At 44.0% G+C, this 66339-nt stretch overlaps 3 protein-coding genes and 1 non-coding gene across 9 annotated transcripts; 3 read left to right on the top strand and 1 right to left on the bottom strand.

Moving 5' to 3' along the window:
• Nucleotides 1-12626: 12626 nt before the first annotated feature.
• Nucleotides 12627-49473, top strand: shtn2 (shootin 2). Of its 3 annotated transcripts, none has more exons than XM_055938241.1 (17): nucleotides 12627-12917; nucleotides 32181-32230; nucleotides 32416-32476; nucleotides 32658-32752; nucleotides 33028-33208; nucleotides 33578-33675; nucleotides 33780-33861; nucleotides 33965-34059; nucleotides 35665-35811; nucleotides 37648-37801; nucleotides 38003-38141; nucleotides 38359-38417; nucleotides 46577-46674; nucleotides 46797-46826; nucleotides 46929-46982; nucleotides 47323-47497; nucleotides 47986-49473. In XM_055938241.1, the coding sequence occupies exons 3-17, from the start codon at nucleotides 32467-32469 to the stop codon at nucleotides 48135-48137; spliced, it is 1569 nt and encodes a 522-aa protein (XP_055794216.1). In that variant the 5' UTR covers nucleotides 12627-12917; nucleotides 32181-32230; nucleotides 32416-32466; the 3' UTR covers nucleotides 48138-49473. The 3 variants fall into 3 exon arrangements, with proteins under 3 accessions (XP_055794216.1, XP_055794217.1, XP_055794215.1); XM_055938242.1 differs by lacking the exon at nucleotides 12627-12917 and adding an exon at nucleotides 14435-14608; XM_055938240.1 differs by lacking the exon at nucleotides 12627-12917 and adding an exon at nucleotides 30940-31296.
• Nucleotides 27880-27962, top strand: trnal-cag (transfer RNA leucine (anticodon CAG)). The gene has a single exon. It is a non-coding gene; the product is annotated as a tRNA-Leu (tRNA).
• Nucleotides 49474-49652: 179 nt separating the features above from the next.
• tex261 (testis expressed 261) lies at nucleotides 49653-57484 on the top strand. Its single transcript, XM_055938239.1, has 6 exons — nucleotides 49653-49872; nucleotides 54222-54301; nucleotides 54670-54823; nucleotides 55029-55096; nucleotides 55830-55932; nucleotides 56306-57484. The coding sequence occupies exons 1-6, from the start codon at nucleotides 49803-49805 to the stop codon at nucleotides 56419-56421; spliced, it is 591 nt and encodes a 196-aa protein (XP_055794214.1). The 5' UTR covers nucleotides 49653-49802; the 3' UTR covers nucleotides 56422-57484.
• A 1915-nt stretch (nucleotides 57485-59399) lies between these two features.
• On the bottom strand, nucleotides 59400-62807 carry ankrd53 (ankyrin repeat domain 53). 4 transcript variants are annotated; one of them, XM_055938237.1, is made up of 7 exons: nucleotides 62457-62807; nucleotides 62228-62313; nucleotides 61745-61898; nucleotides 61300-61499; nucleotides 60988-61152; nucleotides 60580-60700; nucleotides 59400-60341 (listed from the first exon to the last, which is right to left on the bottom strand). In XM_055938237.1, the coding sequence occupies exons 2-7, from the start codon at nucleotides 62302-62304 to the stop codon at nucleotides 59757-59759; spliced, it is 1302 nt and encodes a 433-aa protein (XP_055794212.1). In that variant the 5' UTR covers nucleotides 62305-62313; nucleotides 62457-62807; the 3' UTR covers nucleotides 59400-59756. The 4 variants fall into 4 exon arrangements, with proteins under 4 accessions (XP_055794212.1, XP_055794210.1, XP_055794211.1 ...); XM_055938235.1 differs by lacking the exon at nucleotides 62228-62313 and having other exon boundaries at nucleotides 62457-62806; XM_055938236.1 differs by lacking the exon at nucleotides 62457-62807 and having other exon boundaries at nucleotides 62228-62444.
• Between the last annotated feature and the right edge of the window lie 3532 nt (nucleotides 62808-66339).

Genomic DNA, 66339 nt, shown 5'->3' with positions numbered 1-66339 from the left:
CTGTATGTAAGCTATAGCATTTGCTCAATGGGGAAACATATTTAATATTATTCTGGTTGATAAGTCAGCCACTAGCTATACCCTCTCTGAATTACAAACGTCATTCATATATCATTGATGTCCTCTCCTCTCCTCGCTTCCTCCTTTCCAGTGACACAGGGACAATTGACTCCAGGGTGCCAATTAAAATGATTGGCGCCTTTATTTGAGAGGGGAAAAGGCGAGGGCCAGGAGAAAGGAGAACAGATGGGTGGCCCGTTTCGCAAGGAGGGAAGGAAGGAAGGAGGGATGGAGGGAGGGTGGTGGGGAGCTGGGGAGCCCTCCCTGTAGCAGTGGACGGAAGCAGAGAAGATAAACACTAATGGGTTGTCGGACCAGTGCAACAGGCTTGCATGCGGCTAAAGTTATCATCGCAACTGCGCTTCACAGTGATGCTAAATCCGGAAAATGGATATTATTGTAAGGTGTCGTAATCGGAATGATTAGAAAAATATTAGAATCAGCAAATGTAATCTTTGCTTATATGTACTTTTCTTCGTTCTATGGTGTAGTGCTGTGTGTGTGTGTGTAGTCAGTTAAGTGCTATCCCACTGGGCACACACAGTTGAATCAACGTTGTTTCAATGTAATTTGTCAATCTATTGCGACGTGGAATCGATGTGGAAAATACATTGGATTTGAAAAAAGTAATCAACCAGTACTGTTTACATCTAATTTCAACCCGCGTTGTAAACATTGAATTAGGGTAAAACTTCAACTTAAATTCATTGACTTAACCTGAATAACAGGTTTTTACATCAATCTGATTTCAACATCATCATCAGAACTATGTATAACGTCGAAATTGTGTTGAAAATTACACAAAGAAATGTTAGAAATCATTTTATTCCTGTTTATATATTATATATATCAGGTGGTTGAAATTATATAGAATTTCATATTTGATTGGACATATTTGATTTGATCTTGTTTCAATGTGGATAGTAAAATGGCATGTTTGAAAACGTCATTGTTTCAACGGCATGCCATCAACCTAAATAAAGAGGTGTATTGAAATGAAATGTGAAGCCACAGTCCAACAATTCCCGACTGAACATTTGACTCCTACTGGTATATGAGGAATAATGCACCCAGTGAGAACAAGTCCACCATCCAGATGCTTACCTCTATGTACCCTACTCAGATCCGGTAAAAAGCTATGTTTGATTCAGCTCGGACATAGTGTCAACTCATTTAGACATGGATCAGCCTCGAAACTCATTTGCGTAGACTACATAAGTCACATTGAATAGTTCAAAGTAACTCCTATACCTTTTCTTTAACAAGCTGTATGTGAAAGTTAATTTGGAGTGAGGTTGGGTTTATGTACTGTAGGCAGGGCTGGATTAACGCAGGGGCACACCGGGGCTGAAGCTCCAGGGCCCAGGCCCGTTTTACAAAATAAATAAAGGAAATACTGTATATATTTTAGATATTTTATATACAGTATATGTTATATATGTAGTATAGATATTGTATTTTTTTATTGCAACTGCCAACCACAGGAGGACTCAGGAGCCCACTCTCAATGAGTGTAGACAGCCTATTGCTGCCGCTCTGCTAATCATCAGATGGGGGAGGAGAGGAGGTAGGAGGCCCATGTGATTAAATGGGGGGCCCTGCCATGATTGGGTAACTGATTAATAAAAACAAAATTATAAACTGCAGAACAAATAAATGTGACTGGTCAATTGTGTGAGTCAGGGGCTGGGCCCAAGAGGCCAACAAAAATAATAATATATCCATATTATAATTTTTTATCCAACCACAGGAGCCCGCTCTCAATGTTCAAAATACAGCAGAGAGCAAAATTTTGCTACAGAAGATCACTAGTTTAGAAAAGGAAAACCGATTAAGTTTTATCACAAGCACATACAGGTATCTGCCAAAATAAAGGAAGCGTCAACATAAAGTGTCTAAAAAAAGGTATTTGGCCAATACGAGCTCCCAGAACAGCTTCAATGCGCCTTGGCATAGATTCTACAAGTAGACCTAAACCATGCCAGGAAAATGCACCCCACACCATAACATATACTTTGTACAACTGTTTACTCAAGTGTTCCCTTTATTTGTGCATTTACCTGTATGCTCACAGTAGGGAAGGCCGCAGTTCGGGCAGCATGCGTGCCAAATATACAGCTTGTTGTGTGTTGACCATAGACATATAATCCATAGAAGGGTGCTGTAACCTTTGACTGTTAAACTCATGGGTACACTAGCAATGGCTGCCAGTCCTGACTTGAATGGGAACTGCCATCTATGGAATATATTTCTATGGTTGGTTGAGGCTGTCGGTTTTGCCTTTTGCATAATTCTAAATAGAATCGAGGGAAAAACATACAGTTTTGGAAAGCCAATGCCTACTGCTGAAAAGAAAAGGATAATCGGTCTGTAGAACAACTAGAAACAAAGCCCAGGGGACTATGGTTTCTTGATCCGGCCCTGTTCAGTATGAAGGCTATGGTTGATTAGATCTTTGGAAGTTTAGAAGTGGTTACCATTAGCCCTATAAATAGGATGACAAAATAATGATATTAATAATATACTTTCACCTTTTTGGATTTTGTCTTTTATATATTGTATTGGTAATATACAGTAGATATACTATCCAAGCAGAATATACATCTTCTTCAAATGTTGATATTTGGTTGCATTCACAGTTCAATATGCAGTTTGTCTACAAGTGAATGATTGACATGCTTGACTCACGTCTCAATCTCAACCAAAAATCAAAGTTAAAGAATAGCACTAAATCAAAACTAAAATCGACGTAGATTTTTGGTTGAGATGGATACTTGAATCCGACATGTAAATAACTAATTCATTGCATTTTAAACCAACCAACCATCCTTCATACACAAGGAAATATCCAAAGGTAACAATGTATTATTAATATCACGAAAGTGGTATCCTATTTGTAGGGCTAACCATCCAATCAAGCATGGATGAACGATAGTACACCTATCTACATATGGAAACGACGGTGTCCTTTGGGCAAATCAGATGTCAATGTAGCCTACATAAACCCAACCTCACGCCGAATTTACTTTCACACACAGCTTGTGTAAGAAAAGTTAGAGGAGTTACTATCAACTAGGCAATGTTATTTAGGTAGTCTACGCAACTTAGTATGGAATCTGATCAATGTCTAAATGTGTTACCATGATAGCTAAGCCGAGATGAACACAACTTGTTTCCAAACTAAGAAGCGTATGCAGAGGTGGACATCTGGATGGCAGACTCAATTGAACTGAAGTGCATCACCAGTCACTGTTCAGGTAGAAATTGTTGCTGTTCCTTCAAATTTGATTGAAAAAACCCCCCAGATTTATTTAAGTTGCAAGCATGACGTTGAAACAAATTATTCAAAAATACCATTTTACTGTCAACAAAAAAAAATATGTCTTATCAAATCTAAAATTCAACATAATTTCAACCACACGATATGCTCTATATTATACGATATATTGTGGAATTCCCAACGTATACATAGTTCTGATGATTATGTTGAAATTAGATTGAAGTAACAACCTGTTGTTTTCAGTGTTCAATGTTTACAACGTTGGTTGAAATGAGATGAAAACAGTATTGGTTTATTACTTTTTTCAAATCGAATGTATTTTCCATGTTGATTCCACGTCGCAATACATTGCCAAATTACATTAAAACAACATTGATTCAACCAGTATGCAGTCAGTTTTGGGCTGTGTGCATGGGTGCGTGCGTGTCAGTTAGCCTAGTGGTTAGAGAGACGAGCCGGAAAATAGAGGGTTTGCCAGTTCGAATCCCAGGTCTGGCGTGAAGTGAGCTCTTAACCATAGTTTTGCTGGTATCAAATCCTAGATGCCATTGCCTGCCGTTGTGCCCTTGAGCAAGGCACTTAACCCCCCCACCCACGACAACAATTGCTCCAATGGTGCTCAGTATGGCAATCCAATCTCTCCAACCCGTATGTGTGTATTTTGGAGGGGTTGGTGTAAAGCGTCAATAATTGTGTACAACTGACAAATAAAGTGATCATAATCTTAGTGCTATGCATGTGTGTGTAGAACCCAGACCTTTAGCCACGCATCACTGTCCTGTCCTGTCCACCCCCACCCCGTCCGTCCGTCCATCCACCCCCCCCTCCCTAAAAGCAGCTCTGAGACCCATCAGGGCCCTGCACTAATTACGGTCACTAATTGGGGGTCGTCCAAGGCCAGGGACCTCTCCACACCTGCACGGTCATGTGACATTCAAAGAGGTGCGTGGGGTCAGGGGTCAGAGGTGCGGGAAGGGAGGGGAGGGGGAGATCAGCTGTGAAGGTCCTCTGGATTATAGAGAGAGACTTGAGGAAGTACATGTGTGTGTGTAAGGAGAGAGAGACAGGGGGTGAGGGAGCACCTCTTGGGGTTAATTGCCGGGTGACCTTAGTGGGCAGGACAGCCCTCAACCCTCCTCACCCCTCCCGCACTCCTCCCTTAGCCTGCCTGCTTTTCTCAGCCCAGGGTGAAATGATGGCTGCTTGTTTTGACATGCTTCACACAAGAGGCTGACTGACTTAGCCCTACGAAAGAAAGAGCCGGGCTGCATTCCTGAGACCAGCCCGACCGACCAGGGCTCTCAACAGACAGGCAGGGCGGGAGGGGAGGGGGGGACCATTAGGGAATCTCTCACACACGCACACACACACACACACACACACACACACACACACACACACACACACACACACACACACACACACACACACACACACACACACACACACACACACACACACACACACACACACACACACACACCTCCCTGTATTCTATTATTCTCTTTCAAACAAGCTTGCACTGCTACAGAAGGATTGGGAGGAACAGTGTGAAAGGTTTTCTTTGGTTTCGAAGAGAAAGACGCAGAGCTGAAGAAGGCATCTTTTTAGTCCCCATTGGTGTGCAGTGCACGGTCTTCGCCCCTTGTCTTTCTTTGGCACCTTTTGATGATGCGTAAACAAGGAAGTGCACAGTGAAGTAACAGGGGGACGCATGTCAATGGGCGAGAAAAGACCACAACATCATGTTTGTTTGGGGATGTGGTCAATGGGTTTTATTATGTCAATTCTGAAAAGTTGCATTCACTTGTTGTTTTGGTTAGGCGAAAGCACTTATAAAGAGTAAAAAAAAATTTTTTTGATGAACAAAAACAACCATATTCCATGGTTCCTTAGCATTTATTTGTGTCAATGTGTTTCATACTGTACATCAGCTCATTGCAATTGTCCTCATTGACAGAGGTTGTGATAATTGTTGGAAGAGATTGTTGGTTGTCTACCTACTTTCATAATTTGACCAAACATTTAGGAAGAGGTCATCATTTTATGGAAACATGGAAAAAGTGGTAAGGAAGTTAGGTCCAAAAAACACATTTTTCACCAAATCAAATACATTTATTGTGTTAGAGGTGATGCTCGTCATTTTAAGATTGTTCTATACATCATTTGTTGTCTCTATAAGCCTCAATATGAGGTCCTAAACCTAGCATGAAAGTGCATCCTTGTAGCTTAGCTGTGTGGGCTAATATAGTCAAACTGTTTGCCTTGGGGTAAGTTGAGCCAATGATTGAGCCAATGGCAAGTTGAGCAAATTGAAGTGTTTTCTTCACAGGTGTAATGCAAAGTGTTAAAAAAAGTTCAAAGTGTTCGTTAGGTGTTAAGCCTGTGTTAAAAGATGCCTCAAATTATTAAAAGACCAAAAAACGATTGTGATTGTGTTGAAATGTAGTTCAATCTGTAAGGCTGGTCTGAATGGCTCACCACTTTTACATGTATGCAGTAAGCACAATATAATTCACATTGATTCCTATGTCACAGGCATAGCAGGTATTGTTGTGGTAGTGTCTAACATTACCTCATTAGAATAGCAGGTATTTCCATGGTAGTGTTATTAAAGTGACCTCGTCAGCGTCCGCGTCACGTCTCTCCTCCTCCTTCACTATTAGCAAGCGTGCTAAAGGTCATTCACCTATTAAATTCAGCCTAAGCGCATGGCACACCATGGCAATTCCACCACGCTTTCTGAATAACCTAAGGGCTCAATCATGCAATAATCACTTTCCGTTCCTTCAACCAATGGGCATAAATCTAGGGGAGTATGTATATGTCAACTCACCCCTTGTGTCTCTCACTTGCTGTTTTGCAACAGTCTTCAATGACCTTTCACCTCCCAACCACCACCACCAACAAAAGCCTCGGATCACCACTCTTCCAGCCTGTCGTCAGCATCTGGCTCAGAGGAGCATTCCTCTGAGACGAGGCCTACCCCAAAAATGTTTAAAACATTTTATACCTCCTTTTTCTCCCCAATTTCGTGATATCCAATTATGATCTTGTCTCATCGCTGCAACTCCCCAACGGGCTCAGGATAGAGGCGAAGGTTGAGTCATGTGTCTTCCGAAATATGACCCGCCTAACCGCTCTTCTTAACATCCGCCCTCTTCACCCGGAAGCCAGCTGCACCAATGTGTCGGAGGAAACACCGTCCAACTGAAGACTGAAGTCAGACTGCAGGCGCTCGGCTCGCCACAAGGAGTCGCTAAAGCACAATGAGCCAAGTAAAGCCCCCCCCCCATGGCCAAACCCTCCCCTAACCCGGACGATGCTGGGACAATTGTGTGCCGCCCTCTAGGTCTCCCGGTCACGGCTGGTGGTGACACAGCCTGGGATCGAATCAGGGTCTGTAGTGACGCCTCAAGCAATGTGATGCAGACTGCTGCACTACTCGGGAGGCCTGTACCCCAAACTATTTCATAAAATTCCATGTTGTCTCTGTTGTCATTCACTTAAGCATGTACTCAATCGAATTGTATTTGGAAAATAAAGATAGATGGTTTTAAAAAGGTAGTGGAAATATTTCATTCAGCACTGAAATTTAGAGAATTTGGCAGTACGTCCAACCGGCCTTAACTTACCCTGTCCTGCGGCTGAACTTATCCCATACCCGGAGTGTGATGTACCAAGAGATCACTTTTTCTGGGCAAGCTATGTTTTCAAAACTGTTATGGTTACATGAAGTCTGATTCTTTCCAGGGATGCACAACATCCTGAAATACACTACACAGTATATACAGTAGTATGTGGACGCCCCAAATTAGTGGATTCTTGTTTTTTTTATCCACACCCGTTGCTGACAGGTGTATAAAATCAAGCACACAGCCAGGCAATCTTCATAGACAAACACTGGCAGTAGAGTGGTTGGAGTGGTGTAAAGCTTGCCGCCATTGGACTCTGGAGCAGTGGAAACGCCTTCTCTGGAGTGGTGAATCATGCTTCACCATCTGGCAGTATGACGGACTGATCTGGGTTTGGCGGATGCCAGAAGAATACTACCTGCCCAAATTCACAGTGCCAATTGTAAAGTTTGGTGGAGGAGGAATAATGGTCTGGGGCTGTTTTTGTGTCACCCATTGAGAATGGAGGCCATGGAAGAACCGGGACATTTTCTTTTTCCAGGAATTGTGTACAGATCCTTGCGACATGGGGCTGTGCATTATCGTGCTGAGGTGATGGCGGCGGGTAAATGGAACAACAATGGTCCTCAGGATCTCGTCACGGTATCTCTGGGCATTCAAATTGCCATTGATAAATGCAATACACCCTTTGCCAGTACACGACACACTGATGTCACGCAACTCTTAGCGGCAGTAAGAAAGTCATCGCCATCTGCGCCCATTTTGGGTTTCTCATACGCTTACAATTATGTTTTGATTCTTGCTTGAAAAGTCGCTAAGATTTTATTTGGTTGTGATATTTGCTAAATAACTATTTTGGATGCAGCAGTTGTTAGCTAGAATGCTAATGCACATTGACATAGGCTGTGGCAAAAGCTAGCCAAAGAGCCATTTTACTGATTGATGTCGAAGTGTTTTTATAGTATAGGGCAGTTGATTTGCGATGATGACACAAACATTATATTTAGGAGGACATTCATACAAGCCTTAAAATCGAATATATATTCCAAAACTAGTGTGAAATGTACTCGTAAGTAACATGCAAATAGAGATTTTTTTGTTGTTGGTGTTCTACAAGAACTCCCCTTTGTTCTGCCACCAACTCGCACGCATCGCCCTCATGCGGCAATGTTCGCAAACAGAGAAAGGGCTCATTGTCCGTAGCTTATGCCTGCCTATACCATAACCCCACCACCACCATGGAGCACTCTGTTCACAATGCTGACATCAGCAAACACCTCGTCCACCTGACGCCATACACGCTGTCTGCCATCTGCCCGGTACCGTTGGAACTGGGGTTCATCCTTGAAGAACACACTTCTCCAGCATGCCAGTGGCCATCGGAAGTGAGCATTTGCCCACTGAAGTCAGTTACGAAGCCGAACTTCAGTCAGGTCAAGACCCTGGTGAGGACGGCGAGCAAGCAGATGAGCTACCCTGAGACGGTTTCTGACAGTTTGTGCAAACCCGCGGTTTCATCAGCTGTCCTCATGGCTGGACCCGCAGGTGAAGAAGCCGGATGTGGAGGTCTTGGGCTGGTGTGGTTACACGTGGTCTGTGCTTGTGAGGCCGGTTGGACGTACTGCCAATTTCTCTAAAACGACGTTGCTTATGGTAGAGAAATTAACATTACATTCTCTGGCAACTGCTCTGGTGGACTTTCCTGCAGTCAGCATGCCAATTGCCTGCTCCCTCAAAATGTAGACATCTGTGGCATTGTGCACATTTTAGATTGGCCTTTTATTGTCCCCAGAACAAGGTGCAACTGTATAATGATCATACTGTTTAATCAGCTTCTTGATATGCCACACCTGTCAGCCGGATCGTTTAGCTTGGCAAAGGAGATATGCTCACTAACACGGATGTCAACAAATGTGCACACAACATTTTGGAGAAATACGCTTTTTGTGCGTATGGAAAATTTCAGGGATCATTTTATTTCAACTCATGGAACACGATACCAACACTTTTCATGTTGTGTTTATATTTTTTGTTCTGTGTGCATTTTGTAGCTAATTGTGTCCTCTCTATTGTTGCATTTAGCCTCAGTTGTGGATTTGTACCCTTTTCTGGACAGTGTGCAGGTCTGCATCTCTCAAATAAACTTCACAAAATGTTCATGATATCGGGTCAAACTACACATTGTGATGTTTTTATGCTTGTGTAACTTGTGTAACTTGTGTGTCACTCCAGCACTTTTGTGACTCCTTCACAACAACAACAAAAAGTCGACAGAGAAATCATCAAAGCTCACACATCACATACATTTGTCCACAGTGACCCCCCTCCCCCTCTCCCCCCTATTTTCAATCTCATAATCCTTTCAGAAGGTAAATGAGTCTGGGTCCGTATAAAAGGGATTGTGAAGCCGGGAATACAAGTTTAAAATGACATATTGAGCTTCTTCCTGTGCTGGCATCAATGCAATACATTGAAAGCTCATCTTTTTAATGGGAAAAATGTCATGGCCATACAAACAAAATAAAAAGTCTCCTTGGACCCAGTGATCCCTGTTTTCACCAGACTAATTCCTCCAAACCAAGGACGATTCCTTGATAATTCTCTTTAGGTTTGTATGTTGTGTAAAGGCCTGTATACTGTATTTGTTAGACATTAAGTCAAATTATTTGCATAATCTTTTTTTCTTCATTGCTCTCCAATTAGTATGTTATTTTTCTTTGGGGCAGACTGCAATATCAGACACTACTGGATGATTGATTAGTAGGCAACATAACAAGAGAATCGAAAACACAGCGAAACAAATCTTAACTCTCTCTTCCACCTCTCTCTTTTAAAAAGGTGTTTTTGTAGAGAGTGGGTGTGGGTTCGAGTTGGCCTTGACTTTATGGTCTCCACCCTGGCAGTTACAGAGAGGAGCAGTGGGCTCCATGTCTCCACCTACCTCTGTGAGGTTCTCTCTCTCTCTCTCTCTCTCTCTCTCTCTCTCTCTCTCTCTCTCTCTCTCTCTCTCTCTCTCTCTCTCTCTCTCTCTCTCTCTCTCTCTCTCTCTCTCTCTCTCTCTCTCTCTCTCTCTCTCTCTCTCTCTCTCTCTCTCTCTCTCTCTCTCTCTCTCTCTCTCTATCCCACACACAATTCATCTTGTGGTTTCTAAACCTCTCGCTCACTCTCTTTTCTCACAGCATTTGTATGTTTCTATGTCCACCTCAGTGCGTAGTGGAAATTCATTTCCATAAAATCTCACAAGACTTCTCCACTACCCCATAAACGATGCTGAGCACATGAATTCAAATGATTTTAGGAGAGCTAAATTAAACCCAAGTTTACTTTACCAAGCTGAGTTAAACTGAAGTTTAAAACATCTGACAAATTATGGTCCAAACTCCCCCCCTCTTCCCGCTTTCCTCCCTCCTCCCGACCCTGTGGAGCCCACCGCTCCTCTCTGTAACTGCCAGGTCCCGCTTGCCTCCCTATTGTGGCGATGACAAAGGAGGCCGGTGCCCTCTCTCAGGCTATGTTACAGACGGCCGTATGAGGCGGACACTCTGGGCCGGCCCGGCGTTATCTGCTGTGACACTTCAGATTACCTCCACGGCTTCCCTATCTGATCTGCACATCCAATTCAATTAGTGCCAATTAGTTTGTCCCTGCTCTCCCCTCTCCCCTCTCTCCTCTCCCCTAGTCATCCACCCACCCAGCTTCTGATCCTGTACCATCGCCAGTAGCGAGTCGCTACCCCACCACTGACCATCACTGCCTGGACCAGAGAACAGTCCACACCAGTGCTCTCAGCAACGCTTGTGGAACCCCCTTTGTGGGCCCACCACACGCTCACCACCTCACCCCCCCACCCCCCCACCCCCACCAACCCCCTCGCTGGCTAACTCTGGGTCCAGGCACACCTGGCATTTGCAAATTGGGAGCCCTCAAAAAGCAGCGAGAGAAAGGCGGGATGGGGGGGAGGAGGAATAGGGGGAGGAAGAGGGGGAGGAAGGAGGGGTTTTGGTTGATGGGTCTTTCAGCATTCCGATGGAGCAAAAAGTTAATGATGGATCCTTTGTTAGAGTCCCCCAAAGAGAGAAAAGCTGGCCGGAGAAAATGCTACGGAAAATCATTGCTTATGCCAGTGAGCAGAGACAATAGGGAAGGGCACTATGTACACTCAGGCCCACCTTCCAGCATTAGGGAACATCCACAGGTTTAATTAAAGCTTATTTCCTGCAATTCTACACATTTTGTCATGGGGTGCAGAGACAATTTAGCAGCTTTAAAGCAATTTTTTTTTCAATTCCATACATTTGCCATGTCTAATGTGTATTCTTCTGATATTTGAGTGAGTCAAGTATTACAACACAATCTATGGGCTGAAAAACCTAGCTAAAAAAAACGTAAGCAGACATGGGCTAGTTGATATGGACATTTCTTACAAGTTACAAATAGCTCTCTAAGGTATGCAATGACTGACGTGACGAGAGGTAAATTATAAATGTTAAATGTCTACTACAGCAGCTGCAATGTAGACTATGCTTACCTGCCAGAATGATTTTTTTGCGTCAATCCAGTAGCCGACCCATTTCTTTCGCAAACTCCAACTCATGTGCTAAAAAAACAACAGTGCTAGGTACCTGCTCACTTGAATTAAAGGGTAACTACACTCACAAATAAAAGTGTGTCTTCGATTTTTTTCCCAGACCTCAAAAGTGGTTTCTTAATGTGGTTGAAGCACTGTTATGGAATTAGAACATAACATTTTGTTGTTTTTCTGATAAAAAGTTTGAAAACCTGAAAAAAAATTGAAAAATCGTAAACCTGTGACTTTTTGACATCTGTATCTGTTTCAATGGTAAACCTGCTATTCACATACTGCACAGTACAGCTTGGGTTGGTTGGCCTGAATGTGAAAGTGTAAACCATTGTTTCTCATAGAATTTTTTCACACAGGGCACCTTTCCTTCTTGTTCTCTCACCTCTCTCTCTCTCTCTCTCTCTCTCTCTCTCTCTCTCACACACACACACACACACACACACACACACACACACACACACACACACACACACACACACACACACACACACACACACACACACACACACACACACACACACACACACACACACACACACACACACACACACACACACACACACACACACACACAGCCTCTCTCTATCCCTCCCTCTCTCCCATCTCTCTCTATCCCCATCCCTCTCTTTCTCTCCCATCCCATCACATCGCTCTCCCCCATCACTTTCTATCCCTTCTCCTGGTATCTCTCTAATAATATACCCCCTCATACGCCCTTCTTCCTCATCAGGCTCTAATTTGGACGGACAGCTTCCCCCGTAATTGGTCATAACACCCAGATGGACCGGCCCTTAATTTGCTGTTCCCAATACAGCGATGGAGGAGGCCATGGAAGGGCACGGGGGTGAGGGGAAGCGGAGGAGGGAGCCAAAGTCTTGATTTGTTGGTTATAGATACAAGAGCAGTAAACACCCAAGGCTCTGCGCCCGACAGTTTGAACAGGCTTTTGTTCACACGTCTATTCAAAAGGGAATGAGGGCCCTCTCCTCCCTCCCTCCCTCCCTCCCACCTCCTTCTAACCCCCTTTCCCTCTCCCAATCTCTCTGTTTCTTTCACCAGGAAAAGAGAACTGGTGGGACAGAGAGGTGTGTGTGTTGATGTATTGAAGGTGGACCTGGAAATGAATATTGATGAATGATCTTTAATGATGTAGAACCAGAGTAGACTTATAAGGTGGGTGTTAATGTGAGTTTAGTTTAGTTTATTATTTTCCTCATTAGTACATGCAGCAGCTACTATTCTTGGGGTCCTTGGTGGTGCTGGATAAGGAGACACTGCTCCTGTGTGGTCATGGCTCTCTACAGAAGACTATAGGGCCAGGAGGTACAGGGGGTACATGGTGACAGCCAGCCAGGCAGAGGTGAGTACCCCCCGGCACTAATGAGGGCAACCCGCTGGCCACTGTGACCTCAGGGGTGTAGGGGTCAACAGGACCTGATGGAGTGGTCTGGTGGCAGCGCCGAATGCCAACAATTGTTGTGTTGCACCACTACACAATAGTATAGAGAGAGGGAGAGGGAGAGAAGACAGAGCCAGAGAGAGAGAGAGAAGACAGAGCCAGAGAGGGAGAGAAGACAGAGCCGGAGAGGTAGAGAAGACAGAGCCAGAGAGGGAGAGAAGACAGAGCCAGAGAGGGAGAGGGAGAGAAGACAGAGCCAGAGAGGGAGAGGGAGAGAAGACAGAGCCAGAGAGAGAGAGAAGACAGAGCCAGAGAGATAGAGAAGACAGAGCCAGAGAGGGAGAGAAGACAGAGCCAGAGAGATAGAGAAGACAGAGCCAGAGAGGGAGAGAAGACAGAGCCAGAGAGAGAGAGAAGACAGAGCCAGAGAGGGAGAGAAGACAGAGCCAGAAAGATAGAGAAGACAGAGCCAGAGAGGGAGAGAAGACAGAGATAAATAGGAAAAACAGAGAGAGAGAGAAAGAATGGGGAGCAGGTCTTTTCCCAAGCCTTGCAGCAGTAGTCCAATTAAAGGCGATTTCTCTCACTGCACATCTGAGGCCCTTGAAGCCGCGCGGTCAGTTGGTGCAGTTTGGGAAGAAGAGGAGGGAAAGAAGAGGAGGAGGAGAAGGGAGGGGATGTTGTCAGCATGTTGAATGCAGGGCCAGTGGAGGGGTTGGTGGGGTGTGTGTGTGTGTGTGTGTGTGTGTGTGTGTGTGTGTGTGTGTGTGTGTGTGTGTGTGTGTGTGTGTGTGTGTGTGCGTGTGTGCGTGCGTGCGTGCGTGCGTGCGTGCGTGCGTGCGTGCGTGCATGTGTGTTTTTTTGTGTGTGTGTGTGTGCATGTGTGTGCACGTGTGTGTATGCTTGTGTGTGTGTACGCTTGTATATGTAAATGTGTTTGCATGTGTAATCCTGTATGTGTGTGTGTGCATATGTGCGTGTACACCTGTGTATGTGTGTGAATTTCCGTGTGTATACTCGTATGTGTGTGTGTGTGAAGGGGATGTGTGCATACACAGTGGGACAGTCGCAGCTCTGTGGAACATGACTGGGGCACGCAGATGTGTGAGTCTCTCTGGACTAAGCCTTGCCAAGGCCTACTGTGAGGGGTCACGACCTTTACAGAATCAGTGCTCCTGCATGTCAGAACTAATAAAGGTCAAGGTTCCACCAACACCAGCTGCATGGAGGGAGAGAGGGAGAGGTAGAGAGGGAGGGAGAAAGAGAGGGGGGGAATAGAGATAGTGAGAGATGGAGGGAGAGAGAGGGAAGGGGAGAGGAAGGGAGCGAGGGAGGAAGAGAGAGAGATAGAGAGTGTGAGAGATTCGGCGAGGGTGAGAGAGAGAGTTTGATAGTAGGAGAAAGAGAGAGAGAGGGGGGAGAAAGGGAGAAAAAAAGAGGGGGGAGAGATGGAGAGAGGGAAGACAGAGAGGGAGAAGGTGGGTTCACACACTGAAGCCCCCACAGCTGTCTAGTCCAGGACAGGGGAAGTGAAGAGTAGAGAGGGGCTTGGAGATCTCCTCTCGGCAGCTCAGACTACAGAGAGTCTTAAGTGGGGGAGCTTCGAGCCACAGGGCTTAACACAGGTGCTAGTGCAGCAGAGCACACAGGGGGTGAGTAGAGTATAGTCTTTAGAGCTCTGTCATTATTACCGCCACCTCTCTGGTTGATTCTCATTGTCTTTGTCGACGTGTGATTGTGTGTGATTAACGAGCGTGGTGGATGGGAGTGGGAGGGAAGGGAAAGAACTGTTCGATGTGTGAGGAATCAGTGGAACTGATTGGTAGATTTAGGTGAAACGTCTGTGATATCAATGGATGGGAATTGATCTAGTGATGTGATAGACAGTGAAGCAAGTGGGAAATTGGGTATTACGTCATCGCTAGCTAACGTTTGGTTCACTTGTGGTTTGTTAATTAACAAATAACAGATAGAGGCAGAGGGACAGACAGGGCAGGAGAAGGTGAAATGAGAGAGAGGGCAGGAGAAGGTGAAATGAGAGAGAGGGCAGGAGAAGGTGAAAGGGGAGAGAAAGGGCAGGAGAAGGTGAAAGGAGAGAGAGGGGGCAGGAGAAGGTGAAAGGAGAGAGAGAGGGCAGGAGAAGTTGAAAGGAGAGAGGGTAGGAGAAGGTGAAAGGAGAGAGATAGGGCAGGAGAAGGTGAAAGGAGAGAGAGGGCAGGAGAAGGTGAAAGGAGAGAGAGAGAGTGCAGGGGAGGGTGAAGGTTAGAGAGAGAGTGTGTAATCCAGCTTTACTGAGACATGCCGTGAATTTGATTAAGATCTCAGGCTGTTTTAGGTTATTTCTTCACATTATAAGTGCATCAATGCACACACGGCAGAAGGCTATAAGTGTGAATGTTCCAAAACTCAATCAATTATCTGGAAAACACTGTTCTCAAAAGTGACCGCAAATGGAATTATACATATAATGCTTTAATATAAAGCAGATTTTTTTATTGGTGAAAATGATCTTCCCCAAACTTGAAACTCACACGCCACCTATGTCTGCCAGTTAGGCTCTAAACCGGTTGTAAAGCGGATTAATGTGCTTAGTTTTAAGAAGTTATTTCGACCCTTTAGTTGTGATACGAACCTTATCAACACATATAGGCCTATGGGCTAGGCTACATGAGGTGTGCGACTATGTTTTGAAAAATGTTTTTTTTTTTTTTAAAGGTATCGCGCTGTTTCTTGCCTTACTGAACACGCTGGGCATCATTCACAAGTGATAATACATCATTCACAAGTGATAGGCTAATATTGTCAGCCATCAGACTATTCTTAATTGAATGTTGTCTTTACACATGCTAAATAATATATGTGTGTAATTAGTTTTGATTTAGTATGGACCTGGACCGTTATCATGCACCTGTCTCGGAACAGGGGCATGGGGAATAAAATACATGCCATCTATGTACTTAAATAGCGAACCAAGGACGCTTTTCCTGTGGTTCATTTTCATGCCAGCCTGGTAGGCTATACTCCTGTTATAAAGCAAACCAATGTGTTTGATATTAGGAAAGTTAATAAATGAATATAGTAGGTCTAGCCTATAGAAAGCTGATCAGATCCTCCTCTTTTTAGTAGAGGCCATCACTCTGTTTTCTCCCGCCATTGCATAGCCTATAGAAATGTTGCGCAACGTGAGCTCACGGGCTCTCATAAAGTGTTTGATTTGATTTTCGAAAACATTTGCATTGATGTCAGAGTGATTAGAGGGACAATAGAGTGCTGAGTACCAGGCAGTTAGCAAGTTTGGTAGGCTGCTAACGACCATCAGCAGCATCAGAGCTTGGAGAACCCTAGTTACCGTGTCCACGTGACCGTGTAATTTGACTGCGGGTCATGATACGGTCACCGTAACAGCCCTAATCTCAGCTCCATGGCAATGTAAACTTTTGAGCAAGTCACCCATAAATCATCCTCCTATGTGCGTGCGTGCGTGCTTGCGTGCGTGCTTGTGTGTGTGTGTGTCCAGTCATGGTAGCACTTCATTTTACAGAAATGACCTAGTACTTACTTGGAAACTGCATAGTAACATGGTAATTACAAAGGAATAACCTATTCATTACTTAACTGTGTCTTTGGGACTTGTTGCAACAAGCACCATTTGGCACTATTTGGTTTCAGGTAGTTACAGTTAATTGTGTTCAATTAATTGGAGTAAGTAACAGAAAGTACTCATTGATACCTTATAATTTACCAGGTAAACACCAATTAATTAGTTCACCGTAAAATAAACTACTAGCCCAGATATATTAGCCAACCAGTCTCCTTCAACTCCGTCCCAGTCTGTTTCTCTGTCGACTGTTGTGCCAGGGATGTCTGGTTGGCGGTCGCTGACTGTGCCACTTTGTGCCTGCCCAGATGCCAGCTTCCTCTGCCACCATTCTGGCTCTACTCTGAGACAGTGATCAGCCATTACGGGTATGAGACGGTGATCTGCTGTCTGTGCCACTGTGTGCCAGTCGGCCCCAGCAGACAGACAGTTTCCTCTGTAAACTCATGATCCTGAGACGGTGGTGATGAAGATGGTGTACCACGGTGTGTGATGCCACCAAGTCTAGGTCAATAAGACGCTCACTGGCTGACTGACATTGTTTGTCCGTCTGCCGATTCGAATGGCGTTTTCTAGACTAGAGATGACCTCTTTGTGCTGTTATGACGTTTTTTCAACGTGCACGCACAGCAGCATAATTTCCCTTCTCATTCTCAATTCACAAAGCACACATGCGTGCACCCACCCACGCACACGCACACACACACACACACACACACACAAACACTTCAGATCATTGATGTTCGTCAGCTTTTCAGTTACCTGAAATATTCGCTCAAATAAATCGAAATGAATTGCATTTAATTGCTACATTTGTTAATAGTTTGGTCGAGATAAATAAAAGACTATCAAAGCAACATTAAAATATGAATTAAGTTCCAAATCATTCTGAGTAATTGAACTCAACATTGAATACATTTGTATTTGAATGAGTATAATATTAAATCAAATCAAATGTATTCATCACATACACAGTTTACAGCAGGTGTAAAAGGTTCAGCAAAATGTTCATGTGCTAGCGCCCTCAACAATGCATTAATAATAAAAAAAACAATGAAAAGAGTCAAGTCAAAAACAACAAGTAGTAGAAGCAATGTACACATATAAAGTGGGTAGTGGAATCAATAGTATATATTAGAACAGCAGTGTTGACTGTGAGTGTGTGTGCCATTTGTCACCTCTGAGTGCTCTTGTGTGTGTGTGTTTATGCATGTTTGTGTGTGTGTTTGTGTGTAAATTTGTGTGTAAGGGTTGGATGTGTGGGTAGTCAGTGTAGATACTTTCTAAGGTGCGTATAGTCCCTCCGATGAAAATAGTCTCTCAGGTGCAGTGATAATTCAATTGTAAAGTAATAGAATTGAACACAAGGCCAAATTTGAGGGGGACACTGATGGTCAAATGCATATATTAAAATATATTTCCATGAATTCAACATAATTAATATAGTTAATTAAATGTGTGCAACAAACAACAGCTTATATATTTATTTCTAGGTCTGTGGCCTCTCAGTTTCAATGTTGGCTTGCTGTTGGTTTGTTGGTCCGGGACTCTGCATGGAGAAATACAGAGAATGCAACTGGTGGCAGAACACAGAGTTACAGCGCCACCTACAGTCCTCCAAGCAGTAGAACCTCTCTCTCTCTCTACTCTAGTCTAGTAGTAGACAGTGAACAGTGAATACACAGTAACATGTCAGTCAGCAGACATGTTGCCAGTTCTGGCCTAGTTCTTGAATTCCATTCTCTTCAGATTGTTTATTTCTTATTTATTTTCTTGTATGTATGAATGTATGTACAGTGAGCTCCAAAAGTATTGGGACAGTGACACATTTGTTGTTGTTTTGTCTCTGTATTCCAGCAGTTTGGATTTGAAATTATACAGAGTAAGTTACAGACGCACAAATATACCCCCCCCCCCCCCCCCATAAAATGCTAACCTCCCCTGCTATTGTAATGATGAGAGGTTAGCATGTCTTGGGGGCATGATATTTGTGCATCTGTAACTTTCTCACTTATCACTATTCAGGATTCATTCAGGACTAGCCATAATCATGGTAGCATTCACATTAATGTTGAAGTGTTTAGAAACATATTCTATTCTCTATTCTCTATTCATATTCTATTCTGTATGGATGTCACGTTCGCTGGAATAAATATCGGACCAAGGCGCAGCGGATGTTGAGTTCCACATTATTTATTACAGTGAAAACTTAAAACAAAACAAATAAAGAAACAACGAACCGTGACTATAGCGGTGCTATGTGCACTAACTCAAAACAATATCCCATAAAACACAGGTGGAAAAAATGCATCTTAAATATGATCCCCAATTAGAGACAACGATAACCAGCTGCCTCTAATTGGGAACCATATCAAGCACACCAACCTAGAAATATGAAAACTAGAATACCCACATAGAAATATTAAACTAGAATACAACATAGACATCCATATATTAAATCACCCCCTAGTCACGCCCTGACCCACTATACCATAGAGAAACAATGGTTCTCTATGGTCAGAGCGTGACAATGGATGAAAATACAATCCAATTAAAGCTGGCAGTCTGCACTTTAAACTCACAGTCATTGAATCATTTCAAATACAAAGTTCTGGAGTACAGAGCCAAAACAACAACGAAATTGTCATTTTCCCAATACTTTTGGAGCTCGCTGTATGTGCATGAGACGTGCATGTATTAGAATGGCTCAATCTCATATCATGACTACATCAAATCATTTGGTCCTTACAGTATAGTAATCCAAATTGTATCAGAATGGTTTACAAAATGGTTGGAGGTCAAAATGTAAGTGATATGGCTCTCCATTCGGTTCCAATATATAAAGCATGTTTTTGTATGATTGGACAAAAAAAAATGCACAAACAGAAACAGAAAAATAGAGAGCCTCGCGGCATCGTTCTGGTTTGTTTTTGTTTTCACAGCACAGCGGAGTCACCGAGGGTTCACAAGTATCTGTGAGGCTGCTCTGTCACATTTCATTGTGTCTCTCTCGTCCTCTCTCTCTCTCTCTCTCTCTCCCTCTCTCTCTCTCCCTCTCTCTCTCGTCCTCTCTCTCTCTCTCTCTCTCTCTCTCTCTCCTCTCTCTCTCTCTCTCTCTCTCTCTCCTCTCTCTCTCTCTCTCTCTCTCTCTCTCTCTCTCTCTCTCTCTCTCTCTCTCTCTCTCTCTCTCTCTCTCTCTCTCTCTCTCTCTCTCTACTGTACTCCCCCAGTAACATCAGGCTTTCAATTCAATTCAAGGGGCTTTATTGGCATGGAAAACACATGTTTACATTGTCAAAGTAAGTGAAATGGATAAACAAAAACAAAAAAAACAAAAAAAGTAAATATTACACTTACAAGTTCCAAAATCATTATGTCTATATACAGTGTTGTAACGATATGCAAATAGTTTAAGTACAAAAGGGAAAATAAATAAACATAAATATGGGTTGAATTTACAATGGTTTTTGTTCTTCACTGGTTGCCCTTTTCTTGTGGCAACAGGTCACAAATCTTGCTGCTGTGAATGCACACTGATATTTCACCAAATAGATACCTCTCTCCTCGTCACTCAATGCCTAGGTTTACCTCCACTCTACTCACATCCTACCATACCCTTCTGTACACAATCCCCTGAATCTATTCCACCATGCCCAGAAATCTGCTCCTTTAATTCTCTGTTCCCAACGCACTAGACGACCAGTTCTTATAGCCTTTAGCCGTACCCTTATCCTACTCCTCCTCTGTTCCTCTGGTGATGTAGAGGTTAACCCAGGCCCTGTTTCCCCCAGTACTACACCCATTCCCCAGGCGCTCTCATTTGTTGACTTCTGTAACCGTTAAAGCCTTGGTTTCATGCATTTTAACATCAGAAGCCTCCTCCCTAAGTTTGTTTTCATAACTGCATTAGTACGCTCCGCCAACCCTGATGTCCTAGTCCTGTCTGAATCCTGGCTTAGGGAGGCCACCAAAAATTCTGAAATTTCCATCCCCAACTATAGCATTTTCCGTCAAGATAGAACTGCCAAAGGGGGCGGAGTTGCAATCTACTGCAGTGATAGCCTGCAGAGTTCTGTCATACTATCCAGGTCTGTGCCCAAACAGATTAAACTTTTAAAAATGCACCTTTCCAGAAATAAGTCTCTCACTGTTGCCGCTTGTTATAGACCCCCCTCAGCTCCCAGCTGTGCCCTGGACACCATATGTGAATTGATTGCCCCCCCATCTATCTTCAGAGTCTGTACTGTTAGGTGACCTAAACTGGGATATGCTTAACACCCCGGCCGTCCTACAATCTAAGCTAGATGCCCTCAATCTCACACAAATTATCAAGGAACCTACCAGGTACAACCCTAAATCTGTAAACATGGGCACCCTCATAGATATCATCCTGACCAACCTGCCCTCCAAATACACCTCTGCTGTCTTCAACCAGGATCTCAGCGATCACTGCCTCATTGCCTGCGTCCGTAATGGGTCCGGGGTCAAACGACCACCCCTCATCACTGTCAAACACTCCCTAAAATACTTCAGCGAGCAGGCCTTTCTAATCAACCTGGCCCGGGTATCCTGGAAGGATATTGACCTCATCCCGTCAGTAGAAGATGCCTGGTTGTTCTTTAAAAGTGCTTTCTTCACCATCTTAAATAAGCATGCCCCTTTCAAAAAATGTAGATCTAAGAACAGATATAGCCCCTGGTTCACTCCTGACTTGACTGCCCTTGACCAGCACAAAAACATCCTGTGGCATACTGCATTAGCATCGAATAGCCCCTGCGATACACAGTAAGTCAGGTTAGCAAAGGCTAGCTTTTTCAAACAGAAATTTGCATCCTGTAGCACTAATTCCAAAAAGTTTAGGGACACTGTAAAGTCCATGGAGAATAAGAGCATCGCCTCCTAGCTGCCCACTGCACTGAGGCCAGGAAACACTGTCACCACCGATAAATCTACGATAATCTTAATTTCAATAAGCATTTTTCTACGGCTGGCCATGCTTTCCACCGGGCTACCCCTACCCCGGCCAACAGCTCTGCACCCCCCACAGCAACTTGCCCAAGCCCCCCCCCCCCCCACTTCTCCTTCACCCAAATCCAGATAGCTGATGTTCTGAAAGAGCTGCAAAATCTGGACCCTTACAAATCAGCTGGGCTAGACAATCTGGACCCTCTCTTTCTAAAATGATCCACCGCAATTGTTGCAACCCCTATTACTAGCCTGTTCAACCTCTCTTTCGTATCGTCTGAGATCCCTAAAGATTGGAAAGCTGCCGCGGTCATCCCCCTCTTCAAAGAGGGAGACACTCTAGACCCAAACTGTTACAGACCTATATCTATCCTGCCCTGCCTTTCTAAAGTCTTCGAAAGCCAAGTTAACAAACAGATCACCGACCATTTCAAATCCCACCGTACCTTCTCCGCTATGGAATCTGGTTTCCGAGCTAGTCATGGGTGCACCTCAGCCACGCTCGAGGTCCTAAATTATATCATAACCTTCATTGATAAAAGACAGTACTGTGCAGTCGTCTTCATCGACCTGGCCAAGGCTTTCGACTCTGTCAATCACCGCATTCTTATCGGCAGACTCAAGAGCTTTGGTTTCTCAAATGACTGCCTTGCCTGGTTCACCAACTATTTCTCATATAGAGTTCAGTGTGTCAAATCGGAGGGCCTGTTGTCCGGACCTCTGGCAGTCTCTATGGGGGAGCCACAGGGTTCAATTCTCGGGCCGACTCTTTTCTCTGTATATATCAATGATGTCGCTCTTGCTGCTGGTGATTCTCTGATTCACCTCTACACAGACGACACCATTCTGTATACTTCGGGCCCTTCTTTGGACACTGTGTTAACTTACCTCCAGACGAGCTGTCATGCCATACACAATGCCATACAACTCTCCTTCCGTGGCCTCCAAGTGCTCTTAAATGCAAGTAAAACTAAGTGCATGCTCTTCAACCATTCGCTGCCCGCAGCCTCCCGCCCGACTAGCATCACTACTCTGGCCGGTTGTATTGTGTTATTGACTGTACATTTGTTTATCCCATGTGTAACGCTGTGTTGTTGTTTGTGTCGCACTGCTTTGCTTTATCTTGGCTGGTCGCAGTTGTAAATGAGAACTTGTTCTCAACTGGCCTACCTGGCTAAATAAAGGTGAAATAAAAACATTAAAAAACTTGCACATCATCATCTACACATCTATCACTTGTGTTAATGCTAAATAGTAATTATTTCGCCACTATGGCCTATTTATTGCCTTTATACATTTGCACACACTGTATATTGATTTTTCTATTGTATAAAAGCTGTTATATCGTATCATCCTCCCATTCACTTCTTCTCATCCTCTTCTCTTCTCCGCCGTCCCTAAAACACTCACTCTTTCAACAAACCCTCCTTTCTCTTTGCAAACTTCCCCTCACAACTCTTCAGACCTCTCTCCTGCGCTATCTTTAGCTTTAACTGAGCCATCCCCTCCTCTCCTCCTCCAAGCCGCTCTCCCCCCTCCTCCTCCCCTTACCCCTGCCAGTTGTCTTGTGTCCTGTCTGCCCTGGGGGGTCGTGACCCCATTGACCTTTGGGTGACTTCTGCAGGGTAGATTCTCAGTCATCTGTAGCTGTGGTCCTGCCAAAATCTGGATAATCCTATCACACTGTCATCACTGTTGAGAGAGGCAGGGCGGATCAGGGCAAGGCATGGCAGGTGAAGTGTGTGTATTTGTGTGTGTCTGTGTGTGTGTTTGTGTGTTTATTCATGTCCACATGTATGTGTTAATGATTACTTGTCAACAGACAAATAATATAAATATAAAATATAAACTAGCTGACAGAAAGTGAGTGAGTGCTATGTATTACAGTGCATTCGGAAGTATTCAGACACCTTGACTTATTCAACATTTTGTTACGTTCAGACCTCCCTCATCAATCTTCCCCTCCCCCAAAAAGGAAATATCACATTTACATAAGTATTCAGACCCTTTACTCAGCTGAAGTACATTGGCAGCGCTTACAGCCTCGAGTCATCTTGGGTATGACGTGACAAGCCTCGCACGCCTGTATTTGGGGAGTTTTACCATTCTTTTCTGCAGATCCTCTCAAGCTCTGTCAGGTTGGACGTTGCTCCACAGCTATTTTCAGGTCTCTCCAGAGATGTTCGATTGGGTTCAAGTTCAGGCTCTGGCTGGGCCACTCAAGGACATTCAGAGACTTACTATGAAGCCACTTCTGCGTTGTCTTGGATGTGTGCTTAGGGTCGTTGTCCTGTTGGAAGGTGAACCTTCGCTCTAGTCGGAGGTCCTGAGCGCTCTGGTGCAGGTTTTCATCAAGGATCTCTCTGTGCTTTGCTCCGTTCATCTTGCCCTCGATCCTGACTAGTCTCACAGTCCCTGCCACTGAAAAACATCCCCACAGCATGATGCTGCCACCACCATGCTTCACAGTAGGGATGGTGCCAGGTATCCTCCAGACGTGACGCTTGGCATTCAGGCCAAAGAGTTCAATCTTGGTTTCATCATAACAGCGAATATTGTTTCTCATGGTCTGAGAGACCTTTAGGTAGCTTTTGGCAAACTCCAAGTGGGTTGTCATGTGCCTTTTACTGAGGAGTGGCTTCCGTCTGGCCACTCAGCCATAAAAGCCTGATTGGTGGAGTGCTGCAGAGATGGTTGTCCTTCTGAAAAGTTCTCCCATCTCCACAGAAGAACTCTGGAGCTTTTTCAAAGTGACCATTGGGTTCTTGGTCACCTCCCTGACCAAGGCCCTTCTTCCAGATAGCTTAGTTTGGCTGGGTGGCCAGCTCTAGGAACAGTCTTAGCGGTTCCAAATTTCTTTCATTATAGAATGATGGAGGCCACCATGTTCTCTGGGACCTTCAATGAGGCAGAAATGTTTTGGTACCCTTCCCCAGATCTGTACCTCGACACAATCCTGTCTCGGAGCTCTATGGACAATTCCTTGACCTCGTGGCTTGGTTTTTGCTCTGACATGCACTGTCAAAGGTGGGATCTTATATAGACAGGTATGTGCCTTTCCAAATCATGTCCAATCAATTGAATTTACCACAGGTGGACTCCAATCAAGTTATAGAAACATCTAAAGGATGATCAATGGAAACAGGATGCACCTGAGCTCAATTTAAATACTCATAGCAAAATGTCTAAATACTTATGTAAATAAGGTATTTCTGTTGTTATCTTTTGCAAAAATTTCAAATATACTGCTTTCGCTTTGTCATTATGGGGTATTGTGTGTAGACTGATGAAAAAAATATGTAATACATTTTAGAATAAGGCTGTAACGTAACAAAATGTGGAAAAGGGGAAGGGGTCTGAACACTTTCCGAATGCACTGTATACTGTACATTGACTTACTCTTCCCAACGAACCCGTAGCTATCTGGGGCATTAGTCCTAGTATCATGACTATGATAAGCCAGGCAGCTGCAGTTGGCACCACCAGATGCTCGCCTTGTGCCCTGGTCCATCCATAGCCTGCTGCCTCCATACAAAGCAATAAACAACAACTTGTAATCACACACACAGATGCCAGATGCTGGGTGGAGTGTGTGTGTCCTCAATTGGCGCAAGGCTTCACATCGTCATTCCCTACACCCAGTGAGTTCTGTATTATCACCACAAACTATCAACACACAGATTCTGCTGCCTCTGTGGCTGCACCGTCCTGCCCGTCCCGCCCCCCTCTCTCTCTCTCTCTCTCTCTCTCTCTCTCTCCTCTCTCTCTCTCTCTCTCTCTCTCTCTCTCTCTCTCTCTCTCTCTCTCTCTCTCTCTCTCTCTCTCTCTCTCTCTCTCACTCTTCCTCTATTTCCCTCTCTCCCTCTCTTTCTCTATATCCCTCTCTCTCCCTGTTGCCTTCTGCCCTCTCCCACCCCCTGTTTCTCCCTCCATCTATATCTCTCTTTTTCTATCTTTTTCTCTCTCTCTCTCTCTCTCTTCCTCTACATCCCTCTCTCCCCATCTCTCTCTCTTTCTCTCTTTCTTTTTCTTCATCTATATCCCTCTCTCTCCCTCTTGCCTTCTGCCATCTCCCACCCCCTGTTCATCCCTCCATCTATATCTCTCTTACTCTCTCTCTGTCTCTCTCACTCTTGGGCATAAGATGTATTACATCTGTGCTTGTAAATAGACATGTATAACAACACGTTGATATTAGGGGTAAATCTATGGGCAGGGCCGGGAAAGGGCGGGATTGGTTAGGATCCCAGATGATTGAGTAATGGAGAGATTTGAGGATAAAAACTAAGTTGTTTTGTTGTGAGCAGTCTGAATACATCAAGTGAGGATGGATGTTGAAGTGATAGTTCAGCGATTTGACACATTTAGATATTTTGTCATGGTAAGGAAACAAATATCGAAACATGTAAAATCGCTGAACTATCCCTTTAAGGCTAGCTGGCCCAGACAAGACATGATGGTGATAATAAACAAACAGTTCATAAGTTCATTTCTCCAACAATGCAACTTCTCACCCCTGGTGTTGAGTCCGGGCCTGTTGTCCGGACCTCTGGCAGTCTGTATGGGGGTGCTACAGGGTTCAATCCTCGGGCCGACTCTCTTCTCTGTATACATCAATGATGTGGCTCTTGCTGCTGGTGATTCTCTGATACACCTCTACGCAGACGACACCATTCTGTATACTTCTGGCCCCTCTTTGGACACTGTGTTAACTAACCTCCAGGCGAGCTTCAATGCCATACAACTCTCCTTCCGTGGCCTCCAACTGCTCTTAAACGCAAGTAAAACTAAATGCATGCTATTCAACCGATCACTGCCCGCACCCCTATCGCCCGTCCAGCATCACTACTCTGGACGGCTCTGACTTAGAATACGTGGACAACTACAAATACCTAGGTGTCTGGTTAGACTGTAAACTCTCCTTCCAGACTCACATTAAGCATCTCCAATCCAAAATTAAATCTAGAATCGGCTTCCTATATCGCAACAAAGCATCCTTCACTCATGCTGCCAAACATACCCTCGTAAAACTGACCATCCTACTGATCCTCAACTTCGGTGATATCATCTATAAAATAGCCTCCAACACTCTACTCAACAAACTGGATGCAGTCTATCACAGTGCCATCCGTTTTGTCACCAAAGCCCCATACACTATCCACCATTGCGACCTGTACGCTCTCGTTGGCTGGCCCTCGCTTCATACTCATCGCCAAACACACTGGCTACAGGTTATCTACAAGTCTCTGCTACGTAAAGCCCCGCCTTATCTCAGCTCACTGGTCACCATAGCAGCACCCACTCGTAGCACGCGCTCCAGCAGGTATATCTCACTGGTCACCCCCAAAGCCAATTCCTCCTTTGGGCGTCTTTCCTTCCAGTTCTCTGCTGCCAATGACTGGAACGAACTGCAAAAATCTCTGAAGCTGGAAACACTTATCTCCCTCACTAGCTTTAAGCACCAGCTGTCAGAGCAGCTCACAGATTACTGCACCTGTACATAGCCCATCTATAATTTAGCCCAAACAACTACCTCTTCCCGTACTGTATTTATTTATTTATTTATTTTGCTTTTTTGCACCCCATTATTTCTACTTCTGTTTTGCACATTCTTCCACTGCAAATCTACCATTCCAGTGTTTTACTTGCTATATTGTATTTACCTCGCCACCATGGCCTTTTTTTGCCCTTATCTCACTCATTTGCTCACATTGTATATAGACTTATTTTTCTGCTGTATTATTGACTGTATGTTTTGTTTATTCCATGTGTAACTCTGTGTTGTTGTATGTGTCAAATTGCTATGCTTTATCTTGGCCAGGTCGCAGTTGCAAATGAGAACTTGTTCTCAACTAGCCTACCTGTTTAAATAAAGGTGAAATTAAAAATTAAAATAAAAGTCCATATGGCATCCAATGAGTGAGGTCAAGAACAAGACATGGTAGGCCTGTTATTAAAAATAGAAAATGTTGGCCTATAATAAAAATAGAACATGAAAATGGGTTCATTTTCAGTGTCCTAGGCATCATCCCTGAGCCATAGGCTACATCAATGACTTATTATAATAACAATATTATCTTGTATATTATTACCTAAAGAATTATCCATCGTAGCACGTTTTTATTCTAGTCCAGTAGTAACATATCTCATTCCATTGAAGTCGGTTCTGAAATCGCCAGATAGACCCCAGTGTTGATTCCCAACGTAAACATTTCTAGCAGAGACAGTCGCTAATGTATGTTTTGCAATATAATGCCAATGTACAGACTCTCAAAAGGATGTACGTGCTAAACGTTAAACATGTTAAAACACGTGCTGATCAAAAGCTATTATATTTGCAACATTTTAAAAGATCGGTGTGTCAGGATGGCCGAGCGGTCTAAGGCGCTGCGTTCAGGTCGCAGTCTCCCCTGGAGGCGTGGGTTCGAATCCCACTTCTGACAATTACTTTTGCTCAAATTCTGAGAAAAGAGATCGAATGATAATGCTAACTTCTCGTATTTTGAACCTCTATTCGTTTCATTGCACAACATTTATTCGTGTTACATAATCAACATAAAGATGAGAAATCAATCAAGTTCAGAATTATAATTAATTCATTGTCTTGTGCAATAACTATTGCAATAATTGGTGTAGGCCAATATCTTCACCAGGCTGTCTGAATAAATGTTGGTATAGTTATTCATCTTATAATTCGTTTATTTGAACATATTGATATAAAAAAGTATTTTCCTATATATATATTCTTCATGTTTCAGTAAACAAATATGTATAAATAAATAATTATACAACTAACAAAAAACATCTGAAAGCAGCAACAACATGTATATTTCTTTTGCAGGAATCAATGTAAATAGAGTCTTATTTCGTATGCAAAAATGATAGATGAGTTGGTCGAATAGCCTAATTGTAAAAATAAACAATTTTATGGAACTTCTAGAAATTGGCCATGGACAACCTCTAACAATTGTTATAATGGCATGCCTTTCATCAACTACAAAGGTGTAGAACCATGAATAGTTCTGAATCAATTCTGAACATATTTGATCAAAATATTTTCCCCATAATTTCCCCCGATGTGTATACCTTGTGATCCATCCAAAGCGATAACATTTGATTAAATGAATTCCATGTTGGTTAAGGCTTTAAAATAATGAATCGAATGTGTCACAATGGTTTGCTTTGATAAAAGACAGATAATGCTCTAATGCATGGAATCAGTCTTTACAACGATTACGAAACGTACAAATAGGAGCGAAAAAGAACGGTGGATGGGCCAGATTTTTTCCATTGACAATTTTGGCGCACAACAGGTAAGGTGTATGGGCGGTAGGCTAATAGTGACTTTGTGACTATATTCAACTGGGCTAGCCTTTATTTGTGTTAAATGTTACCAACTCATTAGTGATTCAGGAAAAACATCATATAACAGTTTTTAATAACTAGCCTACAGGCAGGTCAACTAAGGTTAGGCCTACACCTCACTAGCTCTCTCCGCCTATTTGTTCCACTTATTTGTTTATGCGCCCAGTAGTGCTCCGCAAGTCTTTCACTGGGATAATTTCCACTGCTAATGCCAACAGACAGCGATGATATTATGTGACATTTTCACCTTTATCACCCGTCTGTAATTGACGTAACAAAGTGCCACGTATCCACGGTGACAGACAGATCTAGAAGCCTGGGGGGCCACTTATCCGCGGTGGCCAGGAAGGGTGGAGTCAGTCATAATGCCATCGTGATCAAAATCACATTTATCAAAACCATAAATGTTTGTTATGGATCTAGAAACATGTGTGTTAAAACATTTTGGCCCATTTACAATGGTTTATAGTGTAAGACATGAGGTAAACGCATGTTTGATAAATTAAAAGCACGAGTTGTTTCATAGATAGTCAAATTGTTTTTTTCAAAGGTAGCCTATTGGTGTGTCCCACTCCCTATAGTTTTGTGTTATATTTGTGCCATGGTTATTGTGGGTCTGTTTGTAAAGTAGCGACGTTCACAATTACGTTTTGTTTCAATGTAGCTACGCTACCCAAACCGCTGCAATCCATTCTCACAAAAAAACTCACAATAAAAACTCTATCGGAGAGAACATAGGCTATGCGCTGCAGTGTCCCACCATACCCATCTCTCAGGATGACGAATAAGACCATCCAACCAGTTTTAAAAGTAGCGCCATGGGTCAGTCAATCAGTACTGGAAAATCATTCTACCGCTGAAAAGTATGACAGAGTCAGTACTGTTCTTTTTGGGTTGATTGTAGCTGAATACAGTCTTTCCCTTCACGATGCTGGTATTTATTACATGTTGTTTTATTATTAATCCGAACATCAGGGCTAGAACTGAGGTCTCTGCCCTTACCAGATAGAGGCCTGGTCCCTGTGAAGCTGTATGCTGCTGAAAACAATCATATCCACTCTAGGGATTATGAATAAATAACATGGGGGAGAACAGTCGGAGTAATTGGTTGTGTGTGTGTTTGTGTGAATAATTGAGGGTTCCTCTTCCCAATCTATGTCATGTCATTTCCAGGATGATTTTTAAAAGTTTTTAATGGCAGATCTCTGTTAAGACTGCAAACAGAGGTCAAGGTTTGTGTCCCAAATAGCACCCTATTCCCTATCTAGTGGACTACTTTTGACCAAAGCCCAATGGGTCATGTTCAAAAGTAGTGCACTACATTGGGAATACGGTGACATTTGGTTGGCACACAATATGTTCCTCTACTGTAATATGAAGAAAGCAGGAATGGTTTCTCCTGACAGACACACTTTAATTTGACTGTAGATTTACAAAGACAGTGTCCCCGTTAGAGATGTCAACTGGAGTGCACAATTTCTTACTGAGGCTGGGGATTCTTCAGGTGTTTAGTGGAAGAAGGTGATCTTTTAAGGACATGCAGAGATGTCATTGATGACAATGTTAGGATGCAAGAATCCAATGTAGTGGTCCTAACCTTAAAGTTTGGACCTGTGTGGCTCAGTTGGTAGAGCACGGTCCTCGCAACACTAAGGTTGTGGGTTCAACCCTCATGGGGAACCAGAAGAGGGGGGGAAAATGTATGTACTCACCACTTTAAGTTGCTTTGGATAAGAGCGTCTGCTATATAAGGGTTTCTTGGTCTGGTTTTTGCCCTAATACTACAAAGCTGATTCAAATAATCAAAGCTTGATGATGAGTTGGTTATTTGAATCAGCTGTGTAGCGCTAGGGCAAAAACCAAAAACTTACATTCGGGAGGGAGGGAGGAGGAGGAGGAAATATGCACAATTATTGTTTTTTCACTACTGGTATGAGTATGTGTAAACAACTCCCCATCTTGTATCACTTCAAGTCAAGACTTTCGGTTCCCTTTCCTACACACTGGGGTGTGTGTGTTTGTGGGAATGTGTGTGCTGGTCAAAGGCGGGGTAAGATCCTGAGTCAGAACAGAACAAGGAGACTGTTGTCAGGGAGTCAGAGAACCAGAGGCTATAGAACCAGAGGCTATAGAGCCATAAGCTATAGAACCATAAGCTACAGAACCAGAGGCTATAGAACCAGAGGCTATAGAACCAGAGGCTATAGAACCAGAGGCTATAGAACCAGAAGCTATAGAACCAGAGACTATAGAACCTTAGGCTAGAACCAGAGGCTATAGAACCATATGCTATAGAACCAGAGGGTATAGAACCAAAGACTATAGAACCACAGGCTATAGAACCAGAGGCGAAAGAACCGGAGGCTAGCTGGGTAATCATGTCGTTCCAAGGGGAAAGCAGCACTGCCGCAGGTGAGACTGTCAACGATTCAGGGGTATTATTAAATTGGTATATCAACTGGTCCAAATTCCATACCTTACTTACAGCTTTTGTTGTTTGAAATTAGGTCTGCACTTGGAGGGTAAATTAATGTGGTAGTGAGAAAGGTGCCATGGACTTATTTAGACAAATACTTAAGTGACTATCTGATATTTCATGTGAATTATGTAAATATTTCTGATATCCCTAACCTTTTTGCTTGATGATGACAAAGCCTATCCATTATTACAGGTACTGTATATGGTTAATGCGCAGGCCAGTCCCATAAACTATTGTATAGCCTATGTTCCATTTCAATGTTTTGCATAAAAGTAGCATGTTAATAATGCTTCCATTATTTATAATCCTGGGTGGTTATGCGAAAGGCATGGTTCAGATCCCTGTTCAAAGTGAGACTTCCGGAATCTCTTCCTGTATTCTCACAGAAGGCGGAGCTTCCTCTTTTAGGGTCTGTGAAGTACTACAGAAGTAAAATCTTAATTTGATCACCCCTTGCAGGAGAACTTTCAGGAAATGTTAAACTTGTAATGTATTTGAGGTTTAAAAAGGCTTCTGTTGTTTGTAATTTCCACTTTGAAATTTCAGACTTGATTTTCCCATATGAAAACTGTATCAAGCCATACTAAAATGTCCATTCATTTTAATCCACATAATAATACATATTTCCCGACGCTGCAGAATTATTTTACTGCTGTAGCAAACTGACTCAAATTAAGATCCTACATCTGTAGTGAAAATCTGACTCATTTGGATTGTAATGTCTTTCTTCCTCATTTATTAACCACTTATTCATGATTCAGAGCTGTGATAACTGTACAATGTTGCTTCTGGAATTACTTTTTCTCAATTTTCTCAGCTTCCGGTGGAGAAAGCAGTTGCTCCTCTGAAGACGAAGGAGATATTCAGGTATCTTCAATAGCATCTGTGATGCCCTAGTGTTCCTCGATTGACACCCCCCCCCCCCCCCACCCCATGATCTTATAGTAATAACTCCAAGTACGTTGTTTATTTACTTTCTTATGCAATAAAAAGTAAGTAAGATGTGACTGGTTTCTCTGTTCGTGTTTCTGTTTGTTTGATCTGTCCTGTAGTGTGAGATTCTGGAAAAGCAGAGGGATGAGGCCAGTCAGAAGCTGTCTGAGATGGAGGAAGGTGAGCTGCACCAATCAACATCCTTGATTACATGGTGGGAGCTCAGCTTTCCAATGAAGCTTCCGTAATGAGAATAAATGCGCACACATTGTAGGAGTCTATTCATCCAGCAGCCTCATGTCAGCTTTCTCTCTCTCTCTCCCTACACACTCCCTTTGTCTCTCTCCCTCTCTCTCCTCAGTATCCTCTCAGCTGTTGAAGGAGATGGATGTTCTAGAGATGCAGTTCCAGATTGAACGCTCCTGCAGGGAGAGTGCAGAGGCCCTCGCTGTCAAGGTGGGTTGTATTATGGTTACTGTAGTTCATCATGTGACAGCGTTGGAACTCCAAAGAATGTTTCAGTGATGTCATCCACTAAACCAGTCAGTGTCCCACTTGGGTGTGCAAGTTTTGTGCCAGCCCAGTACTAACACAGACAAGTCAGCTAATGATTAAGGGCTCGAATGATTAGTTCATAAGTTGAATCACTACTAGGCGGGAACAAAAGCCCGCACGCCCTGTGGAATAAAGAACACTGCTCTTATCAGATATCTTTCTCCTTGAACACAAAGGTGACCAAAGAGAACAAGGTTCTGAAGAGGAGAAGCCAGGCTCTGCTGCCACTCCTCCCTAAGCTTCCTGAAAACATGGCCACCGTGACCTTTGACCCGGAGTCTGACAAGGGGGTCGACCCCAACCCCGATGGGGACAGCGGTGAGGAGGCTGTGCTGCAAGAACAGGCACAGATCAGAGGTATAGAGACAGTCTGAGATCCACCATACACAACAACTACCATCCTGAACACATCCTGTATAATGTATGAACATGAGTGAGAGATAGCAGTATCGCAAGGCAATGGAATTGAGATTTGAGAGGATTGTTTTTGTACTTTTACCCGACCGACCAAGAAAATGTAAAGAGATATAAGATACCTGCTCATCTTCCTCTCTCACATTTTACTTTCTCTCTCTCCCCCTTTCTCGCTCTCTCTCCCCCGCCCACCCACCCACCCACCCTCTCTCTCTCTCTCTCTCTCTCTCTCTCTCTCTCTCTCTCTCTCTCTCTCTCTCTCTCTCTCTCTCTCTCTCTCTCTCTCTCTCTCTCTCACTCCATCACGGTCAGAGCTGCAGGCCTCAGTGGAACAGCTGCTGGGGGAGAAGATGCAGTTGTGTGAGCAGGTCGATTCACTGAAGAGAGAGCAGAGCCAGCTCGAAGAACAGGTAGCTAGCAGTGTGTGTGTGTGTGTGTGTGTGTGTGTGTGTGTGTACTAAGTCAAACTTTATAAGTATTTATTGTTTCCTACTCTTCTACATGTTCCACTCAGTTGGCCCTAGACATTGGGGAGAAAGAGGCTATACTGAAGAAACTGTCCAAGCAGAACAAGAACATGAATAAGATGAAGAGAGGTGAGACCCCACTCAGACACATATCAGTGTTCCTCATGGTATACGCTCTATTCACCTAATGCCAAAGTCACGTTCAATGTTTTATGTGTATGTGGGTCCATAGTATCCCAGCTAGTGACAGAGGAGTTCACAGAGATCAGTCAGAAACTGGAGCTGGAACAGGGCCTCAGACAGCACGCAGAGGTCTTCGCTCACCAGGTACACAACCCTGTGTTTCTGTTTATGTATTTCTGTGCGTTTTGTGTACACGCGTATGTGTTTCTGTTTTCTCAGTGTGTGTGTGTGTGTGTGTGCGTGCGAGTGTGCACCCATCTCACACTCCTATAGGTGGCATGCCATAGGAAGACAAGGAGCAGCAGTGGCCTCAACCAGGGCCCAGGGGCAGTCCTAGTGAATGGAGGAGCATTGGACCGAGGGAGGGCAGGGCTACTTCCTCACTTCCTCATTCAGACCGGGGGCATATTGTGGGGCGCGCGGGGAGGGGGATGGGGTAGATACACCCATTCAATCTGTATTCATAAAAGAGGACAAATTAGCCAAACAAATACAAAGAGGTGTGAGAAGGGAGGGACACAGGCAGGCTGGTCACTTTGTAAACGAGAAACACACACACACACACACACACACACACACACACACACACACACACACAGCTCATGTTTCCCCAGCTGGCCCTGTTGTAAACAAAGGTGGCGGCTATCTTTTCCTTCTTTTTTTACGGGCGTCTAGGAGGACAACAAAAGTAGTCTCCCCTCTTAGAGACCCCCCCCCCCCCCCCCCCCGCTTTATAATGAGCACCATCACGGCGGCAGTTTGAGAACGGGGACTATAGCTTTAAACACATCCCCGTCTTTAGCTTGACACTTTACATTGAAAGCTGGCAATTGTCGCCTTTGTGCACGCTGTTTGCTATTTACCAGACAGGCACATAATGGGATGCCTCGCAGGGATCCTTACCTGTGAAAAGGACCCCTACTGTTCTGAGACAACCACACAACTCAGCCCCCTTTACTCTTAATGCAATGCGAAGCATTATTTGTTTGATGGTGTGTGTGTGCGTCTCTGTGTGTGTATGAAGCCTCTATTTGTCTACTTTCACATGTTTTGAAAACACACTCCCCATTCATAGGTCTTCTCTCTCCGCATGGGTCGTGCTGCATAATAATGATGTGGGCCTCAAATAGGAAATAACTTAGCTAAGCTTGTGTGTGTGTGTCTGTGTGTGCGTGCACATTGTGTGGAATCCAGCAGCCCTTTTCCTTGTCAAACAGCACTCCCTACTTGGTCCCTATCTGTGTGAAAGTAGCCTTGTGCTATAGGGACTTTAGAGTGCTTACGCCAGGGTAATTGGGAGTAAATATGTAAACTGTAATGATGATGTGTCGTCAAACACACAGATGACTGCTGTCGCTACACCTTCACTGTGTTCGACCTCATGGGAGCCAAAAGGGAAAGTGACTCACTGACTTTCAATTCCTAAACGCACTGTCTCTGACTGTGACTATTTTGTTAAACCTAGTTTCACTATCATTTGACCATTTACAGCTTCACATTACAGCTTTATCTATGCTGCTGGAAGAGAATTTGGCATCATTCTGTGTGGGATTCCATATTCATTTAATTTGACTTCATACCGCCCCTTTCCACTAGTCATACCTCTGATGACTGTATGCTGGTCATAACTCTTGTACAGTCCAAAACAAAATATGATAAAGCAAATGAATGATTGACAATTGATTCATTGATTCATTGACTGACTGATTGATTGATTCGTGATTGGTGGATTGATTGACTGACCGGCAGGTGTTGGTGAAGCAGAAGGAGACCCAGAGACAGAGCATGGTGCTGCAGCAGAGTCCAGAGACCAGTCTCCAGCTCCAACATGCTCTGGAACAGGTGGCCCACATCAGCAGTACCCTACAGGACATACATTGCTACTACCGAAACCAGGTAGATGGGGGTTGTGTGTGTGTGTGTGAGTGAGAGTGTGTGTGTGTGTGTGTGTGTGTGTGTGTGTGTGTGTGTGTGTGTGTGTGTGTGTGTGTGTGTGTGTGTGTGTGTGTGTGTGTGTGTGTGTGTGTGTGTGTGTGAGTGTGTGAGTGTGTGAGTGTGTGAGTGTGTGTGTGTGTGTGAGTGTGTGAGTGAGTGAGTGTGTGTGAGAGAGAAACAATGTTTGAGTCTCTTCGAAACTACAGTATATTAGGCCTCCTGCGTGGCGCTACAGCCTGGGGTTTGATCACAACCGGCCGTGACCGCGAGTCCCATAAGGCGGCGCACAATTGGCCCAGCGTCATCCGGGTTTGGCCGGGGGGGGCTTTACTTGGCTCATCGCGCTCTAGTGACTCCTTGCTCCTGCAGGCTGACTTCAGTTGAATGGTGTTTCCTCTGACACATTGATGTGGCTGGCTTCTGAGTTAAGCCATGTTTCGGGGGACGCATGACTTGACCTTTGCCTCTCCTGAGCCTGTTGGGAGGTTGCAGCGATGAGACAAGATTGGAATCACAAAATGGGGTGAAAAACGGGGTAAAAAAAATAAACTACAGTATATTTGTTGGCATATAATACCTGAGTAATGCATCTGAATAGGTTACATTTAAATGTATAGGTCTAGGCCTCCCGAGTGGCACAGCACTGCATCAAAGGCACTGCATCAAAGTGCTTGAGGCGTCATTACAGACTTGGGTTCGATCCTAGCCGGCTGTGACTGGGAGATCCATGAGGTGGCGCACAATTGGCCCAGCATTGTCTGGGTTAGGGGTGGGATTTCCTTGTCCCATTTCCTTGTCTCTAGCGACTCCTTATGGTGGGCCAGGCACCTGCAAGCTGACTTCAGTTGCCAGCTGGACAGTGTTTCCTCTGACACATTGGTGCGGATGGCTTCCAGGTTAATCGAGCAGTGTGTCAAGAAGCAGTGCGGCTTGGCAGAGTCGTGTTTCAGAGGACGCATGGCTCTTGACCTTTGTGGTGGAATTATTGTAATCAAAAGGAGTGACTTTTAAGATTTCTTCAAAACAATCAAACTTCACTATTTAATTACTGCAGTAATGGAGCTGGTCGGTAATCACCCCTGGAGGTGATCAATGAGGACTCAAAGAGCTGGTTTGAGCCACAGCATTCTATAGCAAAGTCCATCCTCCTTCAGTCTACACGACACACAACAGATGTATGGAATGGGTGACAAGGTTAAGATAAAAAAAAAAAAAATTAAAACATTTATTTTACCTTTATTTAACTAGGCAAATCAATTAAGTACACATTCTTATTTTCAATGACGGCCTCGGAACAGTGGGTTAACTGCCTGTTCAGGGGCAGAACGACAGATTTGTACCTTGTATGAAGGATACTTATCATTCACAGCAGACAGTCTCTGCTGTAAAAACATGAGAACTCATTGTGTAGAGCCCAGTGTCTGGCCCCCCAACTCCATACTGGAGCCATCTCTCCTGGTACCGTATAGAACAGAAACATTAACTCATGCTCTGGAATGCGGTATCCCCAAAGACATTGTAAATCTTCCAGAGGCCCATCCTCAGTAGAACACGCATAGATGAGCATACTAACAACCCCTTATTCTGTTGCATAAAAGAACCATTTGATGCAATAACAGCATTATAACATAATCATGTAATTTCCACCATACCTTCACCTCTCCCGAGTCCGTAGGGGAGTTGCAGCGATGGGACAAAACTGTAACTACCAATTGCGGAGAAAAAGGGGTAAAAGTTCAACAAAACCCCCAAAAAGTCAGTAAGTCTAATACATGTCGCTGTACATGACTATCAAAGGTGAAACCGACCCAGTCTGCCCTGGAAGAGAGCAGTGTTCTATCTGAGCTGCAATGTGTCAGAAGCCAACTGGAGAGCAGTGAGGAGGAGAGGAGGACCATGGACACCCAGCTCAGGGAGGCTCAGAACACTCTCACCCAGCTTCAGGGGGAAGGTACATTTACAGATGTAGTTTGGTCACAGTGAGCATAGGACACTGATGTACAATTCAAAGAATAAATTACAAAAAACAACACTATAACCGTCTGGAGTTGAATTTCTCTTTGCCCCATTTTCAATATTCGAACAAATTATATTTTACGGTATTCAAATATGACACACTGTTGTGGTTGATGGTACTTTCTCTTCTTTTTAGTGAAACAGCTCGAGGATAGGCTGAAAGACGCAGAGAAAGACCTGGTTTCAGAGAAGGACAACTCAACCCCTGCCATTCCTCCTCCACTACCTCCTCCTCCACCACCCCTACCCCCACCTCCCTCCAGTACTGCTGTTGAGTAGGTATTCTATAAACTATAAATACATAAGCACTATATTAGGTGGTAGAGGTATCCTATTTCAAACATCTTGAACTTACATTGAAAATGAAAACTTGTTGACCTTTGTTACATAGCAAGGTGATGGTAGTACCCATAGGTACATTTGATTAAAGAATTTAGTTAATTTGATTAAACAAACGACTTCTGTAACACTTTCTCTTCTTCCTCTCTTCAGTCCCTTAGTCGTCCTTCGCAACAAGAGGAAGGAGTCAGCCAACAACATTGATAAGAATAGTGAGTGTTCTTACCAGGTTATGATTACGCATTTCCACCCTCTTCGGAGGACAAAAATAAACTTTGTTATTATAGCTTTTTCTTTTGTTGTTACATGTACATTCTACACGCATTTTACATACATGGCACTTGTTTTTTGTTGTTGCAGTAGTTACTGTCGTGACTTTACTTTCATTAATTTGATGACTGTTATTTATTTAATTCACTAACTATGTTTAATTGTTACCCCATTAAATTAATCTTGTAACAATTAACTAATTAAGATTTGGGGCACCACGGAAGAAGTTGTTTAGAGAGTTACCATCTCCCAAATTAAACTCTATGAGGTCTTTACCTATAACGTTAATGAACAGTCATCTTATTAATTATTACCTCTTATCAAATACTCATTCTGAACGATCGTAACCTTCTTGGATCTGCAAAAACCCCAACCTAGCGCATTATTCAGTACAACACAAATTGGTTTAATCATTTATTTACTAGCTAACTAAATAATAACACAGAATATACACACACACTTACATGAGACAAAGGTCCCTAGTTGACTGACAAGATATGACAGCTTGTTACAACATAGATGGAGAGGGGGGAGAGAGAGAAAAAGGACACTTATTGTACAGTCAAGGACTGTCTTCACATTAATCATATATCTTGCACACGAACCACCGCCCGTTTGGAATAAGAAATCATGAATGTGTTTACGTGTGAAATGCCTTCGTTCGTCGTTTATCTCGGTCGGAACCAAACCTTCTCTGAAAGTTGTTGGCCTTCCAGCTATATGGCTCTGATTGTCCAAAAGGGATCTCCCCTCCCCTTTCCTGTTTTCTACTGTTGTTCACTCTGGACGATAACCAGCCATGTCGACGGTTCCCATTGGTGATGAACGTAGTAGGATAGTCTCACTTAGATTAGCTTTTCTCAATATCTGCCTTAAGACAGCTAATCAGCTGTACCAGTGATTGTCTGAGGTGAGCTTCTCGACTTCCTCCTCGTGTTGGTATTCAGGATTTGGACCACGATGGACATGAGCTGCAACTCTTCGTCTCTCTGGTCCAAAAGGAAGGTGAGTTAATTTCTTCACCTCCTGTTGAGGTTCAAAGAGTCAACCATTCCAAACGTGCAGCTCTCCACCTCACGTTTCCTGGTCTAAAGGTTGATTCCTCTTTCAAGCATTTATGCACTCTTAGTAAAAAGGGGCGTTCCGTCATTCTGACAAGCTCTCTGACCTCACTCGGGGCGTGGCTACTTAATGTGCAAAGGATATCAAAAACGATTATCTCATTAGAAAACTAAAATCACATTCCTATCTTAACACAAGTACCTTCATCACGTTCATATTGTAATGAACGTTCATATTGTAACGTTCATATTGTAATGAAAAACAATATGACATTCGTTTTCCATAGTTCCCCACTGACCATTTCCCACATTGTTATGTTAGAAATATTGTTCCATTATCACTTTTTGGATGTTAGAGTCTTGGGTGGGCAAAACTGTCTGTGAACAAAGACATTCCTTTGGTTGATACTAAAGAACAAGAATGAGAGTCTCCCTCTCTTGTAATTTACCACCAAGTGTGAACGGTCAATGATCCAGCAGCTCCCCCTTTCCCCTCTGTGGGAGAGAGAGAGGCCTGGTTACTGTCACAATCTCGTCAGTCTGATCTGACCCATTCTGATCCTCACAGGACAGTCATGACATTACATAGCAAGAATAAAGTAATTTGATATTTCTATATACTGTACATTGCATCTAGATAGATAGATAGCACTTACTCATTATACATTGTTTTTTCAGTCCTAACTATTATAGAACATTAACTTTTAAACGCACCACTCAGCTACTCACAGTTCATCCAACCGCCCTCTTTAAGCTTTCCATATTTTTCTGTTTCACATCAATTCTGAACCAGTGTAAACGCATAGCATCTACAGATTAGATTGGAAGTTTTAAAGATACATGTTTTTACTACAAATATTATTATATTGTTGATTGCTTGACAATGGTTTTCCAAATCTCCCAACAGTGCTATTTGTAGGGTTAATTTTAATTTTAATTTAATTAGTAATTTAGTAATTTAATTTAGTTTAATTTTAGATAAATGATTCGATTTTTCAGACATTCATGAACCTGTGACCAGATATCTAATGATTCTGTCTCTTCATAGCAAAATTTGCAGAGCTAAGTTGGTTGTATGCCCCATAAAATTATTTTTGTGGCAAGAATTGTGTATAATCATTTATAATCATCATGAAAAACCTCTACATTTTCAATCAACTTTATTCAAAAAAAAAATAAAAAATAAATTCCACTCATCAATCTACCTACCCCATAATGATAAAGTAAAAACAGGTTTGTAGAAATTCTTCCAAATCTATTAAAAATAAAAAACTGAAATATCACATTTACAAAAGTATTTGGGCAGTTTCTCCCATTCCTCTCTGCAGATCCTCTCAAGCTCTGTCAGGTTGGATGGGGAGCGTCGCTGCACAGCTATTTTCAGGTCTCTCCAAGGATGTTTGATCGGGTTCAAGTCCGAGCCCTGGCTGGGCCACTCAAGGACATTTAGAGACTTGTCCCGAATCCACTCCTGCATTGTCTAGGCTGTGTGCTTAGAGTCGTTGTCCTGTTGGAAGGTGAACATAGGACCCAGTCTGAGGTTCTGAGCTCTCTTGAGCATGTATTCATCAAGGATCTCTCTGTACTTGGCTCTGTTCATCTTTGCCTCAATTTTGACTAGTCTCCCAGTCCCTGCCGCTGAAAAACATCCCCACAGCATGATGCTGCCACCACCATGCTTCACTTTAGGGATGGTGCCAGGTTTCCTCCACACGGAAGGTTCTCCCATTTCCACAGAGGAACTCTGGAGCTCTGTCAGAGTGACCATCGGGTTCTTGGTCACCTCCCTGACAAAGGCCCTTTTCCCCCGATTGCTCAGTTTGGCCAGCGGCCAGCTCTAGGAAGAGTCTTGGTGGTTCCATACTTCTTCCATTAGAGAATGATGGAGGCACAGTTCTTGGGGATCTTCAATGCTGCAGAAGTGTTTTGGTACACTTCCTCAGATCTGTGCCTCAACACAATCCTGTCTCGGAGCTCTATGGACAATACCTTCGACCTCATGGCTTGGTTTTTGCTCTGAGATGCACTGTCAACTGTGGGACCTTATACAGACAGGTGTGTGCCTTTCCAAATCATGTCCAATCAATTGATTTTACCACAGGTGGACTCCAATCAAGTTGTAGAAACATCTCACGGATGATCAATGGAAACAGGATGCACCTGAGCTCAGTTTCGAGTCTCATAGCAAAGGGTCTAAATGCTTATGTAAATAAGGTATTTCTGTTTTTCTTTGTCATTATGGGGTATTGTGTGCAGATTGATGAGGCAAAAGGGAAGTTGTCTGAATACTTTCCGAATGCACAGTATTTAGACCATAGACATGAATAAGCCAAATATATTTATCGTCCAATATCATATTTAAAATGATCCACCTTCCTTTCGGATCTGTTTTGACAGTTTGTACATTCGGATCAAAATTGTTATTAATTAATATCATCACCACTTTGAGTTTCTTTTCCCATGACAGAAATAGAAATCTCCGTCCCAGTCATTTTCCCATACAACCTCATCTGTAATTGTAGAGTGAGTTTCTGTAAACATTAGATATTATATTCCTTTCTTTTAAGCCAGGTAAAGACTGGTCGTCTTTTTTTATAATCTGCTAAGCCATTACAATTATAACTAGCTATACTTATTTCACACCTTACCATAATGAGATACAAGTTAAATTATACTTACCATAATATATGCCTGTAAATTTACTACCAAAAAGCACCATTATGATCTAGCTGCTAGACACCCTGAATTTTTCCATACTTACCAATACTACCAGAATCAATGTCTGACATCTATCCATGTAGCCGTACCATAATATATCCACTGCTAAACATACTGCAGCTGAAACTAACTCTAAGTAAACCTCCAATTGTCTTCCAATATCCCTCCCGTGAAGGCCTCCCCCATCCCAGAAGGGTGTGTTTTCCCTGATACTATCATGCCACCCCTGTACCCGTGACGCGCCTTTAGCGTCCTAAAACACACTTTCAACCGCCGATTGGTGTGACCAATCAGAAATCGGAACTGTCCCATGAACCTGTTTCAATGCTGCCACCCCTGATGTGCCCAGCCAAAAACCCTATAAGCCTATGGAATGACCACGAGAGGAGCATCTTCTTTAGGAATTAGCCACATAACAAAACAAATGGAAAATACATTTGAAATAGATTTGTTGTACTGAGGACAATAAGACCTAAAACAATTGGCAAATACCCAGACAACAGCAAAACATAGAACATAATAATAATGATAGTAATAAATAATTATATCATCCTTATCACTGTCATCATAAATAAAAAATAATAATCAACTACACATTACTGACGTATGACTACTTTAACAATAAACAGTATGTGCTCAGGATATGTATTTTTCGTAGCTGTCTATTTACCGCCACAAACCGATGCTGACACTAAGACTGCACTCAACAAGCTGTATGGGGTCATAAGCAAACAAGAAAATGTTCATCAAGATGCGGCGCTCCTATTGGCAGATGATTTTAATGCAGGAAAACTGAAATCCGTCTTACCTCATTTCTACCAGCATGTCACCTGTGCAACTAGAGGGATAAAAACTCTAGACCACCTTTACTACACACACAGAGACTCATACAAAGCTTTACCCTGCCCTACATTTGGCAAATCGGATCATAACTCTATTCACCTGATTCCTGCTTACAAGCAAAAACTCAAACAGGAAATACCAGTGACGCGCTCAATATGGAAGTGGTCCGATGAAGTGGACGCTAAGCTACAGGACTGTTTTGCTATTACAGACTGGAATATGTTCAGGGATTCATCCGATGATATTGAGGAGTTTACCAAATCAGTCACCGGCTTCATTAATAAGTGCATCGACGACGTTGTCCCCACTGTGAACATACGGACATATCCGAACCAGAAACCATGGATCACAGGCAACATCCACACTGAACTAAAGGCTAGAGCTGCCACTTTCAAGGAGCAGGACGCTAATCCGGATGCTTATAAGAAATGCTGTTACGCCCTCTGACGAACCACCAAACAGGCAAAGTGTCAGTACAGGACTAAGAAGTCAAAAAAATTAAATAATATGTTATTAGTCACATACACATATTTAGCAGATGTTATTGTGGGTGTAGCAAAATGCTTGCGTTCCTAGCTCCAACAGTGCAGTAGTATCTACAAATTCACAACAATACACCCAAATCTCAAAGTAAAACAATGTAATTAAGAAATATATAAATATTAGGACGAGGAATGTCGGAGTGGCTTGACTAGAATACAGTAGAATACAGTATATACATATGAAATTATTAAAACAGTATGCAAACATTATTAAAGTGACCAGTGATTCCATGTCTATGTACATAGGACTGTAGCCTCTAAGGTGCAGGGTTGAGTAATCGGGTGGCAGTAGGCTAATGACAGTGTCTAAGTTCAGGGCAGGTTACTGGGTGGAGGCCGGCCAGTGATGGCTATTTAACAGTCTGATGGCCTTGAGATAACTAATCCTACTAGATGGGCTCTGACGCTCGTCGGATGTGGCAGGACTTGCAAACTATCACGAATTCCAAGGGGAAACCTAGCCGAGAGCTGCCCAGTAATGCAAGCCTACCAGACAAGCTGAAGACCTTCTATTGCTCGCTTCGAGGCAAGCAACACTAAACCATGCGTGAGAGCAACAGCTGTTCCCGGACGACTGTATGATCACGCTCTCCGTAGCCAACATTCACAAGGTCGTATAACCAAGACCCATACACAGAAAATGCGCTGACCAGCTAGTGTCTTCACTGATATCAACCTCTCTCTGATCCAGTCTGTAATAACTACATGTTTCAAGCAAACCACCATTGTCCCTGTGCCTAAGAACACCAAGGTAACCTGTCTAAATGACTACCGCCCCGTAGCACTCACATCTGTAGCCACGAAATGCTTTGAAAGGCTGGACATGACTCACATCAACACCATCATCCCAGAAACCCTGGACCCACTCCAATTTGCATAACGTCCCAACAGATCCACAGATGACGCAATCTCAATTGCACACCACACTGCCCTTTCCCACCTGAACAAAAAGAACACCTACATGAGAATGCTGTTCATTGACTACAGCACAGCGTTCAACACCATAGTGCCCACCAAGCTCATCACTAAGTTAAGGACCCTGGCACTGAACACCTCCCTCTGCAACTGGATCCTGAACTTCCTGACAGGCCGACCCCATGTGGTGAGGGTAGGCAACAACACATTCGCCATGCTGACCCTCAACATGGGGGCCCCTCAGGGGTGCGTGCTCAGTCCCCTCTTGTACTCCCTGTTCACCCATGACTGCGTGGCCGTCCACGACTCCAACACCATCATTAAGTTTGCCGACAACACAACAGTGGTAGGCCTGATCACTGACGACAATGAGACACCCTATAGGGAGGAGGTCAGAGACCTGACAGTGTGGTGCCAGGACAACAACCTCTCCGTCAACGTGGGCAAGACAAAGGAGCTTATCGTGGACTACAGGAAACGGAGGGCCGAACACGCCTCATTCACATCGATGTCCTCGGTGTCCACATCACTAAGGAGCTATCATGGACCAAACACACCAACACATTTTTGAAGAGGGCACAACAACACCTCTTCCTCCTCGGGAGGCTGAAAATATGTGTCATGGGCCCTCAGATCCTCAAAACGTTATTCAGCTGCACCATTGAGAGCATCTTGACTTGTTGCATCACTGCTTGGTATGGCAACTGCTTGGCATCTGACTGCAAGGCGCTACAGAGGGTAGTGCGTTGGCCCAGTACATCACTGGGGCCGAACTCGCTGCCTTCCAGGACCTCTATACCAGAGGATGGTAAAAAAAAATGGTCAAGGACTCCAGCCACCAATGTCATAGAGTGTTTTCTCTGCTACCACACATCAAGTGGTACCGTAGTGCCAAGTCTGTGACCAAAAAGCACCAGAACAGATTATATCCCCAAGCCATAAGAATGCTGAACAGTTAATCAAATGGCTACCTGCACAATTTACATTGACCCCCTCCATAATTTTTTCATTTTATAATTTTTACTCCCTTTTTCTCCCCAATTTCGTGATTACAGTCTTGTCTCATCGCTACAACTCCAAAAACGGGCTTGGGAGAGGCGAAGCTCGAGTCATGCGTCCTCCGAATTATGACCCGCCAAGCCACGCTTCTTAACACCCGCTCACTTAACCCGGAAGCCAGCTGCACCAATGTGTCAGAGGATACACCATTCAACTGACGACCGCAGTCAGCCTGCAACAAGGAGTTGCTAGAGCGCGACGAGCCCCCTCCCAGCTAAACCCTCCCCTAACTCAGACGACGGTGGGCCAATTGTGCCCCACCCTATGGGACTCCCGGTCACGGCCAGTTGTGACACAGCCTGGGATCGAACTGGGATCGGCTGTTGTGACACCACAACACTGTGATGCAGTGCAGTAGACCGCTGCGCCACAGATCTTTCTTTATCTTAATTGTTTTGCACTGACTCTTGCACTGGCTCTACTCACCCACTCACACATACTACACTGACACTCCAACACACACACACACTACATATGCTCAAACACCCAGAACACACACATGCATATTGACGTCACACACACACTCACATATAGACAAACTTTCACACTTCACATACTTGGCTGCTACTCTGTTTATAATATATCCTGATTGCCAAGTCACTTTTACCTCTCCCCACATGTACATACTGTATTACCTCAAACCCCTGCATATGGACTCAGTACTCGTACTACTTGTATATAGCCTCGTTATTGTTTTTACTGTGTTACCATTTTCTTTTTTATTTAGCAAATATTTGTCTTACTTTTTAACCCTGCACTGCTGTGTAAGCAATTCCCTGTAAAGTCTACACCTGTTGTATTCAGGCACATGTGAACAATAAAATTTGATTTGATTTTGATTTGATATTCAAGGCATGTTTAGGAGGTAAATTATGACCCTGGTTCTGATATCAGCAGTTCTATTGTTCAACACAGCACAGCTCAAGTAGCCTATTCATTGTGTTGTGTCCCTTTCTCCAACAGAGCCAGATCCTACTTTGGACATGAAGACCCGAGCGGTGGATGCGATGATGGAGAGGATAAAGAAAGGCATTGTCCTGAGACCCACTCAGAGACCACAGGTAGGGCTAGATAGTGCATGTACAGTATAAATCAATCAATCATCAATCAACCAATCAGTCAATCAATCATGCTATCTACAATTGCAGTGATGAGACATCTGACATTTTGTCTCCTATTTCAGGTCGGATCAGAAGATGACCGTGCCTGGAGGGTGAGCACTTTTGATACCTTTCTTATTATAATAATTGTTATAAAAGACTATTGATTTATTTAATATTAAAATGCTTTTAATTTATGAATCTTTCAATCACAGGACCAGAGGATTGAGAAGAGAAAGTCAGCCGTGCTGGAGCTGAAAGGAATGCTGGTAAGATGGGATCAGTTAAGAATTGGGAGTCCCATAGGGCAGCGCACAATTGGCCCAGTGTTGTCCGGGCTTTGCCGATGTAGGCCGTCACTGTAAATAAGAATTTGTTCTTAACTGACTTGCCTAGTTAAATAAAGGTTAAATAAGAATGTCAACAAACCTTTTTTTTTTTTAAATTAGGGATTTTCAATTCGACAAGAGAAGTGAGTCTAATAGGTCGACGGGATTAATAATGTACCCTGATTGGTTTACTGTACTTTTGAAATCTTCTTTTCTTTGACCTGATTGGTTTAACCTCCTCCTCACCTATCCTGATTGTCTACTGTACTACCTCTACCAGGACACCATAAAGCACCAAGGCCACAGGAGGGCATGGTCACGGAATAGGTTCAGCCGAAATGTGGGGGAGGCAGAGCTACAGATGGTGCTACAGAGAAGGAGACGGGCCATGGCGGATGGACAGGACACCCCCAGCTCCGCCCCCTCCACTGCCATAACCCCTACCAAAATACAAGGTGCAGTAGCATCTCCATCCTTTGCTTTAGGGATTGGGGGACAGTCAGTCAGTTTGGGTTTTTAAGGGTTGCAGTGTTCTGGTTATTGTTTTGTCCACGGGCATTAAATTGATGGTACTACATTAAAAGATGGACTGGCCTGGTCTTGGATGGCTTGAAATGGTTTTAGGTCAAAGTTGGTTACAGAGAAAGATTGATGCAGATGATAACAAACGAGGAACCAGGAGGACACATCATTAGCCTACCCAGGCTACGTTTAGACAAGCAGTCCAGTTCAGATTTTTATTTTCACTACTTGGTCATGAAGGACTGAAAAAGATCTGATGTTAAAAGATGTGATCGATCAAAAGACCAATTAGTGGGGGAAAAAACTGAATTGGGCTGCCTTTCTAAACACAGCCGTAGTGATGTTTTTCACTTACCTACAATATTTTAGAATTTTTTTTAAATATAAAAATGTGCTTATATACCATATGTCTTTCCCCCAGGCCCGCAGCCGGGCGGTCCAGCAGCAGGAGCACTTCCCTGGGCAGGAGAGAGTGGCAGCACCCCTGTACTCCGGAGGCTCCAGCAAAACAGAGAGAAGAGGAACTCCCGTATCAGAGAATCAGAACTGATCATCTGCCAGGAGAACATCTGAAAGTTGGGGAAACGGATGACTAGTTTTGGGATACTGTACCACAGTGTTTCCCAAACCTCTCCTTGAGTACCCCCATCCAGTCCACATATTTGATGTATATGTGGAACCTTTGCCTGTAATAATAATAGTAACTAAAATGTGAGTGGCTTGGGTTAAGGCTTGACCTTAATCTTTGGGTTTTGGGGTCCCAAAGGGGTGCCCATTTTTATTTTTGCCATAGCAGTACACTCCTGATTGAAATAATCCAAGCTTGATGATGAGTTTATGACTTGAAACTGCTGTGCAGTGCTAGGGAAAACAATTACATTTGGATCACCAAGACCAGGATCAAGAATCACTGGGTTAAGGGTAGTAAGCCAATGGCAAAGAGCTTTCTGTGGCAGTAAAAATGTACAAGGATATTCTACTTGTGCTGGGTGTGAGAAATATTTTAATGGCAATATGCCCCTTTTTTAATAACCCATCCATGAATTTCTCTCAATTCACATTCAATGTTGCAACGAGAAAAGCAAAGAGTGAGAAGAATATGGTTCTGCATTGATGCTCTTATCGTGGAATTATTGGTGCATTATTGTCCTGATGCTCTGAAAACTTGTCTCTTTTTGTATAGGGGTCACTTCACTCTAATACCTGCTATGCTTCAGCTATGTAAAAAAACAACTTAAAAGTGGAAATAATACAATATTTTATTCACATCACGCCTCAGTTGCCATTTGTAAATGGAAAGCACACATGCAGTACCAGTGAATGAAAAATACACATACTACCACCAAATGATTTCTACTGTTTCTTTTGAAGAGTGGAAAGCTACCTTTCCTCTCATTCTACGCTCTGGACCTCCTTGTAGCTAGAGACCTAGCGCCTTAATTAGCTCACACAACAGAGGAATTGTGTCGGCTGCCATTTAGGCACTCCATATACTTGGGTTGCCAAGGTGTTGAGGAGCTAAGAGCACTCAGGTGATCTTAAAGGTCCTCCAGAAAGTGTCTGAAATGGAGGCTGGGTGGATGGCAGCTTTTTGAGTTCACACTTCCACACACCCCTGCTCTTTGTTAAAAGCATTTGAAAAGGATGGGATTACTTTCACACTTTGACTCTGACACCATTTTAGTTTCTGCTGCACGCTGTTCTGTCATTATATATTTATTTAATTTAGCTCCTTTACTAGAAAGGTCTGCTTTTCACTTTCAGCATACATTTTTCATAGTTTTTTTTGCCCCTCAATCTCAAAGGTGTAGGATTTTTAAATAATGTTGCTACTCCATTCTGTGTAGGTGTCTCTGTGTGTGTGTGTGTGTAATGAAATCAACAGAAATAAAGTAGCTTATTAATTATACTACAGTCTCACTTATTTCATCATTTACAGCATACCTGGAAGACCAACAGGTAATTGCAGCACATTCATTTCTGATCATCTATTCCAGCTCTAGCTGTAAACTACAGAGCGCAGGCAGCTCCCCCTCTGTCCAAATGTGCTGGAGTTCCTCCGACCATAACTGGCGCTGTAGCCACAGGGGCACACTGAATCCTGGAGACTGCAGCGCTTTCCTCAATGTCCGACTGCCAGTGGGAGGAACTTTGACCAACCACCAGTTAAATTATTTCACAGCACTTACTGTCACTTTTGTTTTTAATATATATGTGTGTTGTTTTACATGAAACGAGATGTGGTTTATTTATTTACTAAGTTGGCTGTCGTTGGTGATACAGATATCTTTCATCACACTAGCAATTGGTGAGTTTACTTTTTGAAGTTAGCTACAGTAGCTAGCATCGCCACATTACCTTCTTTCACACCCAGCCTATTGATGCATGTCAATTCGGCCTGGGCTCGGGGTGCAAGCAAAGTGACAATCAACAATGTGGCAGAATAAACTTTACTAACTTGCCAGTTAGGATAATAGTAGCAATTTAGTTAACAATGCTATGCACATAACGTAGTGTGGCAAATTCCCATAGCTAGCTACAGCTAGTGTGTGAGCTAACAGCCAACTGGGTAGCTAACGTTAGTTAGTTGTGATTCACAATCCAACCAAGAGAGTTCAGCACATCTACTTGTTTTCACGTGCAAAGTTGATCATTGTAATCACTACAGTAATATCTTGGCTAACCTGCGGCGTTTCATCCAGCCTGCAACTGGTGACAAAGCTTATCCAATGTAAACTACCTATTGCTGGTCCACACCTATTGCTGGTTGTTGTGCAAGGGGCTACTAGTAACTAACTAATTACTGAGTATCTTTATCACAACACTGCTATTTACAAAATCGCAAACTAACGTTATTGTAAAGCCAATCGTATTACGCAATAGTTGGATAGAAATGTCTGGCACGTAACTAACTGTTCGACGGTTGCCCTAACGTTACTCCTATATTCCAAGCAGAGTATGCGAGCGGAGTTGAGTGGTCGTAAATCCCGCTTGCACACCGCGCCATTAATCGAAATCACAATTTAGCCAACACTCATCTATTTTTGTTACTACCAGGACATACCATTTCGTTTTGAAGTATTGAAACCAAGCCATGTGACTTAAACCATTTTAAAAGACGTGAAAAGGTGAATGTAAGAAGCGCTCATAATTTAAATAAATATTCAGCCCCTTTGCTATGAGAGTCGAAATTGAGCTCAGGTACATCCTGTTTCCATTGATCGTCCTTAAGTGGACTCCAATCGTTCTAAATTCAATTGATTGGACATGATTTGGAAAGGCACACACTTGTCTATATAAGGTCCCACAATTGACAGTGCATGTCAGAGCAAAAACCAAGCCACGAGGTCGAAGGAATTGTCCTTAGAGTTTCGACACATGATTGTGTTGAGGCACAGATCTGGGGAAGGGTACCAAAACATTTCTGCAGCATTGAAGGCCCGCAAGAACACAGTGGCCACCATCATTCTTAGATGGAAGAAGTTTGGAACCACCAAGACTTCCTAGAGATGGCCGCCTGACCAAATTGAGCAATTGGGGGAGAAGGGTCTTGGTCAGGGAGGTGACCAAGAACCCGATGGTCACTCTGACAGAGCTCCAGAGTTCCTCTTTGGAGATGGGAGAACCTTCCAGAAGGACAAGCGTCTCTGCAGCACTCCACCTATCAGGCCTTTATGGTAGAGTGGCCAGACGGAAGCCACTCCTCAGTTAAAGGCACATGACAGCCCGTTTGGAGTTTGCCAAAAGGCACCTAAAGGACTCTCAGACCATGAGAAACAAGATTCTCTGGTCTGATGAAACCAAGATTGAACTCTTGGCCTGAATGCCAAGTGTCACGTCTTGAGGAAACCTGGCACCATCTCTACGGTGAAGCATGGTGGTGGCAGCATCATGCTATGGGGATGTTTTTCAGCGGCAGGGACTGGGAGACTAGTCAGGATCGGGGAAAAGCTGAACGGAGCAAAGTACAGAGAGCTTCTTGATGAAAACATGCCCCAGAGCACTCAGGACCTCCGACTGGAGTGAAGGCTCACCATCCAACAGGACAACGACCCTAAGCACACAGCCAAGACAACGCAGGAATGGCTTCGGGACAAGTCTCTGAATGTCCTTGAGGGGCCCAGCCAGAGCCCGGACTTGAACCTGTTTGAACATCTCTGGAGAGACCTGAAAATAGCTGTGCAGCGACCCTCCCCATCCAACCTGACAGAGATTGAGAGGATCTGCAGAGAAGAATGGGAGAAACTCCCCAAATGGGTTATTGTGTGTAGATGTAGGCTGAACAATTTAATACATTTTAGAATAAGGCTGTATGAAATGTTACAAAATGTGGAAAAAGTCAAGGGGTCTGAATACTTCCCGAATGCACTGTAAACACACTAAATAGGTCAGGAGCCAGACAGGGAGCCTAAGATGTAATGAAAATAAATGATTTAGCCTATATTATTAGGCTCTGTCTACAGTGCCTTTTTGAGTTAATTTTTAGAAAGACGAGTTTGGCCAGAGTCTGTGGCTTCAGGCTCATGTGTTGGTGCTTGAAGAACAGGCTAGCAGCAAAGAATATCCTCTCCGCTCTTGTAGAGTCACTGGGGATGCTAAAACACCCTTTGGGCCTCCATTGGCAGGCTGGGCAGAGATGCAGTGTTTTATTTGACACTTTTCTATAGGTAGACCTAAAGGGTTATGCAAAATAATCAAAAAATGGAAAACACCTTGAAAGTGGAAATAACGCCAGGCCTATTGGGCCAAAATCAATTATGGGCTATTGTATAGATAATAGAACATGAATGAACAACTTTTAAGAGATCTGATTTTTAGTTTATAAATACTTTACTACAGTGACATAGTTAGCTACACACCTCGTTCCTTTTTTTTTTTTTTTTTCATTTGCACGTAGTAAGTAAACCATCATGCTTTCGGGATATGTGTCTTCAGATTCCACAATGATTATGTAGTGGACACTACATCACCGCACTCCCCCTCTTGCTCTTGGTCCTCATCTTTGTAAGTCACCTTGATTTTACACCTGTGTGTTTTATCAGTTTCCTTATGAAAATATTTAGCGACCACCATGACAGTAGCTAAAGCAAGGGGCTATAGCAGCACACAAGTAGACTACGAATGCATGCTGGGCCGTGAAGTGAGCGAAATTGGAGTGGCCGAGAAGGCCGACGCTCCAGCCTTTGGGAATCGGGCTCCGTACTCCAGGCAAATTGGGCACGCTTCCTTCCAGCTCCGCTCCGCTCACATACTCTGATTACAAGGACAGATGTTTTGTTTAAAGGCGAATTGGCTCTGGAAGCCAAAACAGCCAGGTATTCCCATCTGTGTGGGATCCCTAACCCTATGAAGGTGTGTAGTAATTTAAATAGAAAAGTATTTCGTGCTGATATGAATATACACTCCTTATGCTTCCAAAAGCGTACCTCAACAGATGCGTGTTTAATGTTTTGAGAAAACAAAACTCCCTTTCTGAAGATACTATTGTCAATATTAGTGATATCTGGACATTATTTTTGATGATGGCAATACCTTTTAGAATAGTGAGAATTGCAATACATATCGCATCGGCACCTAAGTATCATGATAATCTTGAGCACCCTGGCAAATCCTAGTCAATAGGCGCTAAAGCAGTTAGTGTCTATGAATGAATGGGGTAGAAGTCATCTGGCTTATGCCCTTGTTTAAAATCAGTCTACTGTGCTAGTAGGTTTAGCTGTGCAGATGGGTTGACAAATTCGACACATTTTTGACGTGTTAAATGCATGTGCATCTGTAAACTTAGAAGATAATACTAGTTTGAAAGTCAAGTGAGTCAACTTTTGTCACGGGCTGTTTAGTTTTATCCTAAAATCCAATCTGATTGGACAGCTGTCACTTATTATCCGGCGTGTCTATTTTAGCAACTAATGTCATCAGCAATAATGTAGTAATCACTAATAACCGGTAAATTAATATAGTCCTTGTGGATTTAATGCGAATGTGTGTCAAAACAGCTCTTGAATCTCATGTTCAGACAGTGAGTGAGTTTGCACTGCAGGCAGTGAGGTGGTAGAACTAAGAGAGGGAGCTGTCCGATGCGGGATAAAAAAATAAATAAAAATGTCTGCCTGTCATGCCTCGCTATGAGTTCCACCGGCACTTGGGCATAGGGTTCAAAAGTGCACGGCGCTCTGTCCAGATTTCCTCACTCTGTGTGTTTAGAAGTCCGGGCGGGCATGGAGTACTTTGCCTTACGTGACGAGATGCAGATCCTTCGTGTGTGTGTGTGTGTGTGTGTGTGTGTGTGTGTGTGTGTGTGTGTGTGTGTGTGTGTGTGTGTGTGTGTGTGTGTGTGTGTGCGCTGTCACCCCCTTCTCTTTGATGTAATTGTTCTGACTTGTTTTAGTGCATTTGCCTCAAGTCGCCTTTTCTGGAAGCATGTTAGTAAATGTCTGATTCTGTCGAGGCTACCTTCAGTTTTTCAGGGGTTATTTTGGGTCTTGTGTGTGTGTATGTGTTTGTTTGTGTGTTTACTGCCGTGAATGTTGTTTCCTTATTCATCAATCGATCTCATCCCTTGTATGTCACAGTGCTGTCTATGGACAAGCTGGTAAATGCATTTTGTTGGTTGTTTTTATTTGATTTATTAGTACGTCTCTCCTCCCCCCCCCCCAGCTGCTGGCCTGTATTATTTGGCAGAACTAATAGAAGAGTACACAGTTGCCACTAGTCGAATAATAAAGTACATGATACTGGTGAGTAGTTTCTCTTGGATGATATCTAACACAGTGAATTTGAGCGATCATTTCCCTGAACACTTCGGCCTACAGTGTAAAAATTCAAAGAGCTACCTCTCTATCGTAACCGATCAGTCTTACACCCTCAATATCTTGGTCATCAACTTGTACTTTCATCTCTTCTGAACAACTCTCCCCTCCTCCCCTTTTTACTTGTTAGGTGACCATATTCCCATATGTCCTAGGCTGCATTCAAAATGTGCACTACATTTGTCCAGAGAACTATGAACAAAAATATTGCACTATAGGGTGGCATTTCAGATGCATCCTATACCACAGAGGGGAGTAGTATTACTAACACCCCTGCTCTGTGTACTGTACTTTAGTTCTCTACAGGTGTGCTGACGGGCCTGTACCTGTTTGAGGGCTTCCCATGGCTGATGATGGGCTGTGGTCTCTTCACCAACCTGGTGTACTTTGGCCTCCTGCAGACCTTCCCTTACATATTGCTGAGCTCACCCAACTTCATTCTCTCCTGTGGTGAGCATCAGAGGCAGGCAGCAGCTGAGGCAGGAACAAGTGTATAGTAGCGATAGCTTTTCTAGATGTAAACGCCAATCGATAATATGCAGGGCCTGGAGTTTCTTCCCTGATCATGTGGCCTAATTTAACTGTTTAAAATGCACTGTATTCATCCCTCCTACATATTTGTCTTTCTCTACCCCGCTCTCCCTCTTTCTCTCAGTATTGGTGGTGTTGAATCACTACATGGCTTTCCAGTACTTTGCTGAAGAGTATTACCCCTTCTCAGAGGTAAGCCTAGGACACACGCACCCACCCACCTCTGAAGTAAACCTAATCTGTGTTGATTACTCCTGAGCTCTTATGAGCAAAGTATTGCAGGGTACATAATCATTTATTTACTTAGCAAATGACATAATGGAACTATATGAGTGATGGCTCAAATACTCAGGGTTGGGTAGGTTACGTTCCAAATGTAATCATTACAGTTACTAGTTACCTGTCCAAAATTGTGATCAGTAACATAATTTATGGATTACACAAACTCAGTAGCGTAATCAGATTACTTGCAGTTACTTTTGGATTACTTTCCCCTTCATAAGAAGACCGTTTTTTTTTGTAATCAGTTACTCCCCAACCCTGCAAATACCTCACCTAGGGCAAAGACAGTTGCAATGTGTAATGGGAATATTTAAACTGAATGAAGTTAATATTCAAAGATCGAGGACTCACTGATTTATTATTGTATTCTCTGAACACTGATTCTGTTGTACGTGACAAAGTCACTGCTTTTTGTTTTCACCTTCATACAAAGCCTCTCAGGCCGGTGTTTACAGAACAGCCGTCTGCTGATTAGGACCTAGTAGTTATAGGCTACGTGTTTTGCTATGATCAGCGAAAAACTCTGAGCAGTAGTCGTAAACTCTAAAGGCAGAGTATTTCCTTGTCAGGAATCACTCCTGGTCCTGTAACTCCTCTCTTCACCTCCGTCTCTCCTCAACTCCATATCTTCTTCTCCCTGAAGGTCCTGGCGTACTTCACCATCTGCCTGTGGATCATCCCCTTCTCCTTCTTCGTGTCGCTATCGGCGGGGGAGAACGTGCTTCCGTCCACCATGCAGCAAGGAGGTGAGCTCTTAAGGCTAAGTCTGAAATGACACCCAATTTCCTGTGTAGTCCACTGCTTTTGACCAGAGCCTTGTGATACGGATACTTGGTCGTGTTGAGTAGGGCACACACTTAATTACAATGAAAAACGTTTTCCATGAAAGTACATTTTTCCTATAAAACTAGTTCAGTTAAATTGTGTTTTCTCCCTTCTGGACCCCACTCAGATATAGCACGTTCAGGTACCATTCCCCCCCCCCCCCCCCCCCCCCCTCACCTCTTAGCCAACCAGGTTCTTTTACTAAAAATGATTTAACTCTTTCTCAACAACTTATCTGGTTAGATAAATAAAGTTGAAATGTGTTGAATTGTTCTCCTCTCTTTCCTTCTCCAGATGACGTGGTCTCAAATTACTTCACCAAGGGCAAGAGGGGCAAGAGGTCTGGCATCCTGCTCATCTTCTCTTTCCTCAAGGAGGCAGTGTTGCCTAGTCGACAGAAGATGTACTGAGGCTCTACCCGGGGGGCTTGGGGTGGTCAGGGTGGGTGGTAGGGGTACAAGGGTATATTTGGGAAGGGACGAAAGGAGAGGAGGAAGAAGAGCTCATCGTAGCAGTGCAGACGAGAGCTTCCCATTATTGCTACGGACTAGCAGCAGTGTGTTTACAGGACTGGTACATCTCTCATACTCGCTCTCTTTCTCTCTCTAGCTCTGTTTGCATCTGAAATGGCACTGTTGCCTATATAGTGCACTATATAGTGAATAGGGTATCCATGTCTGTCTGTGATGATGGTGACAGCAAACAAAGAACTGAAGGCCTTTGGCTCCTGTTCTCCAGCTACAGTAGGCGTCTCAAATAGGCTCTCTTCTGCATCAGACTATTCTGTTCTGTTTTTTTAACTAAAACGAGTGTTTCTTATTGGACAAGTTCATGTTGTCCCCTCTCTGTTTTAGTCAGTTTACTTCTGTTTGGGGCCTAATGAATACGAGCCAGGTGGAGGACAGGTTGAAGGGGGGAAGAGGGGAACAGGGTTGGCGTGAAACGAGGCCAGACCGGATGACTTCTTTGCGTCCCAAAGGGCACCCTGTTCCCTACACTGTGCAGAGACCCATGGGCCCTGGTAAAAAGTAGTGCCCTATGAAGGGAATAGGGTACCATTTTGGGAAGCAGCCCTTGTGTTGTGTGCTGGGTCGCTAACTCCCTACTAGTATGGTGTCGCCTACTAAGCCAATGTTTGTACGTGGCCGCATAGGAACAAATGAGTTTTTCTTTTGTATACGTCTTTACTGTTCAACAATCATCAATGACTCCATGGCTCTCAAACGGCTCATTCTCTTGAGCCATTCAAAAGAAGAAAAAGAAAGCTTAAATAATACAAGGGATTTTTTGTTGTTGATAAATTGATAAAAAAACAGAAACAAACTAACATGCCCACGAATACTTATGAATCTGTGATAAGGTAGTTGACGTGCAATCATTTTTGTACGCTTCTTATGGGTGAATCGGGTACGTTTGGCGAGAGAAACGGCTAAAGTGATGTGTAGCAATGCTATTAAAGAGGCAGTTATATGGTGTGAGACTCATCACTGATTGTGTGGAAGGTAAATGGTATTTTCGCTGGGGTACGGAATTACAGGATCCCTTGAGAAAGATGAGCAAAAAAAGCTCAAGTAAAAAAAATACTAATACTGAGCTAAATAAAAAATGTGTTTATACTAGAGTAAGTAACACAAAAAAATAAATCACAATTATTGCATGCCCTGTTTTCAATACTCCAGCACCATCCCCCTTTGCGAGGATAACGGCACAGACTTTTTCTAAATGTTTTATGAAATTGGAGAACGCATTGGGAGGGATCTTAGACCATTACTCGATATAGAATCTTTCCAGATCCTTGGATCTCTTTCGTCTGCGCTTAAGGACTACCCTCTTCAATTCAAACCACTTGTTTTCAATGGGGTACAAGGATCTAGTATGGGGTACATTGACCACAAAAAATCTATATTTTTCAATTAACAATTTCTTTGTGGATTTTGATGTGTGCTTGGGGTTATTGTGTTGCTAGAAGATTAACTTGCGGACAAGTTTCAGCCTCCTGGCAGAGGCAAACAGGTTTTTGGCTAAAATGTCCTGATACTTGGTCAAGTTTATGATGTCCTTAACTAGGGCCCCAAGACCAGTGGAAATAGCCTTAGTATTAGTCGTAATAAGCTCCCGAGTGGCGCAGCGGTCTAAGGCACTGCATCTCGGTGCTACTGTAGAGGTGTCACTACAGACCCTGGTTCGATCCTGTATCACAACCAGCCGTGATCGGTAGTCCCATAGGGCAGTGCACAATCGACCCAGCATCGTCCGGGTTATGGGGTCGGCCATTGTAAAATAAGAATTTGATCTTAACTGACTTGCCTAGTTGAAGGTTAAATAAGAAAATAATAGCTAATTTACAGTATATTTTATACACTTTTTTGCCTCATCTTTATCAAGGGATCCAATCATTCCGGACCCCACTGTCAGACTTAATCAATGATTGGCGGTGAGGCAATTAACATTTTACATTTAAGCAATTTATCAGACGCTCTTATCCAGAGCGACATACAGGAGCAATTAGGGTTAAGTGCCTTGCTCAAGGGCGAGGTCGACAGACTTTTCACCTAGTCAGCTCCGGGATTCGAACAAGCAACCTTTCTGTTAACCTGGTGTGAGACTCAATATGTGAACGGTTATGTGGAATTACTTTCCTGGGTTGTGTTCACTGGGTATGAATTGTTTAAACACTTCTAACAGAAAATAAGCGTTGTTATTGGACTTGTGTTTAGTAATTTCTCTGTTCCAAAAAATTGATCTCCCACTACTGAACTGAACACGACCCTGCTTTTGCAAGGTACTCTATATTGATTGTGTGCTTTCACTATACGTGTATGTTCTGGGGCTAGCGGCAGTTGCGGGGGGGGGGGGGGGGGGAGGTTGAGCAGAGGTCTGGACATGCCATTGCCGGGGTGTGAAGTGATTCTCAGGAAGTGTGAGCGTTATGATGACAAAGTAAGCAGACAAAACCACAACTCCCACCTCCACCCCCTACCTTCTTTTGACAAGCTCTCACCTGCAGACCCAGACTAGACCCTGAGGGAGTGTCATCAAGACAGCAGGCCCCCGTTTGTGACAAGTGACCCAGGTTACTGTGGTCTCAGCCCTGTGTCACCCCTCCCTTACCTTCACGCAGGAGACCGAGGAGCTCCAACCACAGAGAAGTAGCTGGAGACTGGTGAACTCAGCTGTTGTTCCACTTATGTATGCATAGCCAGTTTGACATTGGGATGGGGGAGCCCTATAATGACACAGAAGCACTTAATTGGGACAGCAAGCCCAGAGTGGAAAGTTACAGGGTAGTCCTCTTATCTCTCCTGTATTCAACAACATACATAGTTAGTCATATACTAATTACAATACCCATTTGTCACCATTTTCGGGAGTTAGCTCTGACATTGCCAAACAATTATACGCCTTTCATAATCTCTGGCAATTTTTATTGGATGAGAATATACAGAATATACAATAATAATAATACTCCTGATATGCTAAATCTGTTATGTTTTGCAGAACACCACTGTCCAATCGCCTGTGATGCTTTGTGTCATAGTAGAGTCAAGTACAGTGTCTCTCCATTATAGTAGAGTAAGACTGGGAGAAAGTGGATCTCCACCACTCCTTAAGGTAGAAATTGCCCCCAACCACAGATCTAGGATCAGATTACCCTACCTGCCATTCTAACCTTAACAATTACGAGGGATGAAAGAAATCTGACTCTGGATCATTGGTTAGGGGTAACTTCTACCTCTCCATCCAGTCAGTAGTGGCCAGGCTCCAGCTCCTCGACCAGGTGCATGGCCACCTCTGTCCAGGGAGAGGTGTTGGGTCCTGGGGAGCAGCCAAGGCGCGGCAGGTCCAGCACATGGTTGGGCTGGAAGTGGTTGGGCGAGGCGATCCTTGATGGGAAGGCAGCAGAGAACAGCCCCCTCTGAAGGACATCCCAGGGCAGGTTGGGGACCGACTGGGGGGACCCATCCCACTTGGCAGTGTACTGGGGACGTCCATCCCCACGGGCCCTGCAGAGAGTTACGCTGCGCCTCAGGTCGGGCTCTGGAGGGGACCTCTCGGGCTGGCTACTCAGACGCACCCCCTGGGGCCGGGAGACAGAGGCCGGTGGGGGTTTGGAGGGGTTGGGGGAGATGTTCCAGGCCTCCCGAGGTGGGGCCCCTGGACACTGCCTGTGGCAGGCCTTGGTCCTCTGGCTTTGTGGCCTCTGGTCTGGGGAGAGGCAGTGGGCGTGAGCCTGGTTCCACGTGGCCCTAGGCTGGGCCCAGAGGAGGGGAAGGCCTTTCTTATCGGCCCACTCCGTGACCTTCTCTTCCATCAAGTTCTGTCTCCCCAGCTGAGGGAGGTCACCATGGAAACATGGACACGGAGGAGAACCAGGTAACAATCGTTAGGAAAAAAGGAATGATTCATTTTTGATTAAATTCAAGGGTTTGGACTTTTTAACATTGATGACAGTGTTAGATCTCTGTAACTCATGAGTAACTTCCTATCAGTAAAATAGTAACAGTATTTGTAATAGTAACAGTGATAATAACTGCGTTTTGTTTTTCCACACAGTAGAGTAGACAAACCTTCTCTATGTTCTCGGCCCTCCTGTGCATGTTGAACAGGTCCTGCTGAAGGTTCTGCAGCGCCTTGCGCCTCTCCATCTCTCTTTTCTTCTCGTTCTGCCACATAGAGTCCTTCAGAAACCTGGCCACACACAGTCAGTCACACATACAGTCAATTGAAGTGTCACTCTGTTAAGAAATAAGCCGAGTAAACTCATTGTCTTCTGATTGGTGGCGCCACTCCTAGGTGCCACTCACCCCTCAGCTGATCTACGAATATCTCTCTGACATGGCTGTATTACCTGGTAAGTACACAACTTGTTACCACTACTACTACACCAAACCTTTCAAACAAACACACACATCTCTTTCTCTATACCTCTATTTCTGTCCTTTCTCACTCACACACACACACACACACACACACACCTGGCGATCCTTCTGTGACACCAGATGCGTGCCAGTTCCAGAGGTGTGTGTCCTCTGTTGTCTTGTGCACCAGTGTCTGCCCCCACCTGCACTAGAGTCTTGGTACACTCCCACAGGCCCTCGGTGGCAGCCAGGTGGAGGGGCGTCAACCCTGTGTCAGTGGCTCTGGAAGGGAACCAATACACGACTCTCTTAAAGTACATCATCACCACCTTCATCTTCACTGTCATTATCACCATCATCGTCATTATAAAGGCAACGCTCATTATAGACACTGGGATAATGTTGTCAGAGCAAGAGATGACGTCGTACACGTTTGGCAGGGCTCCATGCTCCAGTAGGTAGGTGAGGCAGGCATGGGAGTGGGGTCTGCTCTTGGCAGTGAGGACCATGTGGATGGGTCTGCGGCCCAGGGGGCAGCTGGCGTTTATGTCCACCACTTGGGATGCCAACAGCAGCTTCATACACTCCAACTGCCCATGTAGGCCGGCCACGTGGAGCACTGTCAGACCCTAGGGTGTGTGTGTACATATAGGTATACAGGCGAGCACGGTGCACTCAGACAGGCACAAAAGGGCACACAAGTACAGACGGATGGACACACGCACACGCTCAGACGGACACAGACACTCAGCAGGTCAGTACAGCCACAGATAACATGTTGGAATGCATAAATATAAACAAATGACTAGCACTTCAAGAGATGGAGTTATTGAATTGACATCGAGTCAAGCCGCCGACACAGTGCTTGATTCACCTGTTTGTCGAGCTGCGTTGGGGATAGCGCCCGCTTCAGGCTGAGTCGCAGCCAGTCACGGTCCCCCGAGGTGGCCGCCTGGAACATGTCGCTGTCCGGCGGAGCCTTCACCAACCGCCGAACCAGCACCACCCCACCACCTACCCTGGGCTTACTGGAGGAGCACATTATCCAGTCACTCAATAACAACAATCAGTCCAGGAACAGGTTGAGAATAGGAGTAAAAAAACGTTCGTCTTTAGTTTTTCAAATTATAGTTTGATAGTATTAAATAAACTAGTAAGCCCAGGCTCTGGTTACCCTAAACGTCTGCCAGCATTAAGGCGACTCCTTGCCCTTGGGCGGTGCGCAACCACTAGGCTAGGCTACTTCAAGTTGCGCTATAACTTCTGATAAATTGCAGGCACGAAGGCTTGGCTACAATGTTACAGTGTTTCAACGGGTTAAATGTATGTAGCCTGGCAAATCAGGATACAATTTTACCACATAGTAGCCATCTTTAGGTCGATCATTTTCCGCGTTTGTTTATATGTTCCATGGTTGCTATGGTTATTCTTCATATTGTTCCACTGTTTTTAAGCACAACAACTCAACAAAAATATAATTAATTGTATTTATATTACTCAACAACCCAAAACAGAACATTGCAAAAGAACGATGCATGACAGATAGAAACTTTCCTATTTAGAATCAATTTAATTCGAACACTTACTTTATTTTTCCAGAATTCAGAAGTTGTCCTTGTAAAAGATAATTAATTGAAAACATGCGCATTGTTAATGTTCCAATCCAAGAATATAGACATACTTTCGAGTTATAGCCCATGGCCCATTATCGCAGTCCAGTGTAGAAGGCAAATAAATTATGTAAATTTTACTGATGTTGAATGAAACGCTTGTGTGTGCGTGTGTAGAGGCGTGGCCAAGAAACCCCTCGGGTGAAAGGAATCCGGGCCTGATCTTATTGCTTCTGTTGTTCCTCACTCACCTAGCCTACAGACGACTGGGCTTTGTTTTGTAACGGCTATGAAATGTGTTGAATTAAACAAATAGCCTAGTTCACAGCAAAGGCAGTTCTAGCATACTTAAAATATATATATATATACACTGCTCAAAAAAATAAAGGAAACACTTAAACAACACAATGTAACTCCAAGTCAATCACACTTCTGTGAAATCAAAGTGTCCACTTAGGAAGCAACACTGATTGACAATAAATTTCACATGCTGTTGTGCAAATGGAATAGACAAAAGGTGGAAATTATAGGCAATTAGCAAGACACCCTAAATAAAGGAGTGGTTCTGCCGGTGGTGACCACAGACCACTTCTCAGTTCCTATACTTCATGGCTGATGTTTTGGTCACTTTTGAATGCTGGCGGTGCTTTCACTCTAGTGGTAGCATGAGACGGACTCTACAACCCACACAAGTGGCTCAGGTAGTGCAGCTCATCCAGGATGGCACATCAATGCGAGCTGTGGCAAGAAGGTTTGCTGTGTCTGTCAGCGTAGTGTCCAGAGCATGGAGGCGCTACCAGGAGACAGGCCAGTACATCAGGAGACGTATAGGAGGCCGTAGGAGGGCAACAACCCAGCAGCAGGACCTCTACCTCCGCCTTTGTGCAAGGAGGAGCACTGCCAGAGCCCTGCAAAATGACCTCCAGCAGGCCACAAATGTGCATGTGTCTGCTCAAACGGTCAGAAACAGACTCCATGAGGGTGGTATGAGGGCCCGACGTCCACAGGTGGGGGTTGTGCTTACAGCCCAACACCGTGAAGGACGTTTGGCATTTGCCAGAGAACACCAAGATTGGCAAATTCGCCACTGGCGCCCTGTGCTCTTCACAGATGAAAGCAGGTTCACACTGAGCACATGTGACAGACGTGACAGAGTCTGGAAATGCTGTGGAGAACGTTCTTCTGCCTGCAACATCCTCCAGCATGACCGGTTTGGCGGTGGGTCAGTCATGGTGTGGGGTGGCATTTCTTTGTGGGGCCGCACAGCCCTCCATGTGCTCGCCAGAGGTAGCCTGACTACCATTAGGTACCGAGATGAGATCCTCAGAGCCCTTGTGAGACCATATGCTGACACATGCACATTTGTGGCCTGCTGGAGGTCATTTTGCAGGGCTCTGGCAGTGCTCCTCCTTGCACAAAGGCGGAGGTAGCGGTCCTGCTGCTGGGTTGTTGCCCTCCTACGGCCTCCTCCACGTCTTCTGATGTACTGGCCTGTCTCCTGGTAGCGCCTCCATGCTCTGGACACTACGCTGACAGACACAGCAAACCTTCTTGCCACAGCTCGCATTGATGTGCCATCCTGGATGAGCTGCACTACCTGAGCCACTTGTGTGGGTTGTAGACTCCGTCTCATGCTACCACTAGAGTGAAAGCACCGCCAGCATTCAAAAGTGACCAAAACATCAGCCAGGAAGCATAGGAACTGAGAAGTGGTCTGTGGTCACCACCTGCAGAACCACTCCTTTATTGGGGGTGTCTTGCTAATTGCCTATAATTTCCACCTTTTGTCTATTCCATTTGCACAACAGCATGTGAAATTTATTGTCAATCAGTGTTGCTTCCTAAGTGGACAGTTTGATTTCACAGAAGTGTGATTGACTTGGAGTTACATTGTGTTGTTTAAGTGTTCCCTTTATTTTTTTGAGCAGTGTATATACTGTATATTATCAGTAACATACATAGTCTTACATCATAAAGAATTTTCCCCATTAAAGTGGTCGTCATTTCAACACCGACTTTCCTATCAATGTGGTAAATCGTTTCAATAGAGGCCTCTATTTTTTTCCTTTAATGTCCATGATAAGCCTACAGTAGCCTATGACATGACATGATACACAAATCTGGCACATTGGCCCACATGGAATTTGTCTAATTACTAGCCCAATTAACAACATTCTATTATGTCCAGGTCAATCTAATCTGATGCCAGAGTCCTGAGTGGCGCAGCAGTGTAAGGCACTGCATCTCAGTGCAAGAGGTGTCACTACAGTCCCTGGTTCAAATCCAGGCTGAATCACATCTGACCGTGGTTAGAGTCCCATAGGGAGGTGCACAGCGTCGTCGGCCCAGCGTCGTCTGGGGTAGGCCGTCATTTTGAATAAGAATTTGTTCTTAACTGACTTGGCCTAGTTAAATAAAGGTAATAAATTAAAAAATGCCCCTTTTGCCTTCATTAGGTAGGATGGAGTGTCTCCTGTCATGATACTGGGAAATGGATACTTCCAACCAATGGGGTTCCTATAGTTCAAGCCAAAGCCCTGGGCAGAGGCATTGACAATGCATTGGCTGGAGCATGTGTTGTCATTGACAGTGTATGGGTCTGAGGTTTCAGAGCAAGTAAGTATGAAATCGGTCGATTCTGGATGGAACCAGTATTGGAGGCCTGCCTCGCTGAAACAACCTGGACTCAGGGGTAGACGTAACATAGTAAACGAAAATTTGGGACACCCAAATGAGTATGGTCTGTTATGTTTGGTATGGTTCATCATCTATTTCATATTATGAATTTTAATTTGTAGTGGGCAACTTTAGCTTGGTGGCTAACGCTAACATGAGCTAGGTGGCTAATGTTAGCTAGGCTAGGGATTCGGGGTTAGGGTTAGGTGAAGGGTTAGCTAACGTGTGTGTGTGTGTGTGTGTGTCAGTGGAGGCTGCTGAGGGGAGAACGGCTCATAATAATAGCTGGAACGGGGCAATTGGAATGGCATCAAACACCTGTAAACCATGTGTTTGATACCATTCCTCTGATTGCACTCCAGTCATTACCAAGAGTCCGTTCTCCCCAATTGAAGTGCCACCAACGTCCTGTGGTGTGTACGCGTGTGTGCGTGATCGTGCGTGCTAAGGCGTGGGTGTCTGTGTGTGCGGCGAGACTCTCTATGTTTCTGTGTGATCAATGCTCTCATCAGTAGGGTTGCCTCGTCTGATCATTGATTCTTGACCTAGTGAACTCTGCCTATACCTGGGAGAGATGGACCTTGGTTAAATCTGATAATACTTTGCAAAGTATGTGTCATGGCAATACTGTACCTTCACATGACAGCTGAATGCTGTACTAATTCACTTTTGTTTTAAGTAGGCCTGTCACGTGCATGTTCCCCTGTCCAGTGATAGCCATTCAGAAGAAAGATGCCCTCTGTATCTCATGCTTGGTCAGGAGAAGCCATACTGTATGATCTATAAAAATGGAATTCGATGGATACCTGTTCTAGGAGTTCTTAGAATTCTATTTAAATGGTAGAATCCAAATTCTATTTCTATGGTATGAGTTACTGTGTGTGTTGTGTGGCTCCAAGAGTTACTGTGTATACTGTGTATGGGGTTGACTGTCGTTCAGTACAGGTTCAAGGTCAGACCGGAGATGGTTTTGCTCCCAGCTTGACCCCGGAGTCTGCCCGCCAAATGCATCCCTGCCTCAGTGACTTCCCTAGCCTGTCCTTGGCCACATGGTGGGGGTCGTGTGGAGCACTTAGTGCAGTGTGTGTGTGTTCGTGCGTGTGTATGCGTGCGACGTTGTGGACTCCTGTTTGCTCCTAGCAGAAGTCTCTGGACAGAGACCCTTTCATACAGTATGTCAATT

The sequence above is a fragment of the Salvelinus fontinalis genome, chromosome 11 (assembly GCF_029448725.1).
Source record: "Salvelinus fontinalis isolate EN_2023a chromosome 11, ASM2944872v1, whole genome shotgun sequence".
Lineage (NCBI taxonomy): Eukaryota > Metazoa > Chordata > Actinopteri > Salmoniformes > Salmonidae > Salvelinus > Salvelinus fontinalis.
This window is presented reverse-complemented; position numbering and strand designations above follow the sequence as displayed.

What these genes read in the sequence shown, in the direction of transcription:
- shtn2 (XM_055938240.1), top strand. Translation starts at nt 31,263, where the DNA reads ATGTCGTTCCAAGGGGAAAGCAGCACTGCCGCAG. An exon ending in AAGACGAAGGAGATATTCAG is followed by an intron (nt 32,231 to 32,415) that starts GTATCTTCAATA and finishes TCTGTCCTGTAG; the next exon opens with TGTGAGATTCTGGAAAAGCA. An exon ending in TGGAGCTGAAAGGAATGCTG is followed by an intron (nt 46,983 to 47,322) that starts GTAAGATGGGAT and finishes TACCTCTACCAG; the next exon opens with GACACCATAAAGCACCAAGG.
- ankrd53 (XM_055938235.1), bottom strand. Translation starts at nt 62,569, where the DNA reads ATGGGCTATAACTCGAAAGTATGTCTATATTCTTGGATTGGAACATTA. An exon ending in CTGAATTCTGGAAAAATAAA is followed by an intron (nt 61,899 to 62,456) that starts GTAAGTGTTCGA and finishes GTGCTCCTCCAG; the next exon opens with TAAGCCCAGGGTAGGTGGTG. An exon ending in TGTCACAGAAGGATCGCCAG is followed by an intron (nt 60,701 to 60,987) that starts GTGTGTGTGTGT and finishes GTGTGTGGCCAG; the next exon opens with GTTTCTGAAGGACTCTATGT.
- tex261 (XM_055938239.1), top strand. Translation starts at nt 49,803, where the DNA reads ATGTGGTTTATTTATTTACTAAGTTGGCTGTCGTTGGTGATACAGATA. An exon ending in TAATAAAGTACATGATACTG is followed by an intron (nt 54,302 to 54,669) that starts GTGAGTAGTTTC and finishes ACTGTACTTTAG; the next exon opens with TTCTCTACAGGTGTGCTGAC. An exon ending in AGTATTACCCCTTCTCAGAG is followed by an intron (nt 55,097 to 55,829) that starts GTAAGCCTAGGA and finishes TTCTCCCTGAAG; the next exon opens with GTCCTGGCGTACTTCACCAT.